This window comes from Zeugodacus cucurbitae, chromosome 6 (genome assembly GCF_028554725.1).
Source record: "Zeugodacus cucurbitae isolate PBARC_wt_2022May chromosome 6, idZeuCucr1.2, whole genome shotgun sequence".
NCBI lineage: Eukaryota > Metazoa > Arthropoda > Insecta > Diptera > Tephritidae > Zeugodacus > Zeugodacus cucurbitae.
The window spans coordinates 24,779,750-24,851,838 of record NC_071671.1 but is presented as its reverse complement, the minus strand read 5'-3'; the positions used below and the strand labels follow the sequence as shown (position 1 = coordinate 24,851,838).

Genomic DNA, 72,089 nt, shown 5'->3' with positions numbered 1-72,089 from the left:
ATATTATATTATATTATATTATATTATATTTTATTATATTATATTTTATTTTATTTTATTTTATTTTATTTTAATTTATTTTATTTTATTTTATTTTATTTTATTTTATTTTATTTTATTTTATTTTATTTTATTTTATTTTATTTTATTTTATTTTATTTTATTTTATTTTATTTTATTTTATTTTATTTTATTTTAATCTATTTTATTTTTATTTATATTTTTCTTTTTTATAAATTTTGTCTTTTTTCCTCCACACACATTCAAGTCCAAGCTCAACATGTGGTCATATACAAATAAATTGTCATACATCAACACTCATCTAGCTAGTGCTGGTGTTGTTATTATTATTGTTCTGCGACAGCCGGCGTACGGCACTGACAATGACACTTCGACTATCGCATGCTCCCATCAAAAATGTTTTATCAATTTCAATTTACATAAGGAATTGTGAGAAGACGAAAGAAGAAGAGGAAGCAGCAGCAGAAAAAACATCGTTGGCATCGTGCATATTTAACAGCATCCGGCTCTGGCGTGCGCGCTAAACAATACATTTATATGTACATGTATATACTACATATGTATATGTGTGTGAGATGTGTTGACAAATTTGTTATTGTTGTTGTTGTAGCCGATCTACAGTTTTAATAAATAAAAGCGCGACCGCCAAAAGGTTGTCGTGTGCATGCAAACACTTCGGACAGGGTTACACTTTTTGGCACACTTAAATGTTGATTTTTAGTAAAAAATATATTTAATTACTTTACGTTAATTGGTAACGAAACTCTTTTGTCGATCTAAAACTTGGGGTGTTGGAAAACATCCATAATTTTGAGGTTAGATCGATTTTCGTACAATAACGAGGTATATAGGCGGTTTCTACTCAGCCAATACTTATTTACCAGCCTATCTATTGCTCCAACATATTACTGAGGATGTGCGGCTCCGGAACTCCGAATCCATATTGTACCTCGAAGAGAGTCTCCAAGTTAAGTAATGTATCATAATACCACGAAGAAAGAACCTATTTATCGATCAATCCCTTTCAATAATAACATCGGAGAAGGAGAGACTTGAATTTCTTAAATGTCCTTTGACTTAAATTGATGGAGACTAAAAATCACCCTCAAATTTTTAATAAATTTCTTATGATCTGACAAGTTCCAGAAACGACATTTATCCAGTTTGATAAAACCACGAAACTGGGAGAAATCTGTACTTTCTACTTTCTCTACTTGAATTATCGGAATCTAATTCTGTCTGCCGCCAGATATGTAATGACAATTTATGGATTCCGATTACTTTATCATTTTAAGTTATAGGTATTTCAAAATTTTACGATGTCCAGAGATGAGATTTTAATCTATTTTTTGGTCTATGACTTTCCGATCGATTCCTCTTTACGAAAAAAACTTCATTTAAAAAAGCAAAGAAGTGTAAGCAAAACACATTAGTGGACCCTCTTCAGCATGAATTCTCTGATGCTAAGGAGCTACACCGTGGTTTTTAAGACTGAAACTCTCTTTCATCGGTACAGCTGAGTCTTTTGGGCTCTTTACATAGCATTGTATTATCTAATTCCTTCTTTCATATATAGGTATAGTAGGTATGCAGCTGTTGTCAACAGACCGAAGATCCATATGTCAAATTCAGCCAAAACAGAGAAATCTACAATTATAATTGCTTGGCACATCAAAGTGTTCGGCTAAGCTGTATTAGTCTCATGAATTAATTTAAATATGCATATGGTTATATGCTCAAAGCTTTTAGAATTCATTGACCCATCGCTGCGGCCGAAGGGGCACATTTAATTATAAAAAAAATTTTATACAATGCTATTACTTAAGTCCAAGGTCATTGAGATTTACCGCTGCGCATACACACACGCAGTAAGCCACGCGCTTGTCCATTAATATTATTTACAGTGGCATAATCTTTTATATTAATTTTGACAAATTATAGTTTTTCGAATTCAATTTAGAAACGATTAAGGGAATACTTGGACGTGACAGCTAAATGAACTCATTGTGTGTGGTGCAGCGCTAAAATGCACAGTAGGACACATCTTGGGTTGTGGACTCTAAAAATAATGAAGAATTTACTCAGTAAGGATAAAATATATGTCTTCGGTTCGGTTTTGATCAGATTAAGGTTAAGGAAAGCTCTCAAAGTTTACAATTGTATTCAGAGTAAGCCGGTTCGGAAGTATACTCCACAAATTCTTTGTTCGTAACGGATATATAAAAAATGTATTTTATATACCTATAATTCAGTATTCAGCGGGAACTCCTCACATTTCTTTACTTTTCATGTAGCGAAATCAAGCCGATAAATCTGAGGATATAGTCTAGGTACGGTTCACACCAATGGTATTAAGTATTTCTCGAATTTACGTTCGACAACCGTTCCTGTACTCTTCATAAATGTCCTCAAATGTCCTCGACAACTCTCCCGGTGGCATCCTGAAATTAAAAGTTACTATAAGTCGAGAAGATGGGAAGGTTAGCTCTTATTAGTCTCAGTACAGCTTATAGATATTTTTAATGAATTATGCAGTCGGTTCGATGGGGTTCTCACTAGAAGATTGTAAAATCATCTCAGCCCATAAACGAAAAACTCTGCGGTAAAGTTTCGTACGCTTATGGATCCCTCTAACACTTTCTTCCAATAAAGATTCAGCAAAAAGCGAGGCAAGATGAAAGTGGAGATCTTCACATGTACAAATAAATATGTACAGTCTCAAAGGACATCTCATTATTAACTGTAAAGTATGGCTCACTGGTTAGAACTGAAACTTCTATTGATCAAAAGTGTACGAAAATGTGGATTAGTGCCCCGAGTTTGGCGGAATGTAAGTTGAAGCCCGTTCAGATGACTAAGATTAGACAATTGTAAGAACGGGATCAAGAGACGTCTGACCTCGAATTATACAATGTCTGGGTAAATACGCGATACGTTACGGCTTCCAGATAAAGTTCAAAGCTTCAACGGATTTCTCGCGTATTAGTTACTGCGAATATTCAACTCAATATAATAATATAATATAAACTGCTATCTAACTTTTCTTTAATACAAAATTTCATAGAAATAATCTTGTACTGCATTGCTGCCGTCATTACATGCCTCCAACTCCCTTAATGCACATATTTTCAATATTTCATTCACTGAAATTGTCTGTCTTGAATTTTCATTCTTTGATTAGCATTTTAAACACCCAGAACCACATAGACAATCACAAACACACCGAAAATTCTTTAAACGCTCACAAAATCACGACATTTCTGCAATATTTCTCCACAAACTAGTCATATTAGCATAGATATTTATCGTTTGCATGCCAAATTTAACTGGTATCTCAGACATTATCCTTGATAAACAACAAAAAAAATATGCAGGGCATATTGCACTTTCCTTGGTACTACTTAGCCTTACACCGTTGTTATTATTATTGTTAATATTTATTGCTCCCCTCACTGCCACAGTCGTCATTCCGTTGGTTCCGCTGCAACCTTCCACACAGTATACAAAATCAATAGCGCGCTGCTATATTTAAAATTTTGCATCACGATATGGCACTGCCGGGGCCCTTTAACTTCTTGCGCGTCACCGCTCACTTTCACCTACTCCTTCACTCTCTTATTCCTCTTTCTCTCTCTCTCTCTTACTTCTTCTCTTTCCGTTGCGCTACTTAAATGCCGCCCATTGTAGCGCTGCATCAACAAGGTCTAAGGTAGGCTGTATTTGCGAACCTTGCTAGCCTTTAAATTGCTAACTGCAAGCAATGAAGCAGTGCATATCAAGCAAGGATTTGTAGGGTAACCGCGTTGAGAAGGCCGATGTGGAACTGCGCTTAGTAATTAGCATTGTAAAGTGCCGAAGTACTGGCACGTGTTGAGGTCTAACGCACAAATCTATGCAATGCGGCAGTGGAATGCGTCAAATGACGTTGATTTATTGCTTGACACTTTCGTCTTTAAATACGTCACATGCGTGTAGAAAGCGGTGGGGAGAGACTGCAAAGGTTTGATATTTGTTTCATCCGTTTTGTAAGTGGACCCTAATGCAGGAAAAATAGTATTTCTCTATTTGGTCTCTCAAAAATAGAAAAGGCAACCTTCGTCTTTCTTTACACACAGAGTTCAGAAATGTTCATAGATCTGTACTGTATGGTCTATCCGAAAACGAAGCTGATCTTTCACACTTTCATAGCACATATAAGGTCTATAAGAGACTTAGAAATTGACGGCCTATAAATTACGTTTGGTTTGGGAGGGTTTTATTTCCGAATAGACCGAAATATCACTTGTTGGGGAAAATGGTTCTGGGTAATGTCGGTTGATTCTGACTTCAAGATAGTCAATATAGGGTAAAAAATAACTATCTAGATAATCAGACTGTTAAAAATAATGCCATGCCAGTTAAAAAGTACGCAATGTAAAGAACCCACCCTGTAGCCAAGCTCGAATCAAACAATCCTTTAAAAAATCTTAAATATCCGTTCGTAACTTAGGACTTTCAAAGATATCGTATCATGAGAGATCTTCGATATTTGTTTCTTTAGTTGAAGAGTACATATAGCTTACTCGACGTTCATACCAGAACGCTAACAACACCACAAAAGTAGATGCACTAGACATTTTTAAGAACTTCCTTTACTGGAGACTCAGAGCACTGAACTAAGGCAGAGTACCTAAGGCAACGAATAACTGAACAAAAGAGCAGACATCAGCTCAGTTATAGAAGAAATATGAATTTTCAGAATCGGGATACGAAATTATTCATGACTATTCGGTCAAATTATCAGCTTTTCTATAAAAAAAATTAAGAATATAAGGTTTGACTAGTGTGACTATTTTGTGATTTGATCTGCTAATTTTTTCATTCCTAGTTTCGATATTATGTTGGTTGCAGCCGTGAATACTGGTCCTATGTGAGTGTCTCTTCCAGATAGCTATGCTCCAAGTATATAAGTGCAACTGTGGGTTTAATATGCTGGCAAGAGGGAAGCCAATCCAATTTTCAAGTTCAGCCACAATAGTCATTCACTTTCACTTTTGTATTTATTTTGTATTCTGAGCATCACAATGTTCTCGCCCGCCACTGTATGTAACTCGATGTCGCGCAATGCCAACACGGCCGCAATCAAACAACAAAGACAACGGCAATCACTTGCATTATTGCGCATACGCAAAGATTGAATTCCACTCACACACACACACATATGCAACCATATTGCTACTCCAGTAGTAATGATGATAACTGTTATTATTTTTTTGGGGATTTTCACAATTTAAACATATGTTTCGTAATAGTGCACTTATTTAATTAATTTACCTTTTTTTCACATTTTAATTTTTTATTTAATTTATTGAAGTATTAAATCTTATTTTTATCCTATTAATTCATTTGAAAAGTTCTTTTCGAAAAATTTCAAAATGGGCGCAATCGAATAATATTTTTTCCTTCAGATGTGGGTTGATAAGTCCTTCCAAAATCCACATATGCTAAGTATAAGACTAATTTCTTATGCAGCACACTTTAAACCATACAATTAAGAGGGTAAACACATATTTTAGTGTCCAATTGCTTTGATCAGATATTACATTTTTCAATCTAATGAAATCAATTCACAATTATCATTGGTTCGAATATAATAATTTCTGCTGCTATCGTTCTTATATGAGATTTGGTTAGTTAATTGAGTAAGTTATTCCCACAAAATAAACACTTATATATGTATATTCCATCCATATCTTCCCCCTATTATTGCAATCGGGTCATACATTTACCTGGTAAGGAATAGTAAAGTCATTGGCCTGATTTTATAGATATTGAAATCAGATATTATATATTATAATCGATTTAAATACTTTATTATTAATATTATATTTTAAATTTCAAACTCTTGTATTAACTTATTTTCATATAAAAATTAAAAATTAACTTATTAAAATCTTTCAAATTTACTTTCGTATATTTTTCAATCCTTTTTTATAATTATTACACTTATTTAAACATAATATTTTATTTTTTTTTAGTTTTTATTTTAATTTATCAACTTATTTTGGTTAGAATTTTTGTTTTTCAAAATCAATTTTGTATTTATGTATTTTATAATTTTAATTCATTTAAAATCATTAAAAAATATAATATATTTGTAAAAAAAAACAATTTTTGGTAGTTTTTATACTCTCGCAACAAAGTTGCTAAGAGAGTATTATACTTTTGTTCACATAACGGTTGTTTGTAACACCCAAAACTAAAAGAGTTAGATATAGAGTCATATACACCAAAGTGATCAGGATGACGAGTAGATTTGAAATCCGGATGTCTGTCCCTCCGTCCGTCCGTCCGTCCGCCCGTGCAACGAATAACTTGAGTAAAAATGGAGATATCCTAATGAAACTTGGCACACACATTCCTTGGCACCATGAGACGGTTGGAATTGAAATTGGGCCACTGCCACACCCATGGCGAAAACCGACATCATAAAGTGTCATAACTAAGCTATAAATAAAGTTATAAAAGTAAAATTTTTGTACGAAGGATCGCACTAGGAACGGCCATGTTTGGATATAATTTTTTTGGGGAAGTGGGCGTGTTCCCGCCCCCAAATCGGTTATTTGTATATATCTCGCAAACTAATAAAGCTGTATAAACCAAACTATCTGCACCATGAAAATAGTTGAAATCGGATAATAACCACGTCCATTTGCCATACAAAGGTTAGGTTGAAAATTACTAAAAGTGCGTTAACTCACTAACGAATAACATCAGAAACACAAAATTTGCAGAAGAAATAGCAGAAAGAATCTGCACTTCGATTTTTTTAAATGGAGAATGGGCGTGGCATCGCCCACTTATGGGTCAAAAATCATATCTCAGGAACTACTCGACCGATTCGAATGAAATTCGGTATATAATATTTTCTTGACACCCTGATGACACATGTGGAAAATGGATGAAATCGGTTCACAACCACGCCAACTTCCCATATAACTCAATTTTGAATTCCATCTTATTCTTTCACTTTATAATAAAGGGTGATTTTTTAAGAGCTTGATAACTTTTTAAAAAAAAAAAACGCATAAAATTTGCGTTCTCATCGGTTCTTTATTTGAAACGTTAGATTGGTTCATGACATTTACTTTTTGAAGATAATTTCATTTAAATGTTGACCGCGGCTGCGTCTTAGGTGGTCCATTCGGAAAGTCCAATTTTGGGCAACTTTTTCGAGCATTTCGGCCGGAATAGCCCGAATTTCTTCGGAAATGTTGTCTTCCAAAGCTGGAATAGTTGCTGGCTTATTTCTGTAGACTTTAGACTTGACGTAGCCCCACAAAAAATAGTCTAAAGGCGTTAAATCGCATGATCTTGGTGGCCAACTTACGGGTCCATTTCTTGAGATGAATTGTTCTCCGAAGTTTTCCCTCAAAATGGCCATAGAATCGCGAGCTGTGTGGCATGTAGCGCCATCTTGTTGAAACCACATGTCAACCAAGTTCAGTTCTTCCATTTTTGGCAACAAAAAGTTTGTTAGCATCGAACGATAGCGATCGCCATTCACCGTAACGTTGCGTCCAACAGCATCTTTGAAAAAATACGGTCCAATGATTCCACCAGCGTACAAACCACACCAAACAGTGCATTTTTCGGGATGCATGGGCAGTTCTTGAACGGCTTCTGGTTGCTCTTCACCCCAAATGCGGCAATTTTGCTTATTTACGTAGCCATTCAACCAGAAATGAGCCTCATCGCTGAACAAAATTTGTCGATAAAAAAGCGGATTTTCTGCCAACTTTTCTAGGGCCCATTCACTGAAAATTCGACGTTGTGGCAGATCGTTCGGCTTCAGTTCTTGCACGAGCTGTATTTTATACGGTTTTACACCAAGATCTTTGCGTAAAATCTTCCATGTGGTCGAATAACACAAACCCAATTGCTGCGAACGGCGACGAATCGACATTTCACGGTCTTCAGCCACACTCTCAGAAACAGACGCAATATTCTCTTCTGTACGCACTGTACGCATTCGTGTGGTTGGTTTAATGTCCAATAAAGTAAACTGAGTGCGAAACTTGGTCACAATCGCATTAATTGTTTGCTCACTTGGTCGATTATGTAGACCATAAATCGGACGTAAAGCGCGAAACACATTTCGAACCGAACACTGATTTTGGTAATAAAATTCAATGATTTGCAAGCGTTGCTCGTTAGTAAGTCTATTCATGATGAAATGTCAAAGCATACTGAGCATCTTTCTCTTTGACACCATGTCTGAAATCCCACGTGATCTGTCAAATACTAATGCATGAAAATCCTAACCTCAAAAAAATCACCCGTTATATATGAACATAAGGAACCAATGAAGATAGCGGAATAAAACTTTACACAAATAGTGCATACCATCTCTGGCTTCACTTGTGAAAAAATTGTCGAAAACGAACTATAACTTTTCAAGGCCCTAGATATGGAACATGCGCCTAAGGGTTAATTTTAACCGAAAATATGGGTAAATCTCTCATGTAAATTCTTGTAATTCAGAGAAAATTGTTTTCTTTTAATAGTGTGTCTCTGTTCCAAACATTATTAAGGTCGGGTCATAACATCTACCAGCTCCCATATACCTAATTATATGTTTTTAAAAAATACGGTGGGCTTTATTCCGCATATATGTATTGGTTAATATGTGAGATATCTTAGCAAAATTAAGTGATATCGGTTCAGGAATTACCTCATATACTATATATGACGATTTTCGTTATTCTATTAAATTTATACCGAATTTATGGGTAAATTTGTGTGTTATCTTAATAAAATTTCTTCAATAAATTGCGAGAGTATAAAATCTAGTTTTTATTTTAATTTATCAACTTATATATTTAGAAATTTATTAAAAAAAAAAAATAAAAAATTGTTTGTTTATTTTGCAATTTGTTTAAAGTAATAATTTATTTTTTAGTTTATTTTCGTTTAAAATTAATCATTAAAAAAATATTATATTTATTAAAAAACATTTCTATAATTTTTTAATTTATTATATTTGCAATTTTTATTATCATATTTTCGTTAAAAATTTATTCCGAAAAAGTATTATATTAAAAAAATTAAATTTGGTATATTTTCATAAATTTTTTATAGTTAAAAAGTTTTTTTTTTATCTTCTTCAATTAACTTTATTTCGTTTTAAATTTATACTAAAAATATAATTTTTTAAGAGGAATTTTTTGGAATTTTTTTTTTAATTTTGTTTATTTATTAATATTATATTTATTTTCTTTTACTTTTTTATTTCTTTATTTTTTTATTGCTTTCTTTGTTTTTGTAATCATCCCACTGTTTTTTATTTAACAACTGCTTACAAATCCGTTCAACTATATCCGGAAAAAATAATTGCGATTTAGTGCCAAACAGCTTAAGCCACAATAAATGCGTCACGCGAGAAACGCGTTGCTAATTAATTTTTTATTTAGTATAGACAAAACACATATTTAAATTTATATATATTTTATTTTCATTGTTCTTTCTAAACACTTCAGTTAGTACTTTTATTATTCTGAAATACTTTTTATTTAATTTATCCTCCGACTTATGTATTTTCTTACGTATCGTTATGACTGCACTTCCCTCAAACAAACACAATTTTTTTCTCATATACTATACTTTACATATATTTTTTGATTTTTTTTCGTGAATTTTATTTCATTTTCTATTTTTTTCTTCTGCCTAATACTAATTACGTCAATACATTGTCGTTAGCCGTTAAAATTACTACGAGTGCAACCGTACTGCGACCGACGTCACTAACAACAAACACCACCGCCGACCGCTAGGCAAACACTTCGCGGCTCCGCAACACTTTACACTATGCAACACTGTGCGCTAGTACACGTATGCTAGCCAAATACTATGTAGGCGCTAAGCTTAAGTGCTTTACTGACTTTAGACGGTTTTAAGCGACTAACTGCGTTACACTAGCGAGCGCACCACCAACTGCGCAGCGTTGAATGACTCGAGCTCGCACGATACTTTGTTATTGTTGCTTTTGTTTTTTATTTTCTTTGCTTTGTTTGTATGTGTTCGTAGTTTACTCTTCGGTGTTCGTTGATTTTCGTCGTTGTCGTGAAAGGACTTTGCGCGCGTCAAAGTCTTTTCGCAGCCATCAAAGGACTGAATGAAGCGGCAAGTGAGCGATTGTTTTTTCCCCAACGAGCATCAAAATCAACCAGAAGCGGCAGCGTTGTCACGACGGCTGGCTGAACTTCATAAGCTTCTAAATGAGTATGGGTGTGTTTGCTTGCATGCCGGCGCGACTACTGGAGTCGCGGCGTACCGCCCAAAATCGCCCATCGCTCCAGCTGTCTGGTGGCATGGTGTCCATTACTCCATCGAACTAAGTATAACTTACAAACCGTTACTTAGTATATTTCGCATGCGGCATACCAAATGTGGTTGTATGCGTGTGTGTGTGTGTGTGTGTGTGTGAAGTGTATGCAATTCCTTGGAGTATGAGTGGCTGGAGTGTGAACCTTCCTGTTAACCTTCTGTGCCGTTCCAGCAGCTGTTCCGAATATATATACTACATCTATATGTATATAGATATATACATATAACCCTGCTTTCACTTTTTTTTTGCTGTTGTGCACTAGAATATGATTATAGTTGCTTGTCGCGTAGTATATCGCGTGCCAGTCTGCATATGCTGAAGGCTTTTATACCGTTAACAACAACAAAAACAATATAGTACTCACATACCATGATTTAATTCCGATCGAAAAAACAACAACAACTTGGAAGCCTCTAAAAAATAATAACAAAAAACGCGAATTCCATGTATTTTAGTTTGGTTTTATTGTTGTTGTAGGTTGGTAAATGATTCCATTTGGATTTGTCATTGCTTTGCTTGAAGGTAGAGCGTCATTGTGAAGTTTTTCATGAATATTTCACGGAAGTATGTTAATTTCATAAATGTCGTGTAGTTATTCCGGAAAATGTGTTAAGGTTTGGGATGCCGTTAAATTTTGTCAATTATTTGGTGATATTTATTTTTGTATCGCACAGTGTGCTTTGGATATGATGAACCAATACTTCAGTAGCTGTTCTGACCTACTATCTTTGGAATTTGTATTACTGGTTCAAATAATATTTTACAGTGATCGTTTTTTTTCTCTATAAGGGGATGACAGCAAATGAGCAGCCCAGAACTCTTTTGCGTCTAGGTACGACCACCTTGTATGAAACATAATTAGGCAAGACGATTTTCACTTAAAAACATCAAACGGACTGCCCTTGACAACAACATTTTAACAATGAACCGCTCAGAAATGCCGTTCAAACTCGCCGCTCAACCGCTTACCTCTTAGCCGCTCCTTAGCTATCGTACGAACATTTTTACTGAATATAGCACCTTCGCTGCGATAATTTAATTTTTATACGCTCGCAACAAATTTGCTAGAGAGTATTATAGTTTTGTTCACATAACGGATGTTTGTAACACCCAAAACTAAACGAGTTAGATATAGGGTTATATATGTATACCAAAGAGATCAGGGTGAAGAGTGTAGTTCAAATCCGGATGTCTGTCTGTCCGTCCGTCCGTCTGTACAAGCTGTAACTTGAGTAAAAATTAAGATATCTTATTGAAACTTGGCACACTTATTTCTTGACACCATAGGAAAATGAGCAAAATCGGGCCACTGCCACGCCCACAAAATGACGAAAACCGAAAACACATAAAGTGCCATAACAAAGCTATGGAAATAAAATTTGGTATGAAGGATCGAACTATGAAGGAGCATATTTGGATGTAATTTTTTTGGGGAGGTGGGCCTCCAAATAGGTTTTTTGTACATATCTCGGAAACCAATAGAGCTATATAAACCAAATCGTTTTTTTAGCCACTTCTTAATACAGTCCAAAAATGAAAGAAATCGGATAATAACCACGCCCACCTCCCATACAAAGGTTAAAGTTGAAAATTACTAAAAGTGGGTTAACTCACTAGCGAAAAACGTCAGAAACACTAGATTTCACAAAAGAAATGGAAGATAGAAGCTGCACTCAGATTTTTTTACAAAATGGAAAATGGGCGTGGCGTCGCCCACTAATGGGTCAAAAACCATACCTCCGGAACTACTCGACCGATTTCAATGAAACTTGGTTTGTAATAGTTTCCTTACATCCCAATGATATGTTGTGAAAATAGGCCAAATGGCTTCACAACCACGCCTACTTCCTATATACCAGAACTTTGAAGATGATCTGAATCGTTTACTTTACAATATATAAAGTAAGCACTAGTGAAGATATCGGTGCAGAACTTTGCACAAATACTATGTTTATAGCGTGGCAGCCCCATTCTAAAAGTCGCCAAAATCGGACCATATGTTTTCAAGGCCCCATATATCAAACATGAAGACCTCGGTGCTTCTAACCTAATATTAGGGTTTCCAACTTTCAATGGACTTTATACAATATATATGACGGATATGTGGGTCAAATTGTGTATTATATAATATAAATAAAGTTAAATAAATAAATTGCGAGAGTATAAAATGTTCGGTTACACCCGAACTTAGCCCTTCCTTACTTGTTCTAACTATTTTTTGATTCCTAATACATCCATGCCCAGCCCTCACCTTTGGAATTTCAAAAAGTGTACGGTTCGATAATAAAATTCCACTTACCTTCTTGATTGAGTCCTTGTTGAGTCCATATACATATGTCTCTCTAAAAACATTCACTTTCTTACTGAAGTTGAAATTTCCAATCAACTGTGTAAAACCTCTTAAGCTTTCGTCTTTCAGGACCGTTTTGAGCAGTATAGATATTTAGTTCTCTTTAATAAACCAATCTTAGTAATATCTTTCCTTATCCCTGGTATTCACATATTTCGTCCAGTTCTGTGAAACGACCCAAAACTTCTTTGAATTATGGTTGAATATAGAGTCAAGTCATATATGTAGTTGTGGTAACAGTCAAATAATAAACTTATTCTCACGACAGTCGGTTCTACATAACTGGAACAGACACGGATTTTGATTTGGCCAAGGTCTGTTCCAGGTATACTTTGTCTTTTATTCAAATATTAGTCTATAATATGCCCTATTCTCTATCTCAAGTTTATATAGACATATGTTTCCTTAGTGATCTTTGTTCTCAAACTATTTAGTAGCCTTCCGTATATGCTATAAAAAATCTTCAATTGTGAAAATAAATTTCAGGAGACTTATGAATGGAACAGATGTACTGAGATCCATCCGGATTTTAATGAAGTTCATTAATCCCAGCGCCACCTAGCCATAGATTATAAGTCAAATTAAAATTTGCAAGCAATACTTTATTAGGTATATAACTAACTGCCCTCATCGTTTTCACTCTCAATGTTGGAATGCAACCTCAGAATGACAGCTGTTTTATTTGAAATTTGAATCAAGTCTTTAACCTCAGGATAATTCACCTATCACTTCTGTACAATGTATGTATTCGCAAATATTTACACAAGCAAGTTTGTATATTGACATTAATTCTCTAGTATGTACAGTTTTAGTCGTAAATGTTGGGATTGTTTAAGTATTTGCGGCAAATTCGCGTAACGAACAGAAGCACACGCGTACATAAATAATAACGGTATAATAAAAATAAAATTTAAAGATAAAAACTTCTAAGGGAAGTTTCAAATTTAATTAGGTTAGAAAGTTACAGTAGCGCCCTCTGACCGGCAAAGGCAGTAAGTCTAGTGAGATATGAAAGAAGAATGCTCAGTAAAGAATTATCAAGAAAACATGAATCTCTTCCACTTCCCCTAGAAAACTCCCTAAAAAATAAAGTCCCCAAAATTACATTTATAGCTTCCTAATAGCGTGGATTCTAAGGTGAAGTGATATTAAGATCGATGTGAAGATCTCTAAAATCCTTGTAATTTTTGAGAACCTAGATCAGGGCGGTCTGACTCATCCAGAGGCAAAACATCTGGCATTTAAGTGCCTTCAAGAGAAGAACCGTCACCATGAACCTTCATCTATTTTATATCTGACCGATTAAGCTAATAACCTATTTAAACTCAGATCCCCAAACTACTAGAGAAACAAATAAATACCATGATATTCGTTACATTCCTTAATAACAGATGGATCAAAAATTCCAGAACTCGCATGATATAGGCCTGAGTGAACCGTTGTTAACATGAGTGTAAAAAATTATAGTCCTGAAGTTTAATCAAAACCGATTTTTAAAATGTGCATGGATATCACAAATTCTGTCCAAGTAAGTTCTAAGTCAAGGTATTCGTTATTACTTCTTTACCAAACGTAAAGTTGTTGTATTAAAGAAAGTTAGGATAGAGGTTAACTTTGAATAAGATCATTCCGAGATTTGTGTGAGATATAGCTTATGTGGTTGTAGTGGTGGAGTAGTAATAGTCCTTCGTAGAATCAAACTCCTTATTTTCGGTTTTCCGGAAACTTTGTTAGAATCTGACGGATATTTAGCAGCCTCCACCCAACATTATTTACAGATCTAACCACGATTCGTATTCTGGCATGAAACATAAAAAAACTGGTGCATTGATAAGAGACTTGAGTTGAAGGAAGACACAGTCATGAAAATCGTTTAGTCGGCCTTTCTTAGAAAGGAAACTATAATGAGTTGATGCAGTTCGAGGAAAGGACTATCAGCGTGTGATTGGCGTTACAACCGTTTAGCCGGTTATAGCCGAATCGGCGATAGTGCGCCACTTCTCTCTCTCCTTCGCAGTTCGGCGCCAGTTGGATACCCCAAGTGTAACCAGGTCGCTCTCCACTTGGTCCCTCCAACGGAGTGGAAGCCTTCCCCTTCCGCGGCTTCCTCCGGCGGGTACTGCATCGAACACTTTCAGAGCTGGAGTGTTTTCGTACATTCGGACAACATGATCTAGCCAGCGTAGCCGCTGTCTTTTTATTTGCAGAACTATGTCAATGTCATCATTCCATAGTCTGCGGTATTCACCGTTGCCTATGTTCTGAGGACCATAAACTAACGATAACTAGTTCCTGGAAATATCAATTCGGTCTTCGGGTGTTAAAAAGAAAGTATTCGTGAAGGATTTCCCGATGGCATTTACGAATTATCAAGCAAGTATTACACAAATAAGTGTCCAATGAGCTTTATAGAAGCTATGAGGACAAACAATTTTCAAAATAAAACTTTCCTTTGATTGAGTCGTCAATGATTACCAACTCAATGTCTATCTATTTATTTATGTATATAGAAAACTCAACACCGAAGCAAGTACGTAGGCATTTAATGAATGTCCTGACACTCGCAGTGTGACCGCCCGGTCAACTCAAATTGTATGCAATAATCAGACAAGCTATTTATTATTAACCACTTCATGTTGTAGCTACATACTTACTGCTATTTATATACATATATACATAGGTATTATTTACTATAAAAGTCAGACTGAAGCGTCAGCATTGAACAAATATAATGGTGTACGCCTTTTATGGCGCCGTGTGGCATTTATATGTATGTGTGGATATTTGCAACAACAAACAAAGTGAAATACAAAAACAAAACGAAACGAAAAAAATCAGCAAATCAAATACAATATGAAAAAGTAAAGGCTTAACATTCTACTGTCCACTATATTTATGACGTTATTTATATGTATATGTGTCTGAGTTTGCAACATTGGTGTTGAACAGCAGCAGACATGTCTGTAATTTAACGGTATTCAAGTATTATAAAAATGGTCACCATGCACGCGAATGGGGAAACGCATATTTGCACAAATATGTTGACATACATATATACTTTGATGTATATAAGGAGGGCGTTTGTAGTAATTTATGTGTTGAATTCACTTTCACTATGGCACATGCGGAATTTCCGCCACGTGGTCGCGCTGAGACACATACATATGTATACATATATTTCCAACTATATGTTTGTATGTGAGTGTGCTATACTCGTGGTAACCTTTAACCGACCAACGTTAGGGTTCAAGACGAATAATATCAAAAGATAACTCGTGTGACGTCTCATTAGTTATTTTATAAGAGTAAGTGAGTGAGAGAGAGAGAATGAGATCATTGAGAGCAGTTCACACTATCTACTCTTAAAAAGAAACTCCTTAAAAAAGTCTACAGTCACTGAGCTCCTTCTATTATCAAGACCGATTCATATTTACTTTTCAGCTACAGTTTTCATACATTTTAAGGTTAGAAAATAAATGACAGTTTATTTCAACAACTTCTAAACTAGAGTCAAGTAATCGATGAAGATTTATGTAGCGGATCGTAGTGTATTTCTTCGATTTTGGAAAATTCTTTGCAAAAACCCTCATAATGACTCTATCAATACCAACTCTCATCCTTTGACTAATCTTTTGTTTCTTTTTGCAAACCGGTCCGTATTTTCGACGAAGTTACCAATTAAAGCCTTTGGCATTTGGTCAGAGTTTTTATAAGTCCGATCGAGTTGTAGAATTGGTTCTGGTTTGCATATTACATTTTTTTGCAATCATCAGCTAATGAACAGAATTCCATTGGATAGAGAAAGTCTTTTGGCGTAAGCTCCCTTAATTTCTAAAACTTGGAACCCTCTCTTTCGGTATCTCATTCCTTTTTTATTAATCTGAACCGAAGAATCTCAATGAATGCAGGATTCTTTGGTTCAGAGAAATAAAAAATTATCTTTGATGTGTTCTTAACCCTTTCATGCCCGATGTTGCCTATAGGCAACATTGTACTTACCGGCTTCTAATTCTCGTTATTTAAATATTTTTGACCAGCGGTTTTTTCAATTATGTAGATTTATGTGTTGTGCAATCTTACAGTTACTTTTTCTGATATGCGCTGTGCACATGTTCATTCAGTTAGAGTTCGCCGCAGAGAGAAATTGGCAAAAATCGTTTCGCGAAAAAAGTTATACAAAAGTGGTTATACAAAAAGTGTTCAAAAATATAAAAATAATTGTTTTATGTTAAAACAAAGTGAACTATATAAATGAGTAAAGATAAGAGAGTTATTAAAAAAAAAAAAATCATGAGAAAAGTGTTTAGTTTATTTATAATAATTTAATTTGTGCCTATAAGCAACATCCTGTAACTAATGATCCAGGATACACAGGACTTTAAAATTTTTATCATTTCATATTTGAGTTAAGACTAATATATATCTGTCCTAAAAAAATGTTAGCTCCGCCCGTTTTAATTCGGACATGAGAGGGTTAATCAACTGTCCATATTTTTCACTATGCATGCTATCTCTCAGGAATGGAGACCCAGTTGCCTTTAAAACCAAACTTAACACGACAAGTTATCTCGAGGTAACTTATAAAACTTTGCCAAGAAAAAAAAAATATTCTCCAAATAGGTTTGACTTCTCTCCCCTTCCACCTTCCTCTTATCTCCTCCTCCATATGGTAGTTTTGAGGATTTATTGTTGGTTATCCAATATGTTCTCTATATATCAATATGTCTCTGTAGTATCAATTGAAATTATTAATCTTTGAGCAATATTTCAGTAGTTTACTTCGTATCTTTCTTTTAGAATTTTGGCTCAGAGGGTTTTTGAGATCGTGTACATGTGTATATTATAATATAAGTTTAGTGAATCAGAATACAAGTAACGAATAAACACTGTGAAAAACCCACTATGGCAATCAATTGAAATTATTAACCTTTGAGCAATATTTCAGTAGTTTACTTCGTATCTTTCCTTAAGAATTTGGCTCGGAGGGTTTTTAGAGATCGGGTATGTATATTATAATACGAGTTTAGGGAATCAGAATACAAGTAACGAATAAACACTATGAAAAACCCCACTTTTAGGACCAGCTTCAAACGGATTTATGATCCATACTTCGAACCGATCTAGAAAGAATAAGCCCATAAACTCAACCGTTCACCAAGCTCAACTTACTACTTAGACTGCAGAAGAGATTGTAAATTCTGACCTATTCTTCTGGTGAAGATTTTTACAAAATGCCCCATTGTTGATTCCAAAAATTCGATTTTCACTTGTTTGTATGTATGAACAATTTAAGAAAGTCCTTAAACTTGATATACAAAAATCATATGGATATGGACATATGTACATACATACACATGTACGGTTGTTAGTACTTGAATGCATAAATTCTAGCCAAAGTCCCCTGGCTAGTTTAAAGCTTCTAGCGCTAACTGTGGCCTTCTTTGCTTACCACTTCCGTTATTGACTTTTTTCTTCATTTTTTTCGCTGGTATCGTGAGGGTGTTGCTTTTTTACTTATATGTTTTTGCTATTGTTGTTGTTTAATATGCGAAGGTGTTGCATGTAAAATGGTGTGTGCATTTTTCAATGTCACGCATATTGATGAACACCACTTCGCTATGTATTGGAGTAGGTTTGTATGTATTCTTGCTGAGTAGCTGACTGACCGCAGAAGGATGTAGACTGATTGTGCGATTAGAAGCCGGTGACTTGGACTTAAAAAAAAAAACAAAGTTATATAAGTGAAAGTTTCGCGTCAAGTGGACAAGGGCGAGTGCTAAATACTAGAAAAGCATTCTTCAAAAACTGAAGAATTTACTTGGTGAATCAAAGCTTTTCCATATTCAGTGTCTTCGATATATACTATATATAAGAACCAAGCATTTCTTGGTCACAAAAAGCCCTCTTCCTGCTGCTCGACAAGAGAGAACTTTTATGGAAGTATTCCAAAAAGAAACTAATTTGTCTTACTCTTCGAAGTCCTATTTGAACGAAATCGGTCGAAAATGTTTGGTCGGATCATATACAGATGTTAAAGCAGTATTTAAAGTAGAGCAACGTAGAGGAAGCAACCGTATAACTCCCGGGACACAGTCGCATTATGCATTCACATCATGCAATCAAATATACTTTCAAATACTCACGATAGCTGAGTTAGATTGAATGGAAGGAAAGCATACTGTCAACACGTCTAAAATCTTCAAAATTATTTGGATAATGGTTTCTCCCGCTACAACAACACTTGTTGTAGACAAAATTACAAGGAACACCAAGAAGTACATCCTTAATTACTTTGATCACATCTAACCCCATAGAAAGTCGTCGTATAACTAAATATTTGTCATGGACAGACCACTACTACCATCACCAACGCTCCTTCCAAACGATATTCTGAGAGACAAAGGGCTGGAACACTTGCTGCCTCTTGAACAAAAGAACATATTGTTCATCCTGAACGATGAGAAGCTGGAACCTCTGTAGCCTCTTGAACATAGGAACGCTCAGACCTAAACGAGTTTCTATTCTATAAGCTCAAGCCAACCGAAGAAGATTGTTGCTAAAAACTAAAAGAACGAATTCATTTTTAAAAAGAAAAAAATTAAATACGTAATTATCTCTCGAATAACGGTAAAAGCCGAATATTTTTCGATTTCAAATTATCTTTGACAGATTATAGTTTGCGCAAACTGAAAGAACAACAAAATATTCACAATGACAACAATTTATATTTCCATGAATTATTGTGAATAGTTATTCCTCGCCAAGAAGAAGCAGACATACATCAAAATCAGCTGTAAGTAATTTGTACATTCCTCGCCAATAAATCATTATTTTTTTTTTTGGACGCGTTTACAATTTCCACTATTTAGTTATGGCCGCTGCGGAACAGGATTTCAATGATTTACTGGACAATATTGTATTAGCCGAAGAAAATATAGTGCGGGAGAGCTACGAGGAAGGTTTGGAAGTGGGTCGCACACGTGGAGAGCAAGAAGGTTATGAGCTAGGCTATGCGCAAGGTATACAACTTGGCAAGGAACTTGGTGAAATTTATGGCACAGTTGTGGCACAACAACAACAAAAACACAGTGAAAAAGTGCAACGTGCATTACAACAATTACGCGCCAGCATAGATCAATTTCCACGCGATAATAATCCAGAAGCCGATATAATTGGCATGGTGGAGAACATACGCATGCAATATAAACGTGTGCGTGTATTGACGGCTGGCAAGGTGGGAAAGACAACGAAAAAAGTAGAAGACAACAGCAGTAGTACTAGTGGTGCGGCAGAGAAAGCCAAAGATTTTTCTTTCTAAAATCAACAACAACTGCAGCAATGAGTAGCAGTCAAATACGCGCCTGTCTGGAAGAGATACTAAACTTCATGCAGCCACATTGGGAGTTTGTCAACTGTCATATGGTTAGCTATTTGACTGAGAAGCATTGGCAAAATTATGTGCCCGCAGAGATAAGGAATGAAGTGGCGGATGTTGAGAGCGTGCAGCACTGCATAGAGACAGTATTTTGGCAAAATGATGACAGAGACAACAAATACAGTGGTGTTAAGCAATTTGTAGCAAATTGCGGCAAGTATTATTTAGATAAAAACGTTGGTGTACTAACAACAATTGAGCAGTTAAATCAAGCTTTCGGTTTGGTTGCTGATGAAACAGAAAATTTGTCGATAAAAGAGTTTATGAGCGAGAAAAAGCGACATGAGGTTTGTTTAGTAACTGTTAATGCTAAATTTTGTTTAAGAATGGTGACATATTGTGCATTTTATCTATCTATCTAAGGTGGAGATAACCGCCAAACTGGTCGATCGCTTAATACACAGCGTAGCGCGACAAAATATTGACACACACAACTACATTGTTGATGCGGGCGATGGCAAAGGCTATTTATCATCGCGGCTCGCCTTACAGTATGGATATCATGTGCTGGGTATTGACTTTCAAGAATTGAACACCGAAAATGCATTGGAACGCAATCGAAAGTTGCAGGTATTTGATTTTAATACTGTAAGAAAGTGGCTGGTGTTCTAAAAAATATTTTATCTTTCATAACAGCGCGTTTGGAACGGCTTAGTAAAGCGCGCCGAATTACAACAACAAGGCATAACATCTCAACGACGTGGCAAAAGTAAAAATTTGCCACAGTCTGCTGCACCAATGCCGGAAACTAAAGCAGATTCAGCAGAAAATGAGGCGCTCTACAAAACCACTGCCGCTTACATTACACCTGACTTAAATATAGTGCAACTATTGCAACAACATTTTACGCAAGCCACCGACACAAGCGCTATCTGCCTAACCGGCCTACACACTTGCGGCAATTTAGCCACCACCTGTCTACGGCTCTTCCACGAACAACCACAATGCAAATTGATTTGTAATATCGGCTGCTGCTATCACCTGCTGCAAGAGGAATACGCTGCACCAGAGTATTTTGCAAATGAAACGATTAGCGCGCGTCAAACAACGCCTGGCTTTCCAATGAGTCAATTTCTACGCGACAAACATTTAACGCTTGGACGCAATGCACGCATGTTGGCCACGCAATCGCTGGAGCGCGTCATCAGCGAACGTAGCGCCATGAATATTTCACTCTACTACCGTGCGCTGCTAGAAGTTTTGATTAGTGAGAGCGCTGAAGAATTGCGCCAAAAGCTGCAAGTCGGCAAAGTGCGTAAATTTGCGAATTTCAACGAATATGTGGCGCTTTGTTGTAATAAGTTTGCCACACAAAATTGTAATTTTCGCTGGAATGCAGCTGCTGTGGAACGTGTGCAAGAACAGTTTGCGGCCGATGCGCATTACATGCATTTATTCTATTTGCTACGCATGTGCTTTGCGCAGGTCATAGAAAGTTTAATATTGCTGGATCGTTTGTTGTATTTGAAGGAAATGGGTTATGCAGGGAGCCATTTGGTTGCGGTATTCGATGCGGTCATATCGCCGCGACGTTTTGGCATTATCGCTGTGAAGGACGCGGCTAGTAGTTGACCTTGTGTTGTGTGCGCACATAAATGATGTATGTAAATACGCTAATCCCACTGTAAAACCGCTGCTTTGACAATTAAATGTTTATTACCTTATGGAAATTATATATCATATATGTATATATATACTTTTATACTTTGTAAATAAATGCTAATTACTCCTGCAATGGTTTGATTGATATTACAGCAACAGAACGCCAATGTATTATTTATTACGTGTTGTGTGTAGCGTGCAAATAGCAGTAAGTCATTTACATATGCACGTACATAAGTTGCTTAACAAGCGGATCACATACACTCATATGCATTTCTTGCCAGTCATTAAGGGTGCATGCTGTTTTTATGACTAGAATGTCGCACCGGTGAAATGTGCGTCTCAACTGTGTATTTGTAACAGCACGCTAATTAATAAGTATGCACATCTCAATATATAGTAACTGCAAGTATATATATATATGCACATATCTGTCTACATATATATCATAGATAAAGCATTCGTTCAGAATTGTGAATATAATTTATATTTTCGGTTTGCTTGAAAATTTTGATAACACCTATACCTATGATACATATGTATTTATATAGGCACTTAAATATACATACATACACACATACACACTTTATGTACATTTGCAACTTTCTTGCAAGTTATATTGTAATAGTGTTATTTATTAGCGGGTTGTGCGCTGCGAATATAAGTGCGAACCTGTGGGACTTGTCGTTTTAGTATTGCTGTGGCAGCGCATTACAAACGTTCGTCAGAATTTTAAGACAAGGCTTTTATAAATAATATATTCTGAAAGGTAGCAATCTAACAACAGCATGAGTCTGCTAAATGCTATTAGCAAAAAAAATGTCAAGTGTTTAGAAAAATAATAAAGTGTAAACTGGGAAATCATTTAATTAAATATTGTAAACAATATGACTAACTTGAATGTAAAGTAATAATAATTTTAGTGCGCGACAATAAAAATAAATAAATTAGAAAAAATAGATTAATATATTCTAATATACAATAAAAATAGTATCATAAATTATATTAAATGTTAAATAAATATAAATTACAATAAATATGCATATTAAATTATAATTAATTTTAATTACAAAATTATCGTTCTCACAACAATTAGTTCTATGAAAACGGAACGGACGTCGATTTTTAACCGGTCTGTCTTCCTCAGAAATATTTATTTTATGACGTTATAAAAACAACTACAATAACAAAATAAAAGTTTAATGCTTATAAAATGTCTTATAACAAAAAAACATAAAATTATTTAATATATTAATATAAAAAATATAGAAAAATAATTTTTCAAACTTTGCGACGATTTTTTTTATGAAAAAATTTGATTATAATATTATTATAATAAAGAATGAATGAATAATAATAATGTATTATTTAAAATATTAAAAAAAAATTCATAAATTTCCAACTAAAATAAAAAAATAGCATTAAATGTAGTTTAAAAAATAATCAAAAGCTCTTCAACTCTTTGTAAACCAAAACAGTATTTTACTTCTATTGTAATGGTTTTTGCATTTTTTTTTTTTTTGATTCAAAAAAATATAATTAATTTAATTTAATTTAATTCTTAATTATTTTGAAATTTAAAAGAAAAAAATTCTGTGTTTTTGAATTATTTTTTGTTAAAATCAAAATATAAAACTAAATACAGTTTATACAAAATAAAATTTAAAAGGAATAAAAAAATAAATAAAATTTAAATGAAATAAAATAAAAATTATTTGAAAATTTAGAAGTGAGATCAATGTTCTGTTAAATAAAATAATGTTAGTGTGCTTAAAAAAAAAAAATTAATTACATTCAAATTTTGAAAGACAAAAAATATTTTATTTCTATTAATTCTTTTTTTTTTCATGAAAAAAAATTAAATATACATATTATTATTTGCAAATTTTAGATGGAAACTTTTATTTCTTAATTATTTTTTTATTTAATAGAAAAAGCGCAGTTTCTGTGTTTTTATTTTTAAATATTTTAATAATTTTTTAATAAATTAAATCAATAATAAAAATCTGTTAAGTTATATAATGTTAGTGTGTTTAACAAAACAATTAAGAGCTCTACCTTCAACTTCTTAAAGACTATTACTATTAAAAGTTTTTTTGGTGCAAAAAAAAATATTATTATTTGTAAATTTTAGATAGAAGATTTAAATTTTTTAATTATTTTGAAATTTAAATGAAAACATAATTTCTTTGTTCAAAAACTAATTAAAAGCTCTACCTTAAACTTTTTAAAGGCAAATAATAGTTTATTTTCTATAAAAACTACATTTGGCGCAAAAAAATATTATTATTTGCAAATTTTAGACAGAAAATTTAAATTTTTTAATTATTTTTATAAAATACAAAATTTATAGTTGAAAAGTTAGAAGAAATAACAATTTTCTATTAAATAAACTAAAATAATAGTTTAATGCGTTTTAAAAATAAGTTTAACTCTTTTATATTTTTTTATTTTTTTTTGTTTACTTTTCTGATGTTGCATTTTTTTTAAATCAATTTTTTTTAATATAAACTAAATTCCAAATTAAACTTTTTCAACAAGAAAAAAAATTAATTATTATTTTCCCAAACATTGTTTTAGTAAGAAATATCAAAATATATAGTGCGTTGCGTAAATAAAAAATTTAATTTTCTCTCAATAATAAATGAATTAACAAACAATTATTGCATTAAAAAATATAATATATATTAATCAAGTTAATTCGTTCATTTTATTTAACAATTTTTTTTTTGCTTTGTAAAAATTTTAATAAAAAAATAAAATGAAATATATGAAATAAATATATTTTATAAAATAAAAAAAATATAAAATATAAAAAAAAAAAATATTTTATAATAATTTAAACAAAATCAATTTTATGTGTTTTGAAGTTGTTTTGCTTTAAAAATAAGTCTATAATAAAAATTTAATAAAACCTATTAAATAAATATATATATATTTTTTAAATATAAGCCAAAAATCATAAAAAAATATTTTTTTCTATTAAATATAATTTAAAAAACATCAATTCTGAGTACTTCGAAAAATAATTTTAATATCTACTTCCTAAAAAATATATAAAAAATGTGTATATTTTAAAACAAAAACTTTTGGAACAAAAAAAATTATAAAATATATTAGATTGAAAATATAGAACAAAATTTTAATTCCGGGTATTAAAAAAAAATAAAAAAAAACTATTACAAATTCCTTACCAAACCGCAATGACGATTCGAATTTCTACTCGTACTATTGTACGTAGAATAATTTGAGGCAATTGTCGTATTAATGTTTATTAATATAGTGAAATACTGACGCCTAGACAAATAAAATAAAAGCGTTCGGACTTACTGCTTATCAGCACACCTGTAGAGCTTTCGCTACTCAATACCCACGTGGGGCTAACGGCACTTAGTACTACTTAAGTTGTTGTCTAAATTTTTGTTTGATCTTCAATATCTTATCATTGAACTTAAAAGTTCTTAGAGTAATTACTGGCTTATTGTATGTATGCTATATATAGTATATGCATTTAATTACTTATATTTTATGGATGAGTGCCAAAGATAATTAAATACAAATTAATTTGATTTTTCCTATTTTTGATAAGAAAGAGTTATTTATTATTTAAATTGCGACTGCGGCTTATAAATGATAAGATCGGTACAGGTACAGTTGTACCTTTTTCCAGCTAGTCGACCTTCTTATCTCATGTGTTGGTCGTCAACCGGTCAATCGTAGTTAATCTATCATTATAAATCCAATGATTACGCGTATTCTAACAAGCTCCATTTCTTGATATGATTAAATCATGGTACCTGTTCTTCAGTCTTCCGATATGTACTAAAATTTGCGCTGTATTCTCCACGTATTATATTTGTAAAATATGTATATCCGAGCCAACGGTACTTAACTCACTGGAAATTATTATGCGTTGATTACAGGAGAATAGTATTTTCTTCTAGTAGAAATCTCTTTGAAGATCATATGTCTTTGTTATCTTCTACAAGACAGATTCGTCATAAATTAACAAAGAGATTTTTGGGCTAATACGGACAAATATAATGTTCAGGGGTCTCCTCAACATGGGATCGAAAACTGAAAGTTAAGGAGGTTTAAATATGGGTTACGGACAGTAATCATATTATATGAGCGGCTACAACTCTGGACAGCTCAGATATTTAAATTCTGCAAATAGATTTTATGTTTATCAGAGAACTCGGGAGTACCCGTCTTCTTATAGAGATGTGATGTATTTTCTAGATAAGAGTTATCTAACATTTGTTACAAATACTATTTAATTCTGGGACCACTTGCAGATAACGTGGCAAAAACTTATTATTCTAATGTTATCACATAAGGAAGATAGATTTTATCGGTAATATTGAGAACTTTTAGTTCTATTCTACATATTATGGGTACTTGTAAATTGTTTATTAATAAAAACGTATTTTATTTATTAAGTAGTTTTCGAAACAGCAATAATATTTGCTCTACCGTTCTGCACAATTACATTCACTCCACATTTCTTACCACCGAAGTCATAGTTCGGTTTTAGAATTCTAGTTCTGAAAGCAGCTATGAAATATCCAATAAAAGTCATAGTCTCAAAATCTCAAAATCTACATACTAAATTTCCAAACAACCAAATCAAAATGTAATAAATCAGTCTTTAGACTTCAAGATATTTATATGCTGGTCCATTACAAAGGTCTTGAAGTGAAATGAAGCACAACAAGACGAACTGTAACTATTTCCTTGTACATCAAAGTTCCATGCGTTCCCATTTCATTTCGGTTAGCAAATTTAGAGCTTATGAAAAGCTAAAGTAAATATTGGTCAAGGATTTTCAGTTGGATATACCAAGATGCCGAAAAAAATATCAAACTTTCAGAGTTACTAATTTAAGGTTGCAACAAATTTTTTTGCATTAAAACTATATTATCTCTCTCTCTCTCTCTCTCTTTCTTTCTCCTACAATATTCTGCTCTACATTCTTCCTTCTTCCCTGTTCTCTACGTATACAGTGCGTATAATGATATCGGTAGATACGGCTTGCCTCTTGGCAACACTCTTCGCACTCGTCTACATTTGGAGTCGCTACACATATGGCTACTGGCAACGTCAGAAGGTGCCCTATATGCCAGCAGTGCCGCTGATTGGCAACATGCAAGTCCTGCTAACACTCAGCAACAGTTTCTATCTATATCTCTCGGACATTTATAAGGATGCGCGTATGTCAAAGGCTGCCGCAGTCGGTATTTATTTATTCAACAAGCCAGCGTTACTGCTACGTGAACCGGAACTAATTAAATCGGTACTAATTAAGGAGTTCGCGAAGTTCGCTAATCGTGCAGCCGCCTGTGATCCGCACGGTGATGCTTTGGGTTCGAATAATTTGTTCTTCATACGCAATCCACAATGGAAGGATTTGAGAGCAAAAATAACGCCGGTCTTCACAACGGGAAAAATTAAACAAATGTATCCATTGATGACAGAGGTTAGTGCACCGCAACTTTGCAATAATATATTTATCTTTTAATGTCTGTACCATTCGTTATGCGCCCACAGATCGGCACTGAGTTAGAGGCGCATTTAAAATCATATGAGAAAAATGGTGACGCTTTCGTAACCGAAGTTAAGGAGATATGTGCGCTCTTCACCACCGATCTGATTGCCACAATCGCGTTTGGCGTTAAGGCCAACAGTCTTGTAAATCCGAATGGCGATTTTCGTACGCAAGGCCGAAAACTACTCACTTTTACACCCGGTCGCGCGTTTGCATTTTTCGTCGCTTTCTTCTATCCGAATTGGGTCACCACATTGCGTATTAAACTTTTCACAACCGAATTCAGTTCATTTTTACGTAGTACCATCGGTCACGTGATGGCGTTGCGAGAGCAGAGCAAAGCGACGCGTAACGATCTAATCGATGTGTTGTTGAGCCTGAAAGAGGAGGCCGTTGCGAAGGGCGAGTATAATACTCAGTTACAGGATATGTTGACCGCACAAGCCGCAGTATTTCTGTCAGCTGGTTTTGAGACGTCCTCTTCGACAATGGCATTTGTGCTATACGAATTATCCAAGCGGCTAGATTTACAAGAACGCCTGCGTAACGAGATTTGTGATGCTTTCGTAGCGGAGCAGGGTAAACTGTCCTATGAGACTATCAATAATTTACCATATCTGAATATGGTAGTGGACGAAGTGTTGCGTTTGTATCCAGTGTTACCTTTTCTCGATCGCCAACACCTGCCGAAGGCGGGTGAAAAACAATTCGATCTGAAACCATATTACGATTACACGGTGCCAATAGGTATGCCTGTTTATATACCAGTCTTTGGCTTACAACGTGATCCCCAGGTGAGTTTTGTTATCTAAGATCAGTGATTCTTGAGTGCTCAACATTTTATTCGAACTATTTTTAGTACTGGCCCAACCCGAATACATTTGATCCGGAACGCTTCAGCCCCGAGAATAAGAAAACCCATAATCCTATGGCCTATCTACCGTTCGGCACTGGACCGCGTAATTGTATTGGTAGTCGCATCGGTTTGCTGCAAACTAAACTCGGTTTGGTGCATATATTGAAGAACCATTGTGTGACCAGAAGTGAAAAAACACCGGCGGAAATCACATTCGATCCGCTGTCTATAGTTTTAAGTTACAAAGGCGGCATTTACTTGAAATTTGTCAATGACAAACTCTATGAGCGTAATGCGAGACTGTGATTGTTTGAACTAATTCCGATAAATGTAGATAAAATAAAAACTAAATCGAAAATAAATATATGTTTTAGAAAAAAATTAATTCAAAGGTGGTTAAAATAAATATAAAATAGACATCTATTGTTGAAACCCAGTAACTCTGTGTGTTCGGACCCTTGGCTTCTGGCTTTAACAAATTTAGATGAACTGACTGACATCAAAATTTTGATTCCAGAAATCAGCAGAAAAGACTTCAGAATCAGGAGCTACTAGCCTTGAAAGTTTTCGACTCTCATGAGATAAATTATGGTAAAATACGACTCAAAAGGTGGCATGAGATATCTAATAACCTTTCAACTATAGAAGATAAAGTCATCATAAGATAACCTAAAACTAGTCTGACCTCTTTGAAGCACAATTCTTTTTAAAAACATACATTTTCTGATAGGAAATTGTATAATTTTTGGTGAAATCTTTTCTTCAACTGGTAACAGAAATCGAATAACCTTTCAACCGTAGAGGAAACCATAAACCATAACCTAAAACTGATCTCTTGCGGAATACAACTCTCTTTGAAGCACAAGTTTTATTTTCCTTGCATCCCAATAATATGTTATGTAATTAGGCCAAATCTGTTCACAACCACTAGTGAAGATATCAGAACAGAACTTTGTATAAATACTGCATTTATAGTGTGGCAGCCCCTTTCTAAAAATCGCCGAAATCGGACCATATGTTTTCAAGGCCCCCATATATCGTACATGAGGACCTCGGTGCTTCTAACCTAATATTAGGATTTCCAACTTTCAATGGACTTTATACTATATATAAGACGAATATGTGGGTCAAATTGTGTATCATACATATTAATGAAATAAATAAATTGCGAGAGTATAAAATGTTCGGTCACAACCGAACTTAGTCCTTCCTTACTTGTTATTAATAATATTAATTTACTGATAAGAAGTTGTATAATTTTTTAGGTGATCCTCATTCTGAGAGTTGAAGAATCATAGTCTAGTGCTGATCGCAGTTGATAATCTCGTATAATTTTTGTTAATAATATTCTTGGACTTAGAAGAAGATTTTCTAGTAGTGGGACTTATATTAGGAAATATAGAGACTATGTTCGATCATCGGTGACATTGATTGTCCGAGCTTTTCTTCAATTTTTAAGGCTTCATAGTATTTATAAATCCCAAAATAAAGTTCTTGGACATAGAAGCAGTTTTTCCAGAGGTGGACCTGTATTAGGATTTATTGGAACTTCGATTTGGACTTCGGTGACTTCGGAACTTTTATTCAACTTAATAGGTCTCTGGTACATTCTCAAGAAAAAGCGCACTTTCAGTTTCTGCTGTTCCAATCAAATTTCAATCTGCTCTGAGTTCATCACAACTGGCATATCTATCTATCTACCCTAGTACCAATGAACATCCCTCTAACTGTTTTTTGTAAGAAAGCGTACGACAAATTTTGAAGCTCATATTATTTTTATACTCTCGCCACATGTTGCACAGAGTATAATAGTTTTGTTCACATAACGGTTGTTTGTGTCACCAAGAAATAAAAGAGCTAGATATGGGGTTTTATATATAGAAATGATCAGGATGACGAGTGGATTTGAAATCCGGATGTCTGTCCGTCCGTCTGTCCGACTGTCCGTCTGTCCGTGCAAGCGATAACTTGAGTAAAAATTAAGATATATTAATAAACTTCGAACACATATTCCCTGGCACCCTGAGGAGGTTGCTTTCGAATGGGCAAAATCGGTCCACTGCCACGCCCACAAAATGGCGGAAACCGAAAACCTATACAGTGTCATAACTAAGCCATAAATAAAGTTATGAAAATAATATTTGGAACATAGCATCACATTAAGGAGGGGCACATTTGGATGTAATGGTTTTTGAAAAGTGGGCGTGACCCCGCCCCCAAATAGGTTTTTTGTATATAACTCTCAAACCAATAAAGCTATATAAACCAAACTTCTGAAGTCGTTTCTTTTAGCCATTTCCTTATGCAGTCCAAAAATTAAAGAAATCGGATAATAACCACGCCCACATCCCATACGAAAGTTAGGTTGAAAATTACTAAAAGTGGGTTAACTCACTAACGAAAAACGTCAGCTATTTAGTAAGCTAGTAATTTTACAGAAGAAATAGCAGAAGGAAGCTTCACTCAAATTTTTTTACAAAATGAAAAATGGGCGTGGCATCGCCCACTTATGGATCAAAAACCATATCTCAGGAACTTCTCGACAGATTTCAATGATAATTGGTATATAATATTTTCTTGACACCCAGACAACACGGTTAAAAATGAAATCGGTTCACAACTACGACTACTTTCCTTATAACTCAATTTTGAATTCCATCTGAATTCTTCATAATATATACATTATACATCCTTTTATAATATATGCATTAGGAACCAATGAAGATAGCGAAATAAAACTTTACACAAATACTGTATATGATCTGTGGCATCACTTGTGAAAAAATTGTCGAAAACGGACTATAACTTTTCAAGGCCCCAGATATCGAACATGTTGAACTCAGGGCCTTAGGTTAAATTTTAACCGAAAATATGGGTAAATCTCTCAAATAATTTAATGTAATTCGGAGGAAATTGTTGGTAATATGTGATATATCTTAGCAAAATTAAGTGAGCGTATAGTATTAGATATAGTGTATGCACCTTGCTGATGAAATTGAATGAAATCGGTTTAGGAATTACCTCAGCCCTCATATCTATATATGACGATTTTCGTTATTCTATTAAACTTTATGCCGAATTTATGGGTAAATTTGTGTGTTATCTTAATAAAATTTCTTCAATAAATTGCGAGAGTAAAAAATGTTCGGTTACACCCGAACTTAGCCTTTCCTTACTTGTTTCATTGCGGTTTATCTAAGAGCACTTCGTGATCGCTCGTTTAACACACGCGATCCCTTGACGATTCATTGTGAATTGCAAATTCAAAAATTACAAAGAAAATGCTTATTTAATAGTAGTAGTACAACGGCTTGAGGTCAAGCGGCACAAAAACAAATTAAAATGAAAATGAAAATTAGAGAATCTTACAAATTACACAAAGCACGCAAAGGTGCTATTGACCTAAGTCTAAAGTTAAAAAAATGCGTTTTCTTAGAATAAAATGCAGGCATTCTAGTCATTCATGTTTAAGCTTGTGCAGTGGCCCTTAAAATCGTATGCCACCAAATAACTTTCACTCATTCGTGTATTTCGTACAGTCGGCGCTAATATACGCAGATCACTCTATACGCTCACCCAACGGACTACGCACAACATTCAAATAGATACCGCCTTCGGCCTGTATCACAACCGCTTTGCGATCCAGCTGCATGGGAATCTTGGTGCGCGCACAAGTCGTCACTTTGTGGTTAAGTAGAAAATAGGTGAGTCCGATTTTGGTTTGTAACATAGCGAAACGTTCGCCAATACAGGCGTGCGGACCCAGTCCAAAGGGCATATAAGTGTAAGGTGTCAGTAGCTTTTTGTTGTGTGGTGCAAAACGCTCTGGATCGAATTTTGTTGGCTCGGGGTAGTACTGTGTAGAAAGTTAGCAAAAGTGAGTGTTTTATAGAACGGCTACAACTAAAAATATTATTTACCTTCGGATCCATATGTAGTCCATAAACCGGTATGTAAACGGGCATACCGTGTGGCAAACGATACTTGTGAAACGGTTCCAAGGAGTAACCGCCTTCCTCCAACGACGCGGTGCATTGTCGATCGAGAAACGGTAGCGGTGGATATAGACGCAACACCTCATCGATTACCATTTGCATATACTCTAATGATTCAATAAAGTCGTATGTCACTTTACCGTCGGTGCGCTCTAGACCGGCGGCGATTTCGTCACGTACGCGCTGCTGTAAGTCGGGACGTTTTGCCAGCTCGTACAGTGCAAAGGACATTGTCGCCGAAGATGACTCAAAACCGGCTGTAAAGAAGAGCGCCGCTTGCGCTACTAAAATATCACCCTCATAGACGAGTCCACTGGCAGATTTTTTATTTCTTGTCGAATTTTTAAATTCAATAAGTATATCTATCAGATCATTACGTTTTTTGCCCGACAATTCACGTTGTTCCATCACGTAGGTGATTGTGGCACGTAGGAAGTCCGTAGAGGTTGGCGGCACAACTTTGAAGCCCAAATAGGGTACTAAGTGTGGCATAAAGAATACAACCATAAATTCTAATGAACGGCGCACACTGAACTTGAATACCGCGCGACCATGCCGCCGAAATTCGCCATTCGGTTGCTTGAAACAGTTCGCCTGTACGCCGTAAGCGACAGTTGCTATCACATCCGTTGTGTAGAGTGCGCACAGCTCTTTCATTTCCATCATGAATGATTGTGTTTCGTTGCAATCAACTGTTTGAGAGAGCAAATATTTGTCCAGCTCGCGACCGACCTGTGGAAAAAATATAAAGGAGTCATTGATACAGACCAATCTAAAGAGTAACAAGTAAGGAAGGGCTAAGTTCGGGTGTAACCGAACATTTTATACTCTCGCAATTTATTTATTTAACTATATTTATATTATATAATACACAATTTTACCCAAATATTCGTCATATATATTGTATAAAGTCCATTGAAAGTTGGAAACCATAATATTAGGTTAGAAGCACCGAGATCGTCGTGTTCGATATATTGGGCCTTAAAAACCTATGGTCCAAATTCGATTTTTAGAATGGGGCTGCCACACTATTAACATATTATTTGTGCAAAGTTCTGCACCGATATCTTCACTAGTACTTACTTTATATATTGTAAAGTAAACGATTCAGATTGTCTTCAAAGTTCTGGTATAAAGGTTGTGAAGCGATTTGGCCTATTTTCACAACATATCATTGGGATGAAAGGAAACTATTACAAACCAAGTTTCATTGAAATCGGTCGAGTAGTTCCTGAGATACGGTTTTTGACCCATAAGTTGGCGACGCCGCGCCCATTTTCCATTTTGTAAAAAAATCTGAGTGCAGCTTTCATTTGAGTTAATGAGTTAACCCACTTTTAGTAATTTTCAACCTAACTTTTGTATGGGAGGTGGGCGTGGTTATTATCCGATTTCTTTCATTTGGACTGTATTAGGAAGTGGCTAAAAAAAACGACTGCAGGAAGTTTGGTTTATATAGCTCTATTGATTTGCGAGATATATACAAATAACCGATTTGGGGGCGGGGCCACGCCCTCTTCCCCAAAAAAATTACATCCAAATATGCCTTCATAGTACGATCCTTCATACCAAATTTTATTTCCATAGCTTTATTTATGGCTTAGTTATGGCACTTTATGTGTGTGTGTTTCGAAAGCAACCTTCCTATGGTGCCAAGAAATAAGTGTGCCAAGTTTCATCAAGATATCTTAATTTTTACTCAAGTTACAGCTTGCACAGACGGACGGACGGACAGACAGACATTCGGATTTGAACTCCACTCTTCACCCTGATCACTTTGGTATATATAACCCTATTTCTAACTCGTTTAGTTTTGGGTGTTACAAACAACCGTTATGTGAACAAAACTATAATACTCTCTTTAGCAACATTTGTTGCGAGAGTATAAAAACAGCTGAAGATAGACCGATTTCCGTAATTCTCAGATTTAATAAATGTAGTTTGAAGCTGTTTCGTTCGGTTCGTTATGATTTTAGCGCAAAGAAATCTCAAAGTGATCTTGGATCTCCGCACCATTCTTTGTCCTTATAAAACATTAATGTCCTTCATAAAAACTTACCTCTTCCACCAAAGGAAACATATGTTTGAGCTTGCCACTGGAAAAGAACGGCGACAACTTGAAACGCACCTCCTTCCAGGCAGGATTACGTAGAAAGAATATATTTAAAGAACCCAACGGATCGCCTTTGTAATCAGAGTTTGAAAATCTAATAAATTCGACAGAAAATTCATTATTTAAACCCATACTCTCTCCTCACACCACTCACCTGTCGCAAAACTTTGAGAAATCCTTCACCAAAATCCGTTTCACAAGTTCAGGATCACGTAACAAAAGCGCCGGTTGTGTGAAGACATGTATGCCGACGAAAGGTTCATTCCGACCTTCCGGATGATCATAGAGACGCTGCACAAACTCCGCTGGACTACGTTGCATTGAAAATAAACCACCTAAATTGCCCACACCGTATGTGGGCGTCAAATGCGTAACCTGGTGACGCTTCCAATAATCATAGCGATAGCGCAACCAAGCATATACCAAACCGATAAGGAGCAGTAAGAGCAGTAAACTTTCCAACCACATTGCGCTTTGGTTTCAGCAGTACACTTCGAAGACTGTGGTTGGAAGCACTTGGAGCACAACGTTTTATGTCACTGAAAAGTGGCTGTTAGAAATGTGAGCAGTGAACTATTTGACCTGACCTTGAGGAGTTTATTTATATTTTTGGAGAAGCCAACTAATTTCGTTAAGTATTGTATATATAATGAGGAAACTTTAGAATGTTTTCTGCTTTTCTTTTGAATGTGATGTGCTTTGTTCTTTACACTGCAGCTGTCTTCTCCACAAATTATATATGCATAAATCTAAGATGAAAGGGAAGTGTTTGCATTAATTATGTTTGTGTGCTGGAGAAAATATTGTAATGAAAATAAAACGAATACCCTTTACGAGAGTGGAGACAGAGATATTGATTTGGAGACGTCAGAAAAAGATTTTGTGAACATCCTGAGCTCGAGTTCAGGATAGCCTGATCTGGAATTAGAATATTCTATCTAAAAAGAATGATCAGAAATATATTTCTTTACTCGATTCAAAACTCTAAGTATTTAAGGGTTTAAATTGTCCGTGTATGGACCGGACTTAGACTCTTCTTACTAATTTTTTGACGAAGTAATTGGAAGTTAGAGGTAAATATCTGGGAACTTATATTTTAGCCGTGAAGCTCCTTGAGCTCAGTATCAGGATAGTCTGATATTAAAATATAATATTCAATCTATAAAATGCGAAAATATTTAAAGGTCTAAGCAATTTTTAGATACCCTGGAAGTGCGAAATTAAGCTGACAATATTTTCGAACTCAAATTTTTAGACAAAATTGGCTCGAGGGTTTTCTTAGATCGGCAACCATTTTCTTAAACTTGCGTCCCATAATAGGTGATGTTTCAGGTCCTCTTGGACGATCAGAGCGTGTAGCACCACCTCGACGAAGTTTTTAGTAAGAGCGAGAACATTCAAACTACTAGTTTTCAGATCAAAGATTTAACGTTCAACTTTACTGCAATTTCTAGCCCCTCTACAGCAAACGTCATGTCAGTCTACAGCTACCAACTACTGATAACAATAGTGCTCATCTTTATCATTATGACCTTACTACAACTCTGGTTTCAACGCCGTTACAGTTATTGGCATCGTCGCAAAATACCATATCTCGAGCCCACACCTTTTGTGGGAAATCTTAAATCACTACTGATGTTACGCACTTCTTTCGGCGAATACTTTCGAGCGCTCTACGCAGAGCCCACATTCCAAACAGCGCCGTTTTTCGGTTTCTTTATATTACAGACGCCCGCTTTGCTTATACGCAAACCCGAATTGATCGAACAGTTACTCACAAAACAGTTCAATAGTTTTCCCAATCGTTATGAGGCTGCCGATCTGCATAGTGATCCAATGGGAGCGCTGACACTACCCTTGGCAAAATATGCGATCTGGCGCAAGAGTCGACGTGAGATTTCAAAACTATTCACCAGTGGACATATAAAGAAGGTGATGTATCCCAAACTCATTATGTACGCCGAACAATTAGAAGGGTATATCGCACGTAAGACGAAACAAGACGCTATCGGCGTCGCTGCGGTCATTGAGGTCAAAGAAATGTGTGCGCTCTATACAACAGACGTCACAGCTGCGCTATTGTATAGCATCGACACGGCAGGCCTACGCAACGATGGCTGTGAGATGCGCGCACAGTGTGTAGAACTATTCGAACCGAGTCTGCGTAAGGTTATCGATTTCTTTGCAATATTTTTTCTACCGAAATCAGTGCGTTTGCTCAAATCAAAACTATTTACACTCAAATACGCCAGCTACTTGCGGCGTTTGGTGCAGGAACGCTTGGATATAGGCAAACGCGCACATGATAGTGGTGATCTTATCGATTTTCTGCTGAAAATGCAACACAATTTGAAGTACACCGAGCCGCACAGCGGTTGGCTGCGACATCCGGACTTTATTGCCGCGCAAGTGGGCATTTTCTTATTAGCGGGCTTTGAGACGTCGTCTTCGCTAATCGCGTTCATCTTATACGAATTGGCAAAGCAACCGGCAATTCAGCGTACATTAAAAGCCGAAATAGCCACACATTTGCGTGCTCCACAAGTTGTGAGTTACAAACAGTTATTACATATGCCTTACTTGAGTATGGTGGTCGCCGAAGGATTACGTCTATATCCGACAGCACCCTTTATTAATCGTGAGTGTCTTCCGTTTGGCGAGCACCAGACTTTGTGGTATGAGAAGGGCAAAAAGTATTTGAACATACCCAGAGAAGTACCGGCATATGTTTCCATTTTGGGTTTACACAGTGATCCGAAGGTAAGGTTGGCAAACAATTATTAACTGAAAGATCTCTAAACTAGAAACACTTTGTAGATACATATGTTTTATGTGTATCTTCAATCAGATTAAAAGGTAAAAATGAGCTCACTGTCATTCTAGTCACATAAATTCTTCTCATATTTCTTCCAGTACTGGCCCAATCCACAACATTATGATCCACAAAGATTTTCGCCAGAGAGACTACACACCATTAAACCAATGACTTATATACCATTCGGAGCCGGACCCCATGGTTGTATTGGCAGTCGACTTGGTATACTGCAAGTCAAGCTGGGTTTGTTATATATCTTAAAGCGGCATCGTGTAGAGTTGTGTGAAAAAACTTTAAAAGAAATACGATTTGATCCTAAGAGATTCATGCTAGAAGCCAAGGGTGGGCTTTATTTGAAGTTTGTTCAAGAAGAGTAAATATAATTGAATTTTTTTCAAGAATTTTTGAAATCTTCAGTTCTTTCTTAATTACGTGATTTGATTTAAAATAGCTTACATCGGATATATTGACGGAGTTGACAATTAAATTATTGCCCTATTTGGATAAAATAAATGAAATGTGTATTCCTAAATGGACAATAAACTCAAAAGGTTTAAGTAAGCTTTTTATAAGGGATGCTTTTTCAAAGGATTAGGTTAGGTTAGATCCCTTCGAAAAAGTGTACCTGACGAGTCAGAATAAAATGTAAAAACGATTCAATATACCCATCGAACAGACAAGTTTTAAGCAAGCGAAGAAGAGTTGCCACCATTAAAAAAATTTAAATTAATTAAAAATGATTTGAATGGTAAACATTTGAGATATATTACATCAATATACATAAATTTTATTAAAACTATTTTTACTACAAATAAATAGACAATATAAATGAAAATCTTACTTCAAATACAGTTATTCAACAGTTTAATCTCTATACATGTTGGACATGACATCTGACAACTCCCACTCACTTCAAAACAATGGATCAGGCACGAGTTTCAGTTGTATGTCACACATAGCCTTTAAGATGACGGCACGTGGCTCCAAAAGTATTTTCGTCGGCGTCTTTTCACATGTTGTGACATAGTGATTACGGAAAAAGTAGAGTAGCCCCAACTTCGTTTGCATCATTGCGAAGCGCTCACCGATACAATTATGTGGTCCAATGCCGAAAGGCATATAGGCATTCATATTATTCTCATGTTTGTTTTCGGGTAGAAAACGATCGGGATTAAATGTTTCGGGATCTTTGAAATTCTGTATCAAACAAAACAACAATTTAATAGCTAACAACAGTAATAAAGTCCATTAGAAAAACTAACCTTCGGATCCATGTGTATAGCTTGAATTGGCATGTAGACCGGCATAGTACGCGGCACCGTAAAGTCCATACCAAAAGCTTTCAAAGAATAACCAGTTTCATCAGCTTTCGGTGTGCATACGCGCTCGAGAAACGGCAATGTTGGATAACGGCGTAATACCTCTTTCAATACATTATCCATGTACTTCAGACTCATCAACATTTCGTAGGTTATTTTGCCATCATTAATCTTGTATGCCTCAAGTAATTCTGCACGTAAACGTCGTTGCACTTCCTGATTATGCGCCATCTCGAACATAGCAAGAGACATTGCGGAAGATGTAGTTTCGAAGCCGGCCGTAAAGAAAATGGCCGCTTGCGCCGCCAAAGCATCTCTTTCCAAAATGAATGGCTTCTTACCCTCTTTCAGCTCTTCTTCGGCCTCCTGTTTAAATTTAATCAACACATCGATTAGATCGTTGCGCACCAGACCCGTTCGAATGCGTTCGTCCATCACATGATTGATTAAGTCGCGCAAAAAGACCGTGGTCTCCTTCGAGAAGACTTTGAAGCGAAAAAGCTTAACAACAATGGGTAGGAAAAAGATCGCTTTGAACTCCAAGGAACGTAACCAAGTGAAAGTGAAAACTTCTTTGCCTCTCTTACGGAAAATACCATTTGGATCGTTGAGACTATTTGCTTGTACGCCGTAGGCTGTGATCGCTATCACATCGGTTGTGTAGAGCGCATTCGCTTCCCTTACTTCGAGTATTTTGGTGTTAGTCTTCGGATCCACTTCCAATGCGTGTAGATACTTTTCGTATTCACGTGCGACCTGTGGATAATTTTAAAGGGAACAATTTAATAAATCTCGTTAAATATTTCTTATTATTACTTTTCTTAAAAAATATAAAAAATAATTTTCCATCCGAACTAAAAAGGAGATGCATAAGAGTCTCCCGATCAAGGTCCCGAAGCATTTGGCGAGTAACGATCGGCCAAAGCTAGCCCCTTCAGCTCGAATGGATCTTTCAGACGTACAATTCTTAAGAGTACTGTTCTGAATAAGGAGAGAGAGAGTAGATAATAGATCTCACCAAATACATAGCGAAATCTTGCTGATGATCAATCCTGGCTTGATCAACGTCTCACCCCGATTCGACCACTACCTTTCATCCACTTTTCATAACAAGTAACCGTCTGCTTCAGAAATATATCGATTTTATTACCATTCAGCAGCGATTTGCTAATAGAAATTCATGAGTGTTTGTGACGTTCGGACTCGACGATTTCGAGTTATTTTTTCGATATAGTCGCCAATTGTTCTTTGACAACAAAATCAAAATGTATCAGGATCTTAAACACTATTAACTTTTTAATAGAAAATTAATAGAAAGTGTTAAAAATATATTATCCTTAACTACTTAAAAAAAAAATTAAAGTGACCATTTGTTTAAATTTTATAAAATATTTAGCAAAAAAAAAATATTTTACTTTTAATTTGAGATTTTAAAGAGATAAAAATGCATGCATATATTTTTTAGAAAAACGATAAATAATATTTAAATTTTTTTTCGGTCCATTTTCCTTACTGACTTTTCCATATAACACTGCTCCCTTCTTTTTCCATTTTTTTAACATCTTCATTCGATGTTTAGTAAAATGCATCACTTCAAACCAAGAGTCGCATTTGACACATGCACTTTTACGTCAATCCAAGTTGCGCACCAAAACATATTTTCAAACCTTATTTAAATATAAACACTAGCGGTTAAAACACACTTATATACAAACAGTTATATTATTGCTGATTTTTTATATTAACCACTTTTGATACATTTATTTATATATATATATAGTATTCAATTACATATTATTTAATTTATATTTTTTTTTTTATTTTAATTTTTTTTAGTTTTAATTTTTATATTTCTTAATGTTTCTACTAACCTCCTCAATAAGTGGAAATAGTTGTTTCATTTTGCCACTGGTAAAAACTGGCGTCAACTTAACGCGTATCTCCTTCCATTTCGGATTCTTAGTGAAAAACAAATTATCTGAACCCAACGAATCGGAATGCGGATCCGAAGACGCATGACGATCGGAGAAATAATTAAAATCCTTAATCATAATCGCTTTGATCAACTCCAGATCGCGTATTAGCAGCGATGGTTTATTCATGACATAAATACCGACTGCTGGATGATCTTTAGCTTTCTCATGCCGATACAAATGCTGGAACAAGGCACAAGAATCCACTTCGGACTTGATAATACCTTTGAGATTACCGAAAAGCAGCGAGGGTTCAATGTAAGGTATACGATGGCGACGCCAATATGAATATTGATATTGTAACCAAAGGTAGAGCGCACAGCAGATGAACGCCAGCGTGGCCAGGATCTCGGTTAGATTACGCGCGGTTAGCGCGCGTCCTAAGCCATATAACACACTTAAGATGAACATTTTTTACGACAACGATTTTTTTTATAATTGTAATATATATTTTTTTCAACAAATTTTTAATTAATATTTGCCTACAACACTCGCGTATTTGTTCGACTGATTTGCCACGGCGCTTGCGTTAACGCTTTTATACTGTCAACTCCTCTCAGAAATAGATAACGTATCATCTGTCGCTTTCATTCAGCGTTTTTTTTTTTTGCCAAGTAATTGGTGTGTCTATGTATTAGTGTATAATATAGCATATATATTACAATATATATAGAGTTTAGCTCATCAGACGTCCTAGCGTAGGCTATATAAAAACTGTATATTGCAGCAAAATGCTTTGTAGATAATTTCATCCGTTCTTTATCAACGGGACTGGAATACATATATAATGAGTATGTTATTAACTAAGATAATAATGGTACTTAGAAAGAAGGGTCATGTGTGGTCATGAAATTAATAATAGTGGGTTGTAAACTGTTAAAGCTTTGTTAATACGCCACGCCCTCTTCTCGCATAACGGCTATTTTCGAAATTACTAAAGATGAGATAATAAATATATTCTCTAGTATATGAATGATATGGAGAATTTTCTTGTGGATCGGTTCAAAAACAAAGACATTTCAGATACTACTGCATACTACTTAACCGATTTTAACGAAATTTGGTTCATAACATTTGCTTTGCAAAATGATAATGAGCTAAATTGAGCTACAACCACGCCTACTTTTGCATAGAACACCGTTTTCAATGCCTTCAACCTTTTGTGCATTTTTGTCTGATAATTCTAAAGCTATATAAAATGGGTTTAGACCTCGTTCTAGTCCCCACAAGTTCAATATAACGATTTGCTGTTATTTATATACTATACACCATTTATATCGAGAGTTCCGAAAAAGTATCGTGATAGGGTCTAAAGCATTAACTATTAAGAATCTTCGAAAGAAGATACTCAAAACAGGGGCTATTAGAGAGCTAGGAATTGAACATGTAGCAATCTTTCGAATTAAATTCCGATTTACGAATACTAAAGCAAAAGCTACGTACAAATACAGTTATATAGCGGAATGAAAAACAACTCCGCCACGCCTATCAGAACTTGCAAACACGAGACCCAACAGTTTACAGCACTACTAAAGTACTATTTACATAAAAAATTTCCGTAAAAAATATTTAAATATAATTTTAATATATTATAATATCAGACGTGCGTGATCGCTAATTGTTCGGATGATGGAACTGTATTTAATTATGACAGCTACTTAAGTGCTCTGTAGGGAATTTTTCAGTTACTTAGCTTACTATTTACTTTTGTGCAGTTAAGTGGAGTTATGTTGAATTCGCGTTTGATAGGGAGACTGTTGTAGGCTTAAGGTATTCTATGATCTCGAAATGAGTCGGATTTAAGACAACATCATTCAAGAAGTCTTCTGTGTTTTTTGTAATCTTGGATGATAAAACCATGACCCGCCTTTGAAGATTTGGTAGCGTTACGAAGTTCTTTACTGCTTTCTTTTTCCTTATGTCTCGAAATTTTCTCCATTCAATTTCCATTATCTTTTATCTTTTTCCAGCTACCGAAGTTAATTTTTCTTTGGAAGGAACATTGAATCAAGAAGATATTTGCTAAATTCACTTATACCAAATTTAAGGAATATTTCGACCTGTCTGCCATAAACACACCTAAAGAATATAGTATTCTTCCTCAGTGATCTCAATGTCAAGACCTGATCTAATAATAACCTAAAATCGGTTCTTGCAACTAACTCTTGTAGATGCTAAAGTACAGAACGCAATTGCTATTCGGAAACGAAGCTCAAGTCTGACTTGTAAGCTGTAATATAATTAATATTTATGTAACTTAGAGGAATCTCAACTAAAAGAATTGAAGAATGAAATACCTCTGAACTAAATTTAAGAAATGTCATCTATAGTCGAATATCGATTTTCGAGTCTCAGGTATTCTCACGGTTGAAAAACGGCGGTAAGAAAAATGTATGTATATTGTTTCCTTTTTTATGGAGCCGGTGGCTAAAATCTTTCGGTATTTTAAACTCAGAAGATCATTTGAAGTTATTTTCATAATAACGATCGACCCCGAGATCACCGAAAATTGCTCGACGAGTGTTCTGAATATCGGAGGCTGTAATGTTTAATGAGTATTTGTGTCTTTTAGAATTATCTGTCTTATATACTATTATGTATCAAATACCACGTCGGTACTTACTTACTAATTCTGCTTATTTTAATGCTTCTTCAAAACTCGCTTTATCACTATAGAGACTTATATATTTAAGTATTTAAATGATTTTAAGTCGCGTCGTCTTGCGTTCATCGCCTGTCAATGGCTTTTTTAATCACGCCTCTATAATCGTACTTATTAATTAATATAAATTAGTATGTCAGTCAATCGGTCAGTACGCTAAAACGCTATCAATTCAACAATAACAAAAACATATAACATATAGAAGTTTGCGTGCAAGAAGTGATTATAATTTATGGCACATGTTTAGAAAATATTTTATGTATTTTCTTTGTTTTTGCAAACCTGTGTGTGTTTTGTATTTTATAATTTGGCACACAGCTTCTGCTTTGCCTAATTTCGCGTGAGGTTATCGCATATCGCATTATAAGGTTAGAGACATACAAACTAATACGAAGGTGTGGTAAATTAGCCCTGTTGTTGACTGATGGGTGTTGTTGTACTAACATAAAATAATTGGAAAAATGTCTGCGGAGAGTCAGAGCTCACGCGGCTAGAAAGCCAGATCCGTTTGAGTACAGAGATCTGACAAACGGTGGTACCTACAAACACTTTCACTCTCTGTCTGCTTGCTTTCTTGGCATGATTTCTATGACTTCACGATTTCGCTGGAGCTAATTAAAGGTCGTCTAGACATAATTTCTTCTTTCGGTTCGGTGCATACGTCGAGTCTTATTAAACTCGGTAAACTAGATATTTACAAAGTTCGAAAGATGATCTTCGAGAGAAATTGAATCTATCAAGCTTATTTATCTATCTTTTAGGAATAAAATAATAAAAAAATTGCGATGGGCGGGACAAGGACGGAAGAAGGTGGGTCCTTGTGACATCTACTACAGCGGCCATATAAAGGAGCGCAAATTTGGTGTTGGATTTGTGGTGGGAGAGAGACTCCGTCGCAGAGTCCTGGCATTCACCCCGGTGGATGAACGTCTAGCCACAATCCGCATCAAAGCGAGGTTCTTCAACATATCGCTGATTTGCGCCCACGCCCCAACGGAAGAGAAGGAAGATGTGACCAAAGATGCTTTCTATGAGCGCCTAGAACGCACCTATGAGCGCTGCCCCCGCCACGATGTAAAAGTCGTGCTTGGTGATTTTAACGCCAGGGTGGGTAAAGAAGGTGTCTTTGGCACAACAGTCGGAAAATTCAGCCTCCATGACGAAACATCGCCAAACGGCCTGAGGCTGATCGACTTCGCTGGGGCCCGAAATATGGTCGTCTGTAGTACCAGATTCCAGCATAAGAAAATACATCAAGCTACTTGGCTGTCTCCTGATCGAAACACGCGGAACCAAATCGATCACGTTGTGATAGACGGAAGACATGTCTCCTGTGTTTTAGACGTGCGTACGCTCCGAGGACCAAATATAGACTCGGACCATTATCTGGTCGCAGCGAAGATACGCACCCGCCTCTGTGCAGCAAAGAATGCCCGTCAACAAACACAAGGAAGGTTCGACGTCGAAAAGCTGCAATCGCAACAGACAGCCACGAAATACTCTACTCGACTTGCACTCCTGCTCTCTGAGAGCACTCATCAGCATCTCGGTATAAGGGAACTGTGGAACGGCATCTCAAACTCACTGCGTACCGCTGCAGCCGAAACAATTGGCTTTCGGCAACGACAAAAAACAAGCTGGTACGATGAGGAGGGCCGTCTCGCAGCGGAGAGAAAACAGACTGCCTACCTCGCAACATTGCAAACGACCACAACACGTGCGGGATGGGATAGATACCGAGAGCTGAAGAGGGAAGCGAGACGCATTTGCAGACAAAAAAAGAAAGAGGCCGAAATGCGTGAGTACGAAGAGCTTGAGAAGCTGGCAGACAGAGGGAATGCTCGAAAATTTTATGAAAAAATGAAGCGACTTAACGAAGGTTTCAAGACCGGAGCATCCTCATGTAGAGACCAAGGTGGTAATCTGGTAACCGATGTCCAGGGCATACTGGGATTATGGAGGGAACACTTCTCCGACCTGCTGAATGGCAGTGAGAGTACAACAACAGGAGATGGCGAACCCGATCCCCCAATCGATGACGATGGAACAGATGTTCCATTACCCGACCATGAAGAAATTCGAATAGCAATTACCCGCTTGAAGAACAACAAAGCAGCGGGGCCGATAGATTACCGGCAGAACTATTCAAATACGGCGGCGAAGAACTGATAAGGTGCATGCATCAGCTTCTTTGCAGAATATGGTCGGAAGAAAGCATGCCTGACGATTGGAATCTCAGTGTGCTCTGCCCAATCCAGAAAAAGGGAGATCCCACAATCTGCGCCAATTACCGTGGGATCAGCCTCCTAAATATCGCATACAAGGTTCTATCGAGCGTATCGTGTGAAAGACTAAAGCCCACCGTCAACAAACTGATTGGACCTTATCAGTGTGGCTTTAGACCTGGAAAATCGACAACTGACCAGATATTCACCATGCGCCAAATCTTGGAAAAGACCCGAGAAAAGAGGATCGACACACACCACCTTTTTGTCGATTTTAAAGCTGCTTTCGACAGCACGAAAAGGAGTTGCCTTTACGCCGCGATGTCTGAATTTGGTATCCCCGCAAAACTAATACGGCTGTGTAAATTGACGTTGAGCAACACCAAAAGCTCCGTCATGATTGGGAAGGACCTCTCCGAGCCGTTCGATACCAAACGAGGTTTCAGACAAGGTGACTCACTATCGTGCGACTTCTTTAACCTGATGCTGGAAAAAATTATAAGAGCTGCAGAGCTAAACCGAGAAGGTACAATCTTCTACAAGAGTGTACAGCTCCTGGCGTACGCCGATGATATTGATATCATCGGAAGCAACAACCGCGCCGTTTGTTCTGCTTTTTCCCGCATGGATAAGGAGGCGAAGCAAATGGGTCTGGAGGTGAATGAGGACAAGACGAAATATCTCCTGTCATCAAACAAACAGTCGGCGCATTCGCGTCTTGGCTCCCACGTCACTGTTGACAGTCATAACTTCGAGGTCGTAGATAATTTCGTATACCTGGGAACCAGCATCAACAACACGAACAATGTCAGCCTCGAAATCCAGCGCAGAATAACTCTTGCCAACAGGTGCTACTTTGGACTGAGTAGGCAATTGAACAGTAAAGTTCTCTCTCGACGAACCAAAATCAAGCTCTACAAGTCGCTTATCATTCCCGTCCTGCTTTACGGTGCAGAAGCTTGGACGATGTCAACATCAGATGAGACGACACTAGGAGTTTTCGAGAGGAAAATTTTGCGCAAGATTTATGGTCCTCAGAACATTGGCAACGGCGAATACCGCAGACGATGGAACGATGAGCTGTACGAGTTATACGACGACATTGACATAGTTCAGCGAATAAAAAGACAGCGGCTACGCTGGCTAGGTCATGTTGTCCGAATGGACGAAAACACTCCAGCCCTGAAAGTGTTCGATGCAGTACCCGCCGGAGGAAGCCGAGGAAGGGGAAGGCCTCCACTCCGTTGGAGGGACCAGGTGGAGAGCGACCTGGTTACACTTGGGATCTCCAACTGGCGCCGAGCTGCGAAGGAGAGAGACAGGTGGCGCACTATCGTCGATTCGGCTATAACCGGCTAAACGGTTGCAACGCCAATCACATACATACATTTAGGAATAATGATAACCGTAGTTTAAAGATTCAAACTTCGTCTTAATAGGAACTCTGGGTTAGTAGAGCGACTGTTGACCGAGTTTTGTCGTTTATTGTTGCTGACCCTGGTTAAAGTGGTAATCATAAATTAATTGTCATCGGAGTCATCTAACCCTGATGACACTGGAAACGGACTTTTTCGACGGGGTCGGACCAGAACGGAAGGGGTAGTATATAAATTAGGTTAATTGGGCGTTCTCAGAGGTGGTTAGTCGCAATGAGAGACTCTTTGCATGTAGAACATATATTGGATTCGGAGTCTAGACCGAATAAATAGGACTTAACCTTCCTACAGTATCCAGAGCGAAATTGCGCAAGGGGACTCTAGTTTCGCTATGCAACCCGAGCTCAATGTCTGCAATGGACCCAGTCCATCTACTACAGTCCGTTCTGCGGTACCGAAATTGACACGGCTTTTATCCAGTTATAAGCTGTCTTTTCGACAATGTTACCCTGTTTGGAATGGTATGTTATGAATTATAAGAGTTAACGGTTACACAGTCACACAAAAAAATTTTTTTCTGACATGTGGGTTTTACTATGTATACCTTATGTTTTTGGGGTCGCTGAATCCGAGTTCCATTTAACCCCGTCACACCAGGCTTTTGACATAACCCCAAAAAACGGTGTTTAACTTATATATTGTAAAGTAAACTATTCAGACCGACTTCAAAGTTCTGGTATATGCGAAATAGGCGTGGTTGTGAACCGATTTGGACTATTTTCACAACATATTATTGGAAAGCTAGGAAGATATTATGAACCGAATTTCATTGAAATTGGTCGAGTAGTTTCGGATAAATGGTTTTTTACCCATAAGTGGGCGGAACCACCCCCATTTAAAATTTTGTATACCATTTTGAGTGCAGCACTTCTGTACCATCTTTATAATGAAATTTAAGGCTTCTGGGTTTCCTTACTGAATTAAAGCATTTTTAGTAGTTTTCAATATAACTTTTGTATGGGAGGTGGACGTGGTTATAATCCGATTTCCTCCATTTTTGGACTGTATAAGGTAGTATCTAAAATAAAAGACTCTAGAAAATTTCCTTGACATAGCTTTAGTATTTATCAAAAATTTTAGTAGGGCGGGCGGGGCCACGCTCACTTCCCCAAAAAAATTACATACACATACGCCCCTTCATAGTGCTATTCTTCATACCAAATTTTACTTCAAAGTTTAATTTATGGCTTAGTATATATTTTCTCTTTATATTTTTTCGGTTATTGCCATTTTGTGGGCGTGGCAGTGGTCCCATTACGGCCATCTTCGAACTTAACCTTCTTATGGTGCCAAGGAATACGTCTTCCAAGTTTCATCAAGATATCGCAGTTTTTACTCAAGTTACAGCTTGCACGGACGGACGGACAGATAGACATCCGGATTTGAACTTTACGCGTTATCCTGATCATTTTGATATATATAACCCTATATATCTAACTCGTTTAGTTTTAGGACTTAGAACCAACCGTTATGTGAACAAAACTATAATAATCTCTTTAGCAACTTTGTTGCGAGAGCATAAGAATTAAGAGGAAACATCAGCTAAAATGAAAAGCCCACTTCCTTTTTTATTAATCTTTTTATTTTTATTAATTCAAATCACGTCTGTGTTTTTATATTTTTAGATGCATGCGTATTTTAAGTATTTGTGACGTCAACTGTTAATTTTAGCAGCTTCAAACAGTATTTCAATCGTCCTTGAAAGTGAACTTGCTGAATTTCTCCTCAATATCGTTGACGCGACAGCGTACTTCAGGTGTTGGATCCTTTTGGAAATTCGCCAAATTCTCTTCGAAAGCGCTCTTCACCAGCGTTAGATTCTTCTTGTCTTTGGCATCTGTTAAGCGTTTAATGAGCACTAATACAATATTGAGAGATTCCTTCTTGAGGCCGGTGTGTGGCAGACCTAAAAATAAAGATATAACATTATAATTTTAATATTTCTTCACTTTGTTATACGCACCCGATGCATAAATCACCGCCGATAGCACTTGATTGCAGATTTTCTCCACAATCATATCACGCGCCTCACAATTGTCCACCTTCACCTTCTTCTCTTGATTGCCCTCCAGCGCGGGCGGTGCACTATCGCTCGCAAACACGCACAAACGCTCCACAAACTTGCTTAGCGCGCCCAATAAGCTCACCTGAACGGGACGTGTGCTGCTGCGCAGACACAACAAGCAGCGCTCGACGAACTGCAACTGATATTTATACTGCGTTTCGACGCCATGCTTGGGCCATGACTTGCCCAAAGTCTCGCAGACAGTCTCCTTGAGTTTATTGAAAATGGTGGCGCGTTTATTGCGCTCATCGGCGGTGAGTGTCTTCTCGCCAACCCCTTCACTCTCCTCCTTACGCAACTCCTTCTCCTCCAGCAAGTACCAGATCAGATTGTAAACCTCCTCGAAACGATCCACCTCCAGCTCTTCCAGTATATCGCCCAACGCTTGCAGCGCCAACGTGCGATATTGCGGCTCCTCTTTGCGGCATTCACGCATCGCAGCATCCACTATGCGTGCGTTAATCTCATGATGACGATCGAGTCCCTTGCACAAAGCGGCCAACGCTTGTAACAGCCGCTCCTTACCCTTGAATGTGCGGCCTTGCAACTCGCCGAGCAGCAGATTGATTAAACGCAGGCGCTGCTCCGCCTCTATGGTGCCGCTGAGACGCATAGCAATCGTGTGTATGGCATTGCCGGCTTGTGTCTTACGCAGCCAGCTGGCCTCATCCAGCGATTTCTCCAGCTTCGGTATGATCACATGCAAATTCATACGTATGCCGGCATCGCCGGGACTAATCTCATTCCACAACTCCTTCCACAGCTCAATATTCGATTTGTTTTCATCGTTGGGTTCCTCGTGCTTAGCGAAGAACGCCAGCGGCAAGACATCGTCTAGGTAGTCCTTGAGCAAATCATTGTGGCGCTTATTAATCGCTTGTATGGCGAGTGGCACCGAACGATTGCCGGAATTCTCCATGTAGAGTTCATCGAGCTTGACGAAGAGATTCTTAATTGACTTCTCCTATATATGTATAAGTAAAACAGTTAGTTTGTATAATAAAAATATAACATTATTTTTTTAAGTCTAAATCACCTTTGCTATGCCCACCAAATGGCCCACCGCATTCGCGTAGTATTTGCGCACGGTTGCATTGTGATCTTTCAGGCCCACAAAGCATGCAGCGAGATATTTTCCGACAAGCGGCGACATTTCTTTGCCAACACGTATGCTTATCTGCAATTTTTCGTAAATTCAATAAAATATAAATAAAAAAATATTAAAAAAATATACAATAAATCAAATTCGAAACCCACCAAACAAACGAAATGCGCGCAAGCAATCTTCGTGCCTAAAATAATATTCGTTTTGATCAACTCCAAAACACTGGGGGTCATCTCTTCAAGCACTTTGTAATCTATATAACGCATGCACTGCAGTGGGAGAGAGAAAGGGAGAGAGAGAGATAATAAACATTATGAAAACATTTATTACATTACACAAAAGCTCAAGGTCACCTTCGATATCGATTCCATGGTGTGATGCGATTTAGCGGCCTCAGCGCGCACTGTGTCCACAGCTTCTTGTGCCTCATTATCGGCACCCAGGCGTGTTGATAAATATGATAACTTCGAGTTTTCCACCTCACCGGTGGCCTTCAGTAGACACGGTATCAACATGGGTAAATGTGGCGCAATTAATGAACCCGATGAGTCGATCATTTCCGAAATTGTACGAATACTGATTTTACGTATATCGGCGACGGTATGTGTAACGCCAGTCTGTAGTAGTAGCGGTAAAATGGAAGAGGCCACAGCCAGACCGGATTTGCCGTGATTGGATGAGGCGGCTGAGACGCAGAGCTGAAGTAGAAGGTGAAAATACGTGAAATAAATTTTTGAAATTAAAAATATAATATACAAAAAAATGTTCAAAAAATATTTTAATTAAAAATTATAAAAAAAAAATAAAATAAAAATGAATTAAAAAAGAAAAAAAATTAAATAATTAAAAAAAATTTAAACTAAACAAATTAAAAGAAATATTTTTAAAACATATACAAATATAAAATAATAATAATAAGTTAAACTATTTTTTTTTTTGTAAAAAAATTTACTTAAACTAAAATTTTAAATTTTAAATTAAAGAAAATAAAATAAAAATTAAAATAATTATATAAAATAAAAAATACAGTTTCTACAAAAAAATTAAAACAAAATAAAAATATAAATAAATTATGAAAAAAATAAAGTAAAAAATTTAAATGAAAAATCGAAAAAAGTAAAAATTAAAATAAATAAAAAAAAATAGTTTTTGAATAAAAAATATAATAAATTTTTATTAAAAAATACATTCATTCAAGAGATAAAAATTTAAAGAATTTCAAGTAGAAAACTTCCAACTCACTTTGCTCAAAAACATAACGGATCCTTGTGCTGCCAAACGCGTGCCCTCATGTATGTCGTCCATGACGCGAAACAGTTGAGCCCACAACTCCTGCAGTTCCGGTTCGGGTATTTCATCTGGCAAGTACAAGGTGAAATTATTATTAAATAATATATACTCGAACTTCGAGCGGAACCCAATTTTAAACGCTCTCGCATATTTCGGAAGATAGATGAGAGAAAAATATGGAGGGTATGATAAATTTATAATGATGTAAAATACCGAAATATACGAAATAAGGTCAACCGGAAATATAGAGATAATTATTTTTGTTAAAAGGGAACTAGGCGAAGATATGGTATGAATAACATACTCACTAAATTCTACTGTAGAACCTCAAATATAATCCGATAATATATAAACTTTATGATGAATGGTAAACCGGAAGTATCGTGATCCTTATATTCCTTATATGGTGGCTAGGTGTAGAAAAACACCGATTTCATTCATTTTTGATATCAAATCCCGTTACTATATACAGATAGTATATAGGGGGAAAGAGAAATATATATTACGGTTATCCCCATTTTTTAAATCTTATATCAAGCATACCAAACTAACATGGGATACTCATTTTTTATGAATATCTTTCTGAATAATTTAATTAACCACTAAAAAGGCGAAATTTAATTATATGACAAGTGAGCGTGTCTGTGAAACTTACCCACTTCCATAGCTGTGCCGCCAGCACTTTTATTCTGCTCATTTTCAGCCTTACTCTGACGAATGGCATCCAATTTCCTTTCATCACTGCGCAAGCGCAAACCATTCGGACGTTTGAGCAAATCACGCACCGCCAAACAACAAGCGATGCGCACACGCCACTCGGTGAAGGTTAAATTGTCCAATATTTCTCTCAAAATCTCCCAATAATACTTCTCCACAGACTCCTTCGGATCACTGACAACCGAATCCCAAATGGAAATCATTGAATTTTGTATTTTCGGTGTTGGATCGTATTTGTAGCGATACAGGCGCGGTATGATTTTGCCGAGATAGGGTTGCATTTTGGCTTTCGAATCAGCGCTAATAGATTTCAAACCGAAAGCAGCACCCAATTTACTGGTCCAAGCGGCATTGTGATTGGCTAATTGCATGAATTGATAGACCATTTCGGGTTGATTGAGATCGGAAGCGAGCGAACAGAGTTCCTTGTAGGTAGTTATGTTGCCGCTGTGAGGTTAAAGTATTTATTTGTGAATTAGTTAGAGAATTCTTTGTTAAAATATGTCTTACCCAGTTGGTGTTTTGCCGAGCATGCCTTCGGCAAAGAGCTCGGTATCTTCGCTGACTTTATTCACTTGTCGCTTACCGCCGATCAGTTGATTCAAGAGCGAATTGGCTAAATCATTTTGACTATTGCTATCAGAAAGTGAGTACACAAGTCCTAAACCACGTGAGGCGACGTCTTGCACAAATTCTATAACGGACAAAATAATTAAATATCAGATGTCAAACTGAGGTTTATAGGTTATGAGAACCTACCGCTGTCATCGGAGAGTAGTTCAGTGAATGCAAATTGCAAGATTTCTTTATTTTTGAGCACAGCAGGCCGATGACTGCAGTTTTTAATCAAAGCCAATAGCCAAACAGAGGAGGCCTGTGTAGGAAAAATTAAAATAATTAAATTATACAAGAAAAGTAAAAATTAGCTGAAAAAATTAAAATAACAACCGCTTTATAATTGACAAATATTAAAAAAATTAAATAAAATAATTAAATTATACAAGAAAAGTAAAAATTAGCTGAAAAAATTAAAATAACAACCGCTTTATAATTGACAAAAGCTTTCTCTATCAAAGCATAATAATAAAAATTTTCACCACGAGTGGTGAATAAATTATGTATTGCGTAAAGAGCAGTCTTACAGAATAGGTATTACAACGGAAAAACCGCAATTTAAAAGTTTTCACCACGTGTGGTGAGTTAAACTTTTTATGCAGAATGGTTCGTACTTTAAAATTAATTCAGGACAATCGGATAAAAATGGTGAAAGGTGAAAAATTCAATAAAATTTGTCAATACAGAAATTAACCACGAGTGGTGAATATATTTTTTTCGGTTTTTTGCCTTTTATAACGTTAGCTTTTCTCTATAAGAACACAACAACATCAACAACCAAAAATTATACTTTAAAAGCTTAACTTACCTGTCTCGAATGCACATTCGGCTCTGGCACCAAACGCACCAACGACATCATAAATTTCTCAAACATTTCATCATTACAATACGGATTACTCTTATGCTTGTTAGCAAACTCATCGCTAGCATTTATATCATAACCATTTAGAGTGGCCACCATAGCTTCCGAAATGGCTATATTCAAAGCAACATCCTTTTGTGTCTTAATAATCGCCAAAAATTTATCCAAATTACGTTGTGTAAAGAATTCACCATCACCAATGGCCAAATAGCCGAGACAACGTGCGGCATCTTCACGTACGCGTGCGCGCACCGAAACATTGCGCAATAAAGTGTAAATATCATGATAAATGAGTAGTTTCGTTGAAGCTTTAGCCGCTGTTGAATGGTAAAATTAGAAAAAAAAATATTTTTTCAGCAAAATGAGCATAGGTGTGTCTTAACTTACTCTCATATTCAATATTATCGTCATCGTCATTTTTATCGCCCGCCACGGGCACTAGTATCTCCACTTCAACATTCGGTATGATGGCCATTTTGCCGATCATCGAAATACACTTGACGGCGGCAGCAACTAGCAGCCACTGTGATTCGTGCATCATTTTAACTGTGAAAAAAATTATATGGAGTTAATTTTTATTATATAGCATATTTTTTTAAATTGTTTTAAATTTTCTTTTAATATTAAAAAAAAAATGAATATTATTTTAATTACTTTAAAAAATTTTTTTTTTAGTTTTCAGGTCATTTTTCTTTAATTTTTTTATTCATTATATAATTTTTTTTAAGTTATTTTTTTTTATTTTTTTAGGAAATATTTTTTTAATATTTTTCTATTATATTTTTTATTTTAATAAATATTTTTTTTATTATTATTAAAATATTGATTGTTAAATTTTTTATAATAATTTTCTTTCATATTTTTTTAATACTTTTTACTTTTCAATACTTTTTTTTATAATATCTTTATTCTTTTTCCTGTTTTTATTTTTTTATTATTTTTTTGTAAAAATTTTATTTCAATATTTGCTTTATAATTTTTTTATATTATTTCATTTTGATATTTTTTTATGTTTTTTTTTAATATTTTCTTTTAAATTTTTTCTAATACTTTTTATAATTTTTTTCTCTCTCATTACTTACCTATAACTTTCACAGTATTAACGAAAACGTCCCACTCGTTCAATTGCTTAGCTGTTGTGCCCTTCAACAATGAGATTTTACGGCTGAAGGCGTGTCCTAAAACCAGCATCCAACCATGTTTGTTCTCGAGAGACTTCTGTGGAAGCTCTCTGAGACATTCACTGATCTGTAAAGCAACACTATTTGTTTAAAATATTTTTACAAATATTTCGGTCTTCAGTTACTTGTGAGTCAAACTCCTTATCCTTGCAGCCATGCGCCAAGAGTATGCCATAGACCTGAGCCACATGAGCGCGCATTGTCTCCGAAACATCTTTCAAGGAATTCGATAATGGTGTTAGCAGATGCATGTGCGATGCGGTCAGCAACTCAGGTGCAACATTGAGTAAATCGTATAGACAGAGCAAATTCACCTCGGCTGTAAAAGTATGAATTAATAAAAATAATATTTACACATACTTGTCGCTTGCTACTCACTTCGTTTGGCCTCAACATAACGCTTAACAAACTGCACATATTGGTGCAGCTCATTCTGTTCGCTCTCTTCATAGTTCTCTGCTATATAAGCCTTTAATTTGGCTGCCGCCTTCTCATCGCCTGGTGCGGCACGTGCACCAGCCGAGTACCAAAGACAAATGCGCAAGTAATCTAATATCTATATAAAAACAAATGTAAAAAATGACTTCAAGCAAAAACAAAAAATTTACCTCCTCGTAGACAGTTTGACTGAAAGCCAGCTTGACATTGCTAATAGACTCGCAACCATAGTTCTTCAACAAACGTCTCTCGGCCATTTGGCTAACATGTTGCATGATGCTTTTAAAGCTCGGCAACACAATCGGACGGCGTTCAGTTGATAATTGATTGAAAGTATCCTTTGGTTGTTCCACATATTCCACAGAGTAGATTAGATTGTAGTCCACATGATCCTTCTTCGAAACGCCATACAGATAAGTGGTGACGGTGTCATGCAAGTGATTACTAACAAGAAAAATATATATCATATAACAAACAATAAAAAGTGCTTAGCTTACCGCTCGCCTGCGATGAGCAGCAATAGTACACGCGCTGGCGCATAATATTCAGGATAGCAAGTGGTGAGAAATACGCTTGTGGCATTCTGCACGATCTGCTGCTTTGATTCCACATTATCCGAAAGCATGGCCAATAGCAAATGTTGTTGGCCACTTAACTGCACATTCTCCTCGAGCGTTTCCTCCTCCTGTTCGGTCGTCTTCTGTGACTTCCAAGCAAATGACGGCGCCATGGCGACCAATGCATCACGTATGGATGATTGTATATCTGGTGTTGCATTGGCCAAATGATTGAAAAATGCCAAAACCACTTTTAAATCCTGATTTATCACCTCCGGACAGGTGCGTGCCAATTGTGCGAGCGCCGAGAGTGCAGCGTTTTGCACATCATGCGGTTCGTTCGATTCACGACCACTGACTTTAATTAAACCAGTAAGTAATACTTTCGCCACTTTGGAGACAATAGCAATTGGACCACTGAAAAAAATAAAAAATATATATAAATTGTTGTATACATCCAGCAACCATTATAAACACTAACTCTTTAATAAGATTCTCAGCGAATTGCAGTGCCAACACTTTGCATTTCTGATTTGTATTCTCGCCGAAGAGTCCCTCGAATATGACTTGTATGCCTTTGGGCGTATTGATGCCCTTACCACGACATCTAATCAAGTATTGTAGTAGTTTTTGTCGCACGCGTGCACAGCATGGCGCTGTCTTGCGTTCAGCATCTTGACTGTTGTTGCCACAGAAGAGCGTATATAGTGGCGCGGTCACATGTGGATCGGCGAAATCAATTGCTGTGCACACTTTGCTCAGCTCGGCAATAGCTGGTGTTGCCACGCTGAAACGTGTATCTGAGGAGGCCAAAACCAATAAGATAAACGATTCGACGTCCTTAAAGAGACCAGCGCAAATCAAGCGTACTATGCCTTTCTTAATCTAGAGCGGTAATTAAAAATAATAAAAGAATTATAATACAGTTATTTAACATATATATATTTTTGTTTCAAACCTTCTCCAACTCTTCAGCCTTCCAATTGCAAACAGCAGCGCGTTTAAATGAATAAAAACTCATGCCAGGTGGTAGCACATCTTGCTCTTGTGTGACGCCATAGGGTAGCAGAAGAACGTCTTGCAATAATTGTAGAAAATTCTTGCGTACTGTGGGCTTGTCGTCCAACTTCAAAACTTCATTCACGCGTGCTGGATCATCTGGTAATTTGATATCACCCAAAATCGGTAGTACGAGCATGAAGAGTCTATGTGAAAGCAAACAAATTTTAAAGTAATAAATAGTAATGAAAATGCCAGACAGTTATTAATTATTGAATTTAAAATCATCTCCATAATTTTTTAATTAAAATTCAATCCAATTAGCTCAAAGTTAGTCTAAACTTATTCATAACCAAACAGATACTAACTTATCACGATAATTTTCCAGCTTTTCTTCACACACTAGCACTTTAGGCACCAAAGCGCTCTGTTGTTCAATGCTTAGACGCGGAAACCCCATTGTTATGAAAATAATAGCAAAATTAAGCAAAAATGGTGAATTGCCAGCATTGGAGTATTGATCTAAAAGCGCTTCCACTGGTATTTGCACCAATGGACGTGAAGTAACGCGTCGCTTAATATGAGTCAGCACTTCAACGACCTACGATATCCCAAGAAAGTCCAATTAGGCAAGCTTTTAAAGTAAATTCAGTGTTTATTGTACAGACCTTTGTGCGCACTGCATCATGCGGTGAGGAGATCTTCAATATGACCGGTGTCAAAAAGCGACCCACAATTGCCTCCAACTTTTCATCACTGTCGGCACAACCCAAACGCAGTAACACACGCTCCAACAATTCTACAAAGCAGACAAGTAAAATATATAATTAGTCATGGTGTACACGCTCCAACAATTTGCTAATTTTTATATAATTTAAAATTAATTATAATGCGATTTTTTACCAATTTCTTCAGCTGGTGTTGATGACATTTTTTTTGTTTTATGCTTTCTTCTAACTGTTCGCTGTCAAATATTCTTCAGTTTACGTTTTTTTTGTTGTGATCACAAATGAACATATGATGTTTCTTATTGGAACATTTGCGAAAACTTCTTTTTGCTGTTAGAGCATTCACAATAGATAATCACAATAGATTAGTTAATAATAATATTTAGGAAATGTTCTCATTGCAAATATTTGTTTGAAATTACAACAAATATATTGTAAAATTTGTTTTACAATTGTGGATAACAAATAAGATATTTTTGACACTTCTTTTTCATTTTACCATAACAAAATATACTCCGAACATATTTTATTGGTAATAAAGTTAATAAAAAAATAAAATATTACGATGTTATAGAGTCTGATACATGAAATCGAGATATTTCATTAAAATTTCATATTTCAATATTTTTATAAGCAATTAATGAAAGCTCTAACTAGTTACCATATGACGGATCAGCTGTTGAAGCACCTTACCCAGGCTCAGAATTATGTGTTCAGTAACGATGTATCTCTGAATAAATTAACCTATTAAATTAAAATTTAATATGAATAAATAATAAATAAAATTTAATAATCCATTTTACGACCATATGCCATTACAGCTGTCTGCCTGTAGTCATAAACGACGTGTTCATGAGCGCATTTGCCTTGAGCGCGTAGCGTGCAGTGCATATTCTCTATTGCGGTAAATTGCAAATAAAGTTTTATCGATATTCCAACAATAATCAACAATCATACGCAATGGCAGACTCGCTATAAGACAACAACAGCAACAAAAGAATAGTCTGCGCTTCCCCGGAAAGACGCACCCCTTTAAATGCTGTGCTCGCTTTTAAAAATAGAAAATTCGGCTGTGTGACTTTGTGCGCGTGTGTGGTGACTATATGTAAATGTGTTTGTAAGTTAAACAGGATTCGTCAAGGAGAAGTTGCAAGTAAATAAACGAAAATGCAGTATGTGATTTATGTGTGAAGATTATTTATTTATTGAAAATATAATGGAGTGAATGAGATGTTAAATTGAAAAAGAAAACAACAATTAAATTAAAAAAATAGGGAAAAACTTAATAATTAGTATTGAATTAAGAAATACGAAAAATAAGAATAAATACAAAAAATAGAGTTTTACTATAAATGTTATACAAAATATAAATACATATTATCTGAAATAATTGATACAAAATTTAATAATATAAATAAAATAAAATAATTTTGATGAAAAAGTAAAATAATACAAATTAATTAGAATTTTACTCAATTTAAACTTACTTTAAAATAAAAATTACAAAAATAAACGTTATTAAAATATATAAATGATATCTTTAATATTAAAATGTATTAAGAAAAGTTAACAAAAATTATGTTTTTTATTAATTATTTCTTGTTATTATTAAGTAGAGTTTTCTACAAATATTATACAAAAATAAATTCATAATATTTGGCATTAATAATATAAATATGTACTAAAAAACATTTTAGTTAAAAAGTGAAATATTAAAAATTAATTAATAAAATTAACAATAATTATAAACGAGTAAGAAACGGCTAAGTTCGGGTGCAACCGAACATTTTATACTCTCGCAATTTATTGACGTAATTTTATAAAGATAACACAATTCGACCCATATATTCGTCGAATAATATTCAATAGAATAACGAAAATTATCATAATAAGGAAATGGGGACTGAGGTAATTCCTGAATCGATTTCATTCCTTTTCATCACCAAGATACAATATATCGAAGACTATACGCTCACTTAATTTTATATTACTTATAATCTATCATCTGAAGGAAGTTATGACCCGATTTTAACCATTTTTGGTACATAGACAAACTGTTATAAGAAAAAAATTCTGATGAAATCAAATGCATTAAAATATCTGAGAAATTTACCTATATTTCCGGTGAAAAATTACCCTTAGGCACTGAGTTCTTCATGATCGATATCAGGGCCCTTGAAAAGTCATGGTCCGATTTTGACAATTTTTCCACAAGTGATGCCACGGATCATATACAGTATTTGTGTAAAGTTTTATTTCGCTATCTTCATTTCTTCCTAATGTATATACGTATTATAAAGTAAACGAATCAGAAGGATTCAAAATTGAGTTATATGGGAAGTAGACGTACTTGTAAACCAATATCGCCCATAATCCACCCGTGTCATCAGGGCGGCAATAAAGTGTTATATACCGAATTTCATTGAAATCGGTCGAGTAATTCTTGAGATATGGTTTTTGACCCATAAGTGGGCGACGCCACGCCCATTTTCCATTTTGTAAAAAAATCTCAGTGCAGCTTCCTTCTGCCATTTCTTATGTAAAATTTGGTGTTTCTGACGTTTCTCGTTAGTGAGTTAACCCACTTTTAGTCATTTTCAACCTAACCTTTGTATGGGAGGTGGGCGTGGTTATTATCCGATTTCATTAATTTTTGGACTGTATAAGGGAACGGCTAAAAGAAACGACTGGTTTGGTTTATATAGCTTTATTGGTTTGCAATATATATACAAAAAACCTATTTGGGGGCAGTGTCACGCCCACTTTTCCACATCATTACATCCAAATGTGCCCCTGCCTAATGCGATCCTATGTTCCAAATTTTATTTTCATAACTTTATTTATGGCTTAGTTATGACACTGTATAGGTTTTCTGTTTTCGCCATTTTGTGGGCGTGGCAGTGGACCGAAAGCAACCTCCTCAGGGTGCCAAGGAAAATGTGTTCCAAGTTTCATTAAGCTTTCTTAATTTTTACTCAAGTTATCGCTTGCACGGACAGACGGACAGACGGACAGACGGACGGACAGACATCAGGATTTCAACTCCACTCGTGACACATACAACCGTTATGTGAACAAAACAAAAAAAACTGTGCAACAGGTTGCGAGAGTATAAACATATATTTTTTATAGAAATAGAATGCTATCTACAGATGAACTTCCCTAACTCGAATCACCATTATCCACAAAAAACTTCATCTTAGAGAGACTCCGAGTTATGGAAGTCTGAGTTAATGAAAAAAATAATAATAATTTTATTTTGTATAAAAAATAAATAACTTTTATAAAAAATATAAATAAAATATTATTTGGCTTATAATAAAAAATATAATTATGACAAATATAAAAATTAATTTGAACAAGTATAATAAATAATATAAAGCATAACTAATTTAAAAAAAGAAAATATAAAAAATAAAACATAATTAATTTCAATTTGCAAAAATATTTAAAAATTAAAGAAGTTTTTAAAAAGTTTGCAAGTATAATTAAAAATATAAATTATATCTAATTCCAAGAAAAAAAAATATATTTAAATTAAAAATAAAACCCTATATTTTTTTTGAAAACTTAACCTAAATTATCTTAAATAAAAACTGTATTAAGTTAGTTACTAAAAATAAAGCTAACCTCGCTTTTTCATACACTCCAAACTATTATTAAACAAAATTGCAGAATTGGACCTTGATGCACGCATGCCTACAAACATATCAATATGTACAAACTACATAGAACAATTAAAAAAAGGACTGTTCACACACACACACACACACAGCGGCGACAGCGAAAAGGAAAGCAACAGCATAAGTACTATAACGTTTGTATAAGTAGGAATATATAAATATGTACATAGTGTTGTACTATTATATATACTTGTATCTGCAACTTTTCGTACGCAATGCAACGTTTTTTGACGCGACGTACACACACTCACACTCACACTCACCATCCCATATTTGTATTTATATGTATATGTATATAATCAGTGGTCTTCACTTTTCGCGCTATCAGCGCTTTTTTCCAAACCGTTTCAGTTTGTGCAGAACCGTTTGGCGCTCACCAGCAGCGACCTTTGAGCTGCGACGCCAACAATTGCTCGGGTCGTGCGCTGCTGGCTGAACTCAACGAAAGTTGGGCTGTTGCCTAGTTGCTTTCAACTGCACGAAATTCCAGCATGCGCTCCCGCCACCCCTCTCTCTTGAAACACGCTTTTCTTATCACGCAGGGCGCGTACTTGTTGTCTGCAACTTTTTATGCGTCATTTTAAGCTCAGCGTGTGTGTCTCCTTCTCAAATTCGCCGCATTCGCTCTGCGCTCAGTTTAGCGCTGCCAACAATCCACTGGCCTTGTTGAGCTCGGCTCGTCACCTAACCTAGCCCTGAGAATGTAGTCCATAGGGTTTCTTTTTTTTTGTGTAGTACTTGCCTGTACTTTACTTGGTAGCGTAAAGGCGAAACGAACCGTTCCACGGCGATACGAGTATAAGCGTTGTACATGTAAGTATTGTTGCATATATACATATGTATATATGTATTTTATATATAACATTTTGGTTTTTTTTTTATATTGACAGCATTGCAGTGTTTGCTTGTACACTTGTTGTGCGATTCGGCCCACCTCTGCAGCAATCCAGCCTGCGGCAAAGGCGACCTGTGTGCATACAACGTATAAAAATACATATATATATATATATATATATATATGTACATATGTGTGTGTTTTTAAATCTGCCTTGACTCGTGCTTGTGCTCGTTATTTGTGTAGCTTACATATATTTTTTTCATGCTTGTACGTAGCCTTCATGGCCTTTTACGTCTGCCGCTGCTGACGTACCCCTCGCGCTGCTGCTGCGGCAAAGCTTACTTGTTGCTTTTTGTTACACTTTGTGGTCTTGCAAGCATTATTATAGCTGCTCGCTGGGGTTTAAGCGCACAAATAACGGTGCAAACATATTTACAGTTACATGCATACATTTATAAATATATAATGTATATTTTCCAGCTTAGCCTTCCAAAAGTCGTTCTGTTTCTATAAATGTATTCAAGGCAACACACACAAACATGTCCGCACCAAGCCAAGCCACTCCTAATTTTAAGTATATTGTTGAAATGTTTTTCTAAAAGGATTTTTCATTCTATAAGAAATTGTAATAATATAAATAAAGTATTATGTGCGCACAAAAGTAAAAACAACAAAAACACAACAACAACTGTTTAACAATAAAGGATTATTATGTAAGCTGCAGTTGTATGCATTTGTTATGCATAGTTTTGCGTGTTTTATGGCCATCAACGGCCCGCTGTTAAGGCGCCCATGCAATCGTGTCGTTGGGGCGTATGAGTAACATTTTGACATTTCATTACAATATTTGCCGCATGCGAAATTTGTGTTTGTAATGTAATGCACTGCAAATAAACCAGCAAAAAGCATGTAAACAGTGCAAATTTAGTGGTGAATACATTTAGTCTATAAACATTTGTAAATGAAAGTGTATAAATAATGGTAGAAATTGACTTGCTTCAAACGTTAGGGTGGTTATCAATTTGAGAATTATGAAAAATATTAATTTTTTTTAAATAAGTTGTTTTTTTTAATTAAAAAAATAATTGCAATTATTTAAAATATTTTGATTTTTTTTTTTATAATAAATTAACAATTATAATAAAACAAATTACTTTTTTTTTAATAATATTGCTTATTTTTCTTTTTTTAATATCAAATAGAAAAAATCAGGAAAGGGTTAATTTTTTTTAAGTTAAAATTTGTTTTAAGAAATTAAATCTACTTTTTCACTTTTTTAAATACATTTTAATTTAGTTTAATGTTTCTTAATTAATATTTTTAGTTTAAAAATATTATTATTTTTTACAATTAATTAAAAATTTAGATATCTTGATGAAACTTGGTACACTACACTTGGTACATTAGACAGTAGATATTGCAAAACTTTGAACCCTCTACCGCATACAACGCCATATATGGTTTTGGGATTTGTTGCATTTGGCTTTGCACTAGCAAAGTGATGTCGCAGAACAAATGTGTAACGGTAGCTTTCTTTGGACAATTCTTTGTTGATATTTCAGATACTGTTTGATTTTGAGAGGTTTTGCTTGTTGTTTTCGTTTATTTTGTGAAGGTGTCTCACATGAGTAACGCTAAGTGTATTTCGCGGTGTTTTGGACAAAATTTTTATCATAAAAATTAGGACTTTTCTCGGAGAAAAAATTATTATTCGAAGGAAAAACATAGCATTCACACAATAAAAATACAAACCGATTGGAAGGTAAGTACTATAGGCACGCTTTTGTGCAAAATCGGACAAAGCCATATATGGCCTTTCATGCAGTACATACCCGGCCTCCAAGTGCTTCTCATGAAAAGTGGTTTATTGTCTTTGGGTAGAGTAAGACTTAATCGAGTCCCTAACTGTAAGATGCCGACGGAAAAGGAATTGAAAAACTTGGGGATAGGCAACATGGTGAAGAAGGTAACTAAAATCGACGGGGTCAAACTCGGCCTCGTTTCTTGCTTTGACAATAAGGTAGTAAATATTCTTTCAACTTTCGTTGGAAGCCAACCTATATCCACAAAGACACGTTTTAGTAAAAAAGAGAAAAAGTATATTGAAATTTATTCACCACAATACAATAATTATATGGGCTGCGTAGACTTGCTTGATTCACTACTTGGTCTTTATAGAATTCAGTTACGCACTAAGGTTTGGTACAAAAAGATTTTTTTCCACATGATTGATATGTGCCTTGTAAATTCTTGGATCTTGTGGCGCCGTAAGTCAAACTCTTCATCTCCGATAATAAGCAGAATAGGCACCAAAAAGAGTAAGTGTCAAGACTTTCCTTTGAATTCTATACGTACCGACTGTATTGGACACTTTCCGAAATGGATGAAAAATAGACAACTTTGTCAAAATGACTGCTCATTCCGTTCGTATACTTTTTGTGAGAAATGTAATGTATTCTTGTGCTACAATGACAAACGAAACTGTTTCACACGCTTCCACATTGAGTAAAAGTAATACACTCCAAGCTACTTTGTATGCATAGGGAGCCATATATGGCGGCTTTTATTTTCTGGTAAAATATGCATTGTAAAATATTTTTTTCTACAAATATATGTAAAAGGATTCAAAATAAACGTATATTAGTGGAGATTTTTTTTTTTTCATAAAGAAGATGCCCATGCGGTAGAGGGTTAAAAGCCCCGGATAGCGAACATGCGGATTTCAGAACTTGTGGCTAGTTGTTTTTTATTATGCCTCTGCGCCAAAAATGGACAAATCGTTCCAGGAATTCCAGCGTCCATATATACAGTATATATAATCTTCTTCTTGACTGGCGTAGACACCTCTTACGCGTTTATAGCCAAGTCCACAACAGCTCGCAACGCGTCTCTCCTTTTGGCAGTTTGGCGCCAAATGGTAATACCAAGTGAATACAGGTTCTTCTCCACCTGGTACAGCTCATCATTCCATCTTCTGCGGTATTCGCCGTTGCCAATGTTTAAGGGCCCATAAATCTTCCGCAAAACCTTTCTCCCGAAAACTCTTAGTGCTATCGTCCACGCTTCTGCACCATTAAGTAGGACGGGAATGATGAGGGACTTGTAGAGTTTAGTTTTTGTTCGTCGATAGAGGACTTTATTTTTCAATTGCCTACCCAGTCCATAGTAGCACCTGTTGGCAAGAGTGAATTTGCGTTAAATTTCAAGACTGACATTATTATCGGTGTTGTTGCTGGTGCCTAGGAATACGAAACTATCTACAACTTCAAAGTTATGACTGTCAACAGTGACGTGGGAGCGGAGATATTTCGTCTTGTCCTCATTCACCACCAGACCCATTCGCTTCGCTTCCCTATCCAGGCGGTAAAAAGCAGAACTAACGGCGCGGTTGTTGCTTCCGATGATATAAATACACATCGGCAGCTATACACTCTTATAGAATATTGTACCTTCTCTATTTAGCTCTTCAGCTCTTATAATTTTTTTCAGCATCAAGTTAAAGAAGTCGCACGATAGTGAGTCACCTTGTCTGAAACCTCGTTTGGTATCGAGATGATAATCCTCATCATACCAGCTGTTTTTTGACATTTCCGAAAGCCAATAGTTTCGGTTGCAGCTGTACGTAAGGAGCTTAATATGCCGTCCAACAGTTCCCTTATACCGAGATGCTGATGAGTGCTCACAGAGAGCAGGAGTGCAAGTCGAGTAGAAAATCGTTCGGCTGTCGGTTGTGATTTCAGATTCTCGATGTCGAACCTTCCTTGTGTTTGTTGGCGTATGCTACAAGATAGTGGTCCGAGTCGATGTTACGACCACGGAGCGCACGCACATCAAAAACACTGGAGACATGTCGTCCATCTATGACAACATGATCGATCTGGTTGCGAGTGATTCGATCGAGGGACAGCCAAGTAGCTTGATGAATTTTCTTTTGCTGGAATCTAGTACTACTACTAGTATATATAATGATTTTCGTTATTCCAGTAGACTTTACGTGCCGAATTGTGTGTTCTCATAATAAAACTATATACATATATAAACGGGTATAAAATATTCTTGTTTTTACTTAAAATTAACTATTATTTCAACAGTTACCAATTATTGGTAAGTTATGCCATGTGAATAACCGCAAATGATAATCATAATTAATCAACTAGCTATAGGTACTAGCTGCAACTCTTATTCAACTACTATTACTATTCAACTGAAAGCATATACATACCACCAAATATAAATCGAATATAAGTACAAGCTACAAAGAGTTTATAATCTGGAAAACCATTTGCTGATAATTCCAAATGACATCTAGCTCTCTACAGTAGCTACAGCTCTCCAATGGCTCCCAGTGATCTTTTATTGCAATATTAACTTTATTTATTGCTTTGAATTTTTAGACTCTCGCAACAAAGTTGCTAAAGAGAGTATTATAGTTTTGTTCACATAACGGTTGTTTGTATGTCCTAAAACTAAACGAGTGAGATATAGGGTTATATACACCAAAGTGATCAGGGTGGCGAGCAGAGTTGATGTCTGAAAACACACAATTTTAACTGGGCATGGTTCCGCCCACTTATGGGTCAAAAACCATACCTCTGAAACTACTCAACCAATTTCAATGAAATTCCATTCATACTATTTTCCTGACATCCCAATGATATGTTAAGAAAATAGTCCACATCGGTTCACAACCACGCCTATTTCCTATATACATGGACTTTGAAGTCGATCTAATTCGTTTATTTTACAATATATAAAGTAAGCACTAGCGAAGATATCGGAACAGAACTTTACACAAAACTGCAATTTTATATTGTTGCATCACCCTTCTAAAAATCGCCGAATAGTATCATATTCAACGCCCCATATATCGAAAATGAGGACCTCTGAGCTTCCAATAAATTTTTTCTCGAAAATATAAGTAAGTCTGAGTTTTGAAGAAATTGAGAGGGAATATTTTTCTTATAATAAATATATATATATATATTTTTAATGAATGAAATCGGGTCATAACTTCCCCAAGCCCCCATATACCTAATATTAGAGTTTTCAAACTTGCAATGGACTTTATACCATATAAAATATAATATATGCCGAATATGAGAGTAAATTGTATGTTGTGCTAACAAAATTAAATAATCAAATTGCGAGAGTATAAAATGTTCGGTTACGTCCAAACTTAGCCCTTCCTTACTTGTTTAAATTATTGATTGACTGAAGGATACAGTAATTTTTAACAGAGTCATCTCTCTAAATTAGTCTTGACTACTTTATTCTCGGTACTCCGGCTTTTGAAATAGTTAGGGTCTGGGTATTCCAAGCTGCTTGATTGTTGTTAAAGAGGAATGCGCTGCTCCTATTTCTGCTAAATGTTAAGCGCGTTCGATGCGGTTCAAAATTTTAAATGAAACCCCTACCCTCTTTAAAGCAACAAAATGTGCTCAAGGTTTTGCAGCTCGTATTATTTTCTTTTTAATTGTGACTTAGCGTTGCCAACTATCGCAAAAATTATGTAAATTATGCCCAGAGGATTGATGGATGAGACCGATTGTACAACTGGATCCCAGCTGCTCTGACTATAATAAGGTATGCAAATACAGTCTTTTACATACATATGTACATATATGTATATACCCTTTATACACATGTAATTACCATATTATGATGAATACGTTTATTCATTTGCGGCCCGAGTACGTGAAATATGTAAATCCACGTACTTCAAGTGTAAAAGAAACCTCTAGGTCATATTGGGGAGCACTCTTCAACTACAACAACAAAAGCAACACAAATAACAATGATACAAGTAACAACAACAAATACCCGTATATACCGCAAATAATTGCTTTGTTATGTGTACTATGCCGTGGCAGAAGCGGCTTAACTTAAGCTTGAAATGTACAAGTGATTATATAAGAAATGCAAATGCTGTCTAACATACAAAGATGCATAGAAGTATGTATGTATGTAAATATATGGGCAAATTTAGATATGTAGATATGTTTGTATGTATTTAAACCTGGCTTTTGTTGAAATTTGTAGATTCTTGCGGGTCCTTTTATGTATTTAGGTGTCATACAACTATTGTATGTACATAAATATTTACTTATAATACATACATACACATATGTATATATAACTGTATTCTTATGTATTTATGCACTACAAAGCTTAGCCAAATGTACACATGTTCTTCAATCCTTTTTGCTCGTCAGTTGAAGCAACAACAACAACAACACATACACACATACACTTGTTGTAGTTGTGCAATCCGTTGTGTTGTTTGCGGTGGAAGAATGTTAAGAAAATCTACGCTAATTCGCAATGCGCAACTACACATTGTTGTTGTTGGTTGGTTGCTTGGTTGCTTGGTTTGCAAACTGCTACGTAACCTCGACGCAGATGGTGGCAGAGGGGGGGTGCGAGAAAGCAGCAATGTTTGCTAACTGAATGAAGGCAGGAATGAATGAATGCAGCTGCAATGGGCAGCATGTAACAGCAGCATAATGCGGCAAAAACGGTGGCCAACGCAACCTCCAACTCATATACATATGTATGTATGTATGTGTGAATGTGTGTTGGTGCTTGCGGCGACAAGGCGATGATATGATATTGCAATAAAATCCAGCAACAACAACCAAGGTATCAACGTTAGCTAACTAAATGACACATGTAAAATGCAACAACAACAACGTTAGTAACTATGTAGTTATGCATTTCAAGAACGCCTTAAGAGCCCTTCGCATTGGACTAGCTGCGTCATTGCGCGCTGAACTTTTTGCCGCAGCTACAAATAGCGAGCTTTAGCGTTGGCTTTGCCGCCTGTTCCATGCCAAAGGCAGTGCCGTGTTATGTTGCGTTGCGCTTTGTCTTAAGCTTTGCCGCATTGTCAGCCAATGACAACTGCAATGTGTGCAAAGGAAGAAAAGTAAGGAAAACCAGTAGGAAGCGTGCAAAAAAACAGTGAGAAGCAACAGCAATAACAACAAAAACAAAAAAATTCAAAAGAATGTATATTTGCAGTGCCGCATAAACGCTGCATTGCAACAAACGAGCGCCAATCGAACAGACAGCCAAAACAAGTAAACTAGCTGGAAACAAGCGACGCGGCGTCCGACAGACCGCCGAACACGTCAACCGACCAATGTGCCACGCATCGAATGCATTGGCATTGGTCATATTAACTCTTTGCCGCAGCTATTGAACACTCGCATGACGCGGCGGCAAGCCACATTTTACTGCCACTGCTTCTGCAACACTGCGCTGTGATCCCGCTGTCGTTGTAGAAATATTACGTTGGACCGACCGCACAGCAGTTTAGCGCATATAACAGTAATAAACACTATCTTCCCCGTACTACACCACGGGTGGGGCCTAGACTAGTTTTCCGTGTTGCGGCTGTTTATGTTGCCACTACATTGTGGCACAGCGCATGTGTGTTTGTATGTAAAGGAAGAAGTCAAAGTGGGCAATAACAGCAATGCGCCATTTTTCGCATCCAACAGTTGCCGCGTTCTTGCTTCCATGCTCTTCTTACTCGCACTTAGCCGAAATCAACGAAACATTGCGGACAATTATGTGTTGGTTACGAGCGCGCATTGCTGCAGACTAAATGGCGTATAATAAACGTAGACTAACTGGCATTTATGGTAGTTAGTCAGTTTTAACACACATACTCGTAGTTAGAAATGCGTGGCAGTGAGGTTAGGTTGGTAGAGGGTACCAAGTTGTATGCTCGAGCTAACCTGTATCTCTCGAGGAACGAACCCATGAGATTTTGACTTCATTACGAACTTTATAGATTAAAAAGTAACCAAAAAATTCCGGGATGTCTCGGATCAAGGTACCATAAGTATATTGTAGAGTTTCAACTTTATTCTGGTTAATCTTGAGCATTATGAACTGCAAAAGGTTCCGCAATTCTCGTTCGAGTTACAACAAATTTAAAGAATCATCCGAATCATCCGAGGCTCTGTTTGATTTGTCATTGGGGCAGATTTTTGTTTGTGGTTGGTTTCAAACACTAGACACAACCGCTTCGTCTTTTCACTCGCGCTTCTAAACGGATACCTGTTGCCCTTCTCACTTTAGGTCACCGCCAAACGGATATCTGTTGGCTACCCAGAGAATACTTGGTCTAAGACCGGAAGTCGTGAGCTCAAAAGAATCGTTCCTCTTCTCTCCCATTTGAATAGTCAGAAACTTACCTCACTTGCGTGGCCCCCATCCATCAAACCTGCATCAACATCACCAACAAAATCAGCCTTATAATCCAACTAAGTAGCCAATGGAAAAGTAAAGTACTCTCTCCAAAACCAATCTCTTTAAGTCGCCCATCATTCCCGTCCTTCTTTATGGTGCAGAAGCGTGGACAATGTCAACATCCGATGAGACGGCACTAGGTATTTTCGAGAGAAAGCTTTTGCGGAAGATTTAAGTATATTTGAAAATACCAAGGCGAATACCCAGACGAGGAAACGGTGTAATGTACGAGTTATACGACGGCAGTGACATTGTTCAACGTATAAAAAAACAGCGGTTACGGTCTTGTTGTTCGAATGGATGAAAGCACTCCAGTTTTGTAAGTGTTCCCCGCTGGCGGAAGCAAAGAAGAAGAAGACCTCCAATCCGTTGGAAAGACCACGTGGAGTGCGACGTGTTTCGCTGGGTATTTCTTAGTTACCTTTGGGTTTTAAGCACCAAAGCTCTTGGCAACTCTTTTAAAAGTGACAGTTTTGTTGAGTTAACTTTAAGTAGTTCCTCTCCGCGGAATGTTAGATTTATGCAATAGAATGTAAGGTTATGAGAAATACAGTAACAAAATGTTGTCTCGAGCTTTTCGGGTCAGATCTGATTATTGTTGTTGTAGTGAGAGAAAACATTACCCCCCTCCCAATAAAATTGGAGAATATTGCCGAGTTGACCGTTTTTAGCCGAACAAAAATATGGATCCTTTCTGAATACCTAGTCGTGAATGTCGTTGGAGCTGGAGATACATCTGATCATATTGACTTCATAATTTCTTTACAAGGAAACTTGAAAATCAAAAATGTGATTCCGAAAATTTAAAATTAACTCAAACTGGGTTAGCTAATTCTAATTGCAGTAGACCTTCACTTTTTTAAGCTTATTAACTTTTGATAACTTGTAAGTTAATCTTATCAACTCTATTATATAATATCATAAATCGTGAAAAAGTTGTTGTACGTGCATATGCTGATCGATTGTTTAATTGTTCAACAGCCGTACCGTTATATTTCCCAATATAGCCAATGTCAAGGTATTTGCAATACCACTTATCTGGAGCGACATCACGTACCAACGAGCAATAATATCAACAATTTGGTCAAACTCTTTGGAAGAAGAGAAGATAACGTTTTCAGTTGCGAACCTTTTTGCTTCAAATTTAAAATGTCCATGAGCGCAAATTCCTTTCTTTCTCTCTGTGTTATTGTGACCGAACTGAAACTGTTGATACAAAAGGCTGTTAGGTCTTTGTAATCGGAACGGAACCGAATTTTTAGCCAACGCAACATCCTCGAAAGCGTCTAAGCTTCTGTTGTCGAGATAGAAATTACTTACACGGACCTCGTTCCGAAACTGTCGAGAAAAGTCGACCTGGTTTTGTGACCAAATGTTGCAAGTTAGTTTGCAAAGAGACCGAAAGACCCTGATGATTTGTTGTTATTGTTGATTTTAAAATGAAGACATGCTTTGGTTCTTTTGAAAAGTTGGTCTAATTCTCATTTCCTATTACGGCTTGTACTACAGAGAGATGATACAAGATTTTCGGGGATTAGAATTTGATGAAATGTGCTTATACGAAATTGTTCGTCAAACCACACTACCTCAGCTTTGGTCCAATTATTAGGATTTCAAAGTTACGCTTGAACGCCGTAAGACTTTATTGTGGAACTTAGCTAAGCTAAGATCAAGAGGTAGATCTGCGCAACTGCAGGAGTCTCACTTAGACAGCTTCGACTGTACGTTATGGTACCCAAATATTCCTAACGGATCGCCTCACGGATCCTCATGATTCAAAAAAGCGCTTGGACTCTGGTACAAAGTTCTTAAGTCGGCTAATGTCGATTCCAGTCACTTCGCTGGGTTCACCGAAGTGGTTCCTATCAAGGTGGTATATTTAAATTGATGTAGAAAAAAAATACACTCGAGATGGACAGTTGCGTCAGCCTTAGAGACAGTCGAGGCTGCTAAATGTGCCAAATCAGGTTCCATACAAATTGTGTCCATAAAATGATATTTATGAAACAAATTGGTATGAACCACCCTGTATTCGA

The 72,089-nt window shown here is 36.0% G+C and overlaps 6 protein-coding genes across 6 annotated transcripts; 4 read left to right on the top strand and 2 right to left on the bottom strand.

Annotated features, from left to right (window-relative positions):
- Positions 1-19,404: 19,404 nt before the first annotated feature.
- On the top strand, positions 19,405-20,055 carry LOC105210676 (protein LTO1 homolog). The gene is made up of 2 exons (XM_011181768.3): positions 19,405-19,530; positions 19,607-20,055. Exon 2 carries the CDS (start codon positions 19,609-19,611, stop codon positions 20,053-20,055), a length of 447 nt encoding a protein of 148 aa, XP_011180070.1. The 5' UTR covers positions 19,405-19,530; positions 19,607-19,608.
- A 20-nt stretch (positions 20,056-20,075) lies between these two features.
- LOC105210675 (probable methyltransferase-like protein 25) lies at positions 20,076-22,114 on the top strand. Its single transcript, XM_011181767.3, has 3 exons — positions 20,076-20,459; positions 20,536-20,742; positions 20,809-22,114. The coding sequence occupies exons 1-3, from the start codon at positions 20,076-20,078 to the stop codon at positions 21,742-21,744; spliced, it is 1,527 nt and encodes a 508-aa protein (XP_011180069.2). The 3' UTR covers positions 21,745-22,114.
- Positions 22,115-22,400: 286 nt separating this feature from the next.
- Cyp6g1 (cytochrome P450 6g1) lies at positions 22,401-28,563 on the top strand. Its single transcript, XM_011181766.3, has 4 exons — positions 22,401-22,543; positions 26,781-27,253; positions 27,325-28,116; positions 28,182-28,563. The coding sequence occupies exons 2-4, from the start codon at positions 26,789-26,791 to the stop codon at positions 28,482-28,484; spliced, it is 1,560 nt and encodes a 519-aa protein (XP_011180068.1). The 5' UTR covers positions 22,401-22,543; positions 26,781-26,788; the 3' UTR covers positions 28,485-28,563.
- Positions 28,564-31,660: 3,097 nt separating this feature from the next.
- Positions 31,661-38,228, top strand: LOC105210673 (probable cytochrome P450 6t3). Its single transcript, XM_011181765.3, has 3 exons — positions 31,661-31,882; positions 35,741-37,046; positions 37,200-38,228. The coding sequence occupies exons 2-3, from the start codon at positions 35,760-35,762 to the stop codon at positions 37,476-37,478; spliced, it is 1,566 nt and encodes a 521-aa protein (XP_011180067.1). The 5' UTR covers positions 31,661-31,882; positions 35,741-35,759; the 3' UTR covers positions 37,479-38,228.
- Positions 31,723-40,917, bottom strand: LOC105210762 (uncharacterized). Its single transcript, XM_011181904.3, has 7 exons — positions 40,292-40,917; positions 38,364-39,176; positions 38,017-38,298; positions 34,441-34,763; positions 34,233-34,380; positions 32,099-32,905; positions 31,723-32,034 (listed from the first exon to the last, which is right to left on the bottom strand). Exons 1-7 carry the CDS (start codon positions 40,802-40,804, stop codon positions 31,738-31,740), a joined length of 3,183 nt encoding a protein of 1,060 aa, XP_011180206.1. The 5' UTR covers positions 40,805-40,917; the 3' UTR covers positions 31,723-31,737.
- Positions 40,918-48,276: 7,359 nt separating this feature from the next.
- On the bottom strand, positions 48,277-57,608 carry LOC105210677 (proteasome-associated protein ECM29 homolog). The gene is made up of 21 exons (XM_011181769.3): positions 57,449-57,608; positions 57,214-57,344; positions 56,914-57,146; positions 56,505-56,751; positions 56,028-56,431; positions 55,487-55,963; positions 55,160-55,433; positions 54,930-55,107; positions 54,677-54,870; positions 54,453-54,618; positions 53,758-53,916; positions 53,317-53,687; positions 52,653-52,767; positions 52,404-52,587; positions 51,832-52,340; positions 51,129-51,244; positions 50,240-50,584; positions 50,039-50,155; positions 49,818-49,958; positions 48,680-49,745; positions 48,277-48,622 (listed from the first exon to the last, which is right to left on the bottom strand). The coding sequence occupies exons 1-21, from the start codon at positions 57,474-57,476 to the stop codon at positions 48,405-48,407; spliced, it is 5,673 nt and encodes a 1,890-aa protein (XP_011180071.1). The 5' UTR covers positions 57,477-57,608; the 3' UTR covers positions 48,277-48,404.
- Positions 57,609-72,089: the final 14,481 nt, after the last annotated feature.

Excerpts from the sequence above, each read along its gene's own strand:
- LOC105210675 (XM_011181767.3), top strand. The coding sequence starts at position 20,076 with ATGAGTAGCAGTCAAATACGCGCCTGTCTGGAAGAGATACTAAACTTC. Across the intron at positions 20,460-20,535 it reads GCGAGAAAAAGCGACATGAG|GTGGAGATAACCGCCAAACT; the intron begins GTTTGTTTAGTA and ends TATCTATCTAAG. Across the intron at positions 20,743-20,808 it reads AACGCAATCGAAAGTTGCAG|CGCGTTTGGAACGGCTTAGT; the intron begins GTATTTGATTTT and ends CTTTCATAACAG.
- LOC105210677 (XM_011181769.3), bottom strand. The coding sequence starts at position 57,476 with ATGTCATCAACACCAGCTGAAGAAATTG. Across the intron at positions 54,871-54,929 it reads TTATGTTGAGGCCAAACGAA|CCGAGGTGAATTTGCTCTGT; the intron begins GTGAGTAGCAAG and ends ATACTTTTACAG. Across the intron at positions 52,341-52,403 it reads CTCGGCAAAACACCAACTGG|CGGCAACATAACTACCTACA; the intron begins GTAAGACATATT and ends TTAACCTCACAG.
- LOC105210673 (XM_011181765.3), top strand. The coding sequence starts at position 35,760 with ATGTCAGTCTACAGCTACCAACTACTGATAACAATAGTGCTCATCTTT. Across the intron at positions 37,047-37,199 it reads GTTTACACAGTGATCCGAAG|TACTGGCCCAATCCACAACA; the intron begins GTAAGGTTGGCA and ends TATTTCTTCCAG.
- Cyp6g1 (XM_011181766.3), top strand. The coding sequence starts at position 26,789 with ATGATATCGGTAGATACGGCTTGCCTCTTGGCAACACTCTTCGCACTC. Across the intron at positions 27,254-27,324 it reads TGTATCCATTGATGACAGAG|ATCGGCACTGAGTTAGAGGC; the intron begins GTTAGTGCACCG and ends ATGCGCCCACAG. Across the intron at positions 28,117-28,181 it reads GCTTACAACGTGATCCCCAG|TACTGGCCCAACCCGAATAC; the intron begins GTGAGTTTTGTT and ends AACTATTTTTAG.
- LOC105210676 (XM_011181768.3), top strand. The coding sequence starts at position 19,609 with ATGGCCGCTGCGGAACAGGATTTCAATGATTTACTGGACAATATTGTA.
- LOC105210762 (XM_011181904.3), bottom strand. The coding sequence starts at position 40,804 with ATGTTCATCTTAAGTGTGTTATATGGCTTAGGACGCGCGCTAACCGCG. Across the intron at positions 39,177-40,291 it reads TATTTCCACTTATTGAGGAG|GTCGCACGTGAATACGAAAA; the intron begins GTTAGTAGAAAC and ends AATTATCCACAG. Across the intron at positions 32,906-34,232 it reads TGTTTCCTTTGGTGGAAGAG|GTCGGTCGCGAGCTGGACAA; the intron begins GTAAGTTTTTAT and ends TTTTTTCCACAG.